This window comes from Lupinus angustifolius, chromosome LG08 (assembly GCF_001865875.1).
Source record: "Lupinus angustifolius cultivar Tanjil chromosome LG08, LupAngTanjil_v1.0, whole genome shotgun sequence".
NCBI classification, from domain to species: Eukaryota; Viridiplantae; Streptophyta; class Magnoliopsida; order Fabales; family Fabaceae; genus Lupinus; species Lupinus angustifolius.
The window spans coordinates 9,350,872-9,412,487 of record NC_032016.1 but is presented as its reverse complement, the minus strand read 5'-3'; the positions used below and the strand labels follow the sequence as shown (position 1 = coordinate 9,412,487).

Here is a 61,616-nt window from a genome sequence, read left to right as displayed (position 1 = left end):
ATTTGAGACCAATAGGAAGGATGAATCTCATTGAAATCCACCTTTGGCTCAGCAATAAACAGAAGGTCTGGTTTGTTTGCCAGGACCAAATTTTTTAGCACCAACCTAGTGTTGAGGTTGCCAATTCCCCTGCAATTCCAGAATATGGTATTCATTTAGATGTGTGTAGGTATCCACCCCTTCGGGTATAGTGAACCTTGCCCTGACCACTCCTTCTCTTTTGTTTCCTTTTTTGAGACTTGGATACCACCTCAGTGAAGGCACCCTCATTTTCCACCTCTTCCTCAGCTTCTTCAACCTCATTAGCCCATAGTTTACCAACTATTCTCATGTCATTCACTGCATTGAGATTTTCCATATCCTCCAAAGGCAGCACTGAAAATTCATTGTTATCCATAGCCATATCAGCTTCATTGTTATCCATAGCCAACTCTGTTTCTGGTGCTGACTTATCAATTTCCAGAGATTCTAAAGTGTCTCTAACTTGTGTGACTTCCAATTCCTCCTCTGAGGAGTCCATGTCTACCTGAGGCATGACCCTGTTAGGACTAGGTAGAGTATCATTAACATCCATGTTTAGATTGATGACCAAATCATTAACTCTCAAAGGAATCTCTTTAGCTTGAGATGAATCTTTCTGAGAAATCTGCTTTTTCTCAGGCTTTTTAGGAACTTCATTGTCTTTTTTCCTTCTGCAGTTTGATATCAAATGGCCTATTGATTGGCAACCTGAACAGAAATCTGGAAGGTTTTCATATTCAACTCCTACAAAGAAAGCATACCCCTCTCTCTCAACCAGAATCTGATTGGGGATGTTTCCTTTTAGACTAACATCCACCAACACTCTTGCAAAGTGTCCAAAAGTTCTGTTGTTAGTTGCTTCATCTAATGATATTGGAGTTCCTATACCACCAGCAATGGAGAAAATAATCCTTGGAGACCAATACTCTTGGGGAAGGCCAGAAATTTTAACCCAGCATTGGCAGTGAGATAATTTTTGTATACTGGGATTGAAATCAGGTGTCCATAAGAACAATCTCAGGAACCCTGGCCTTAGATTCCTTGAACCAGTGGCACACACTGATCTCATATCTTCCAAGGAGGAGAATGAGAACTCGTAAAAACCTTTTCCTAGGGAAACCATCTGCCATTGCCCTAAGGAGTTCCAGAGAGTTGTGAGCTTAGCTTTTAGATCCACATACTTTAATGGAGTGTCACCCTTTGATAAAATGATCCTACCGTGCAGGTGGTTTTTACACCTTTGGAGACCTTCTTGATAGTCCTCCTCTGGTATTTTGATTGCTATAGCATCTCCCTTAAGGCACGGCTGAGGGAGTTGAGAGACTGAGATGTTGCAAGAGTTTTTGACAGCTTGAGCAAAGGTCTTCCTCGTGTGTGAAGGAGGAGCTTGTGTTTCATTTGTGCATTGCGAATCAGAAAGGAAAGACCATGGGACAAAGTTTTCAGCTGGCATTGTGTAGAAGAAAGAAGCAGAACAAGATCCAAGAAAGTTGGAGTGATCTCCCAGAACCTTGGAGATGAGTTCCAAGAATGTTGGAGCTCAAGATTTTGTGGTCAAAGCCCTAGCAGAGGCATCTAACATCATCTTCCCGGTTTAACATTTTCTTCGAATGTCATTAGTTGTCACAACATCCATCATTAAATTAAATAACAGAAATTTATATAGGAAAGTGCAATATTGAATATTTAGACATATTTACGTAGCTCTCATTAAGATAATTTGCAATGCTGTTGTGTATTTTATTGTGCTTTGAAACACGTATATTATTCCAGAATGCAATATTGTATCATAGGTTACTATGTGCGATAATATCTCCATATAAATTATAATTAAGATAGATGTATTTACAAGAACTCGAAACTTTGAATTAATTGTGACCAACTTCCCACCAATTTTGATGGATAGGTTTACCACACAAGTCTAATATTTTACCGTGGTCGTTGAATTTTTTGAGTTTTATATATCTATATATGTACAAATGGCAGTTATATTTGCCATGTAATTTTTTTATTTAACTTATAACATATATTGTTGCATATAGCAATAACACGAGAAATACAACTATATAAATTAAAAAAAACCTTGTATTTATTAATGTGCATGTATAAAGTATTATAATGTGTGTGGATTGCAACGTACACCATTTCTTCCTATTTAATGTGTGTGGATTGCAACGTACACCATTTCTTCCTATTTAATGCTATATTTGGAGGGAAAACATACATTATCGCACAATTAGTATAACTAACACATGTGATTTTTGTTTTTTAATATGGACACTTTATCTCCAACAGAGTAATTATTTATTTTTTCCACTAACAATTTAATTTATCAGAAAAATAGACATGAACAAAAAAAATAGTTAGTAGCATTAAAGATAAAATTGTATATTTAGTTATTAATGTTTTTTTAGAAATTCAAAAAGGGTAAATGAATATGAAAAAATAGGTTCACAAAAGATACAATTAAATAGGGTGAACACTCAGTTTTTCCTAGCCGATATCTTTCTCGCGATGTAAAGTAATTCATAATGCAATGATATATTTAGACTCATTGACAATACTCTTTCGATTTAAACCTTCGGTGTGGCGGATAATCTGAAAAATAGCAATTTGATGCTCAACAGAGGAAAATTTCAGTTTTCAAGTTATTTCCTAAATTAATTTTTGTTAAGCTAACTGTGTAAAATTTATAGTTGCTACCATTACGCTTTTCTATTTTTGATAATTTAATTATTGTTACTGATATAAACAATCCAATATTCGTCCACCAAACTAGCATGTCGAACATATGTTTTGATAATAGCAATATAAATTGAGAATTTCACAACTTGGGCATAAAGTTACAAGAGCCTACACCCCTTATCCTACAAACAGTGGCACATATTTGAAATAAAAGGGTATATAGTGCAGAATGTATATGCATTAAATCAAGAGATTTCTTGATGAATTCATAAAATAGTAAGCCGCATGTTTAATCTTCATTTGATATGCTAAGATCATAAGTTCAGTAATTGAGCAGCCAAAATACAACAGAGCGTGGAAGCTTAGTCGCTAAAGCCAAAGCATGAGCAAGGACCCATCAAGAGGATTTTGTCTTCGTTGAACAATTTTGAGTTGGAACTCTGGAAGCTCCTTTTGTCAAATCTAAACCAAAACAAAACATCACCTTTTGTTATTACTGTCAAGGCAACATAGCAAAAAGAAAACAAACAAATTTATCAATATGAAGCAAAGACAGAACATACATACACATAACCAAGTAGTGAGCATTATCCTTTGCTTAAAAAAGAGTATACTGGCCATTTACTCATCTTCCTATCAACAAGCAATCAACATAGTTCAGATTCACCAATTCTAGCATCTCCAGAACAAATAAAAATCAAGCCACGAAGGAAATGTGTATTTAAAAATTTATGTTTGCACTGAAAACTTATATTCTGGAAAATATATGTGCTTGTAAAGTGATATGAGCATTCATTTGAATGTAAGGATGATCAGCGACATACTAAAATTGAGAGCTATCCTGAACAATATAAACCAGAACAGAACAACGCTGCCTTGGGTTCATTTTATCAACATGTTATTCCAGTTTAACATGCTTAATCGAAATCACACGCATTAAGCACCATAAGGAAATGATAGAAAAACGAAACATAAAGAGATTGAGAAGATAACCATAACCTTTTTGTTGCCTCCCACTGGTGAGAACCCTGCAATTGATAACAGTTGCAAAATATTAGTGATGGTTGTTGTGGAGATTAAAAGCTTATAATAAGTGATCCATCATCCTTAAATCAAGATATTACAATTAAAACAATAATGAGCAATCAAAAGCAACCAAGAATACTAAAAAAATAAGAGCATTCATGTGAGTGACCCAAAGAGTCAGCCGTGGATAATGCAACCAACATTGTCTCTAAATTGTTAATTCCATATATATATATATAATTAATAAACTACTTTATCATTAAATTCTATATGTATAAATAATAAATTAATACTCTTAAACCTATCGGTATTTTCTAAATTACAAACAATCAACCAAAGTAGCTAAACAATTTTCGAACTAGAACTACGTAGTCTTGATTTCCCTATTGCACCTGGGGATACGTAGGAGCAAGATAACCTCTTGTCAGACACAAATATAAAAAATAAAAATATTTTCCTTTAGTAATTAAATTCTTATTAAATAAATTGTTTAAGGGTATAAAAGTTCATGTTATTAGCGAGGGTATCGTTTTAATACGGGCGGACGGATTGCTAATACCTTTCCCGATCCGTAATCGACTCCCGAGCTTAGAATCTTTGTTTAAAGACCATATTATCCTAATTGGGCTTATTATAGTTTTCTACGTTTTAACCGCAAAAAACGTAGTGGCGACTCCAAATCAATCAGAAGTGGTAGAAACCGAGTTCAACTCTCTCTAAGTTGCAGGGCCGGTCTTCCAACCGAAAATCGGGTCGCGACAAACAGGACACAAATTATGTGTGTTGACGTTGATCAATATAATAATATAACATGTGAGTATATTAACCATTTTCAATTTATAGTATTCATAAAAATAAGTGATAAATTCAATATATTTTTGAAAATTTATTTGTTTTTACTGGAGATCCTTTAACCAAAAATATATAGTCACACACATGTAGAGTATTAATTGAAATTGATTATACATCTCAAATGTCAACCATTATACTGAGAAATCATATAGCCTTTACTATTGGAGGAGCCAATACTGAATGGAGATGGTGACACATGTCTATGAAAAGCTTTAAACATATAGAATTTAAAGTGTTTTTAAACAAGAGAATTATGAATTATTACACCCACCATGTACCTCATATTCTATTATTGGAATTTTCGGTAGTAGAGAGGATTTTAGCTCATATATTCATATTTGACATGGTTAATGAAAATTATGATTTTTAGTCAAAAGGTAAATTAGTTTTGAGATTAACATTATTCACAAAAGTTAGGACATGTTACACATATCTATGCTCAAATTTTCATTCAAATGAAAAGACCCATAAAAAAGATTATGCAAAAGGTTAAAAAGTTGAAATTTAATTCAACATTTTCATAAGCTTACATATATACATTTTAATATTAAGTGATAATTTCAGTTGAAATCATATTGAAATATGAGGGAAAATAGAGGGTTGATAATTTTTTCAAATATTTTACTCAGACATGATTTAAAATCTTAGATAAAGATTCCGTTTTTCCTTTTTCAGATGGTAATTAAATATTTATCAGATCATATATGAGTCTATCTTTTTTCAGAAACGAAGAACTTGCTTATGTGTCACAATTTCAATTGGAATATGTAGTATTGGATATCATATGGATTTTGATAATATGCATTCCTTATATATATAAGAATATGATTATGGAAAATGTTAAAATCTTAAGTTTTATTTAACATTTCATGACTTTATAAACTTTGATCTAACAAAATATGATAATAAGATGTAATCCTTCCTTATTAACACTTTATTATTCTAACACACTTTTTGAAATTCAGTCTTGTGATGCTTGGCTGTGAATTTTGTCAAACAACGGTGGTCGGCAACAATCTGTGTTAATACATTTGCATCCAGGACCATAAACTGCTTCACACTGTTTGTCCGAGTGACAAGGAAAATGTGTAATTGGACCATACGCATCTGATTCTTTGCACATATCTGTATTCACATAAATAATACATGAGCAAGAAATTCGTATCATACAACATAAGAAATTTTGGATGAATAAAGAGAGTATTATGAAAGTAATTTAGGATATAGAATATGATTCATACATTTGGACAAGAGATATAATGATAATTGAAAGTAAAATAAAATTTCTAACCTGATGCAAAGATGAAAACCAAAACGAAAGCAAATTTGACAATAGACATCCTCACACTCAAGATAATTGTTCACACTTCACACTTGATCAATTTAGAGATCTTGAATGGATATCACAATTCAGTGGAACTCTCTTTATATAGTGATGAGAGTATTACAACTTCCAAAAGATGAGTTACACCAATTAATAATTTACAATTTTAATATTAAAAAAATTGTCATCTCATTTATTCTAAGAAAAGTGTGTTGCTTTGAATTATCAAAGACTAATTTTAACAAGAAGTTGATATAATGATTTAAGATCTTAGTATATCCCTAGATATTATACAATATCAATTCTTATGCTTAATACATAGGGTCAATATTGACTTTTTATAGGTCATTCGTGAAGAATAGGTGATATACCTTATTTATCATAATAAAATATGTGAAATTTGAATGTCAGAATTGAAACGAAAATGAGAGTTTAAAGCAAGTCATGATGACAACAAGAATGTGTTGTCATTCATTATGTAAAGAATTTAATTATGTAAAATAATTTGCAATTTCATTTCAACAAATAAAATGTCTCATGAAAACCGTGAGGAAATGTAATACATTTTTTTCAATTATTATTGTTACTTGTTATAGACTTGATTCCAATATATATTTAATTTTTAGTCATATTCTTACTAGACGTCGAATGATCTCATATTTTATATGACCTTTATTCTTTGCTTAGATTCTTAATCACCTTTACTTTTTATGGGCAGAGTTGAATTGGTGAGGTCAATTATACACAGTATGCTTATTTATAGCTTCTATGTTTACAAGTAGCCTGCTTCTTTGATTGACTGTTTGGACAAAGGAATCAGAAATTTCATTTGGTCAGGGGATATTGGCACTAGGAAGCTTGTCACAGTGGCCTGGAGCAAAGTTTGTGTTCCCATCTCTCAGGGAGGATTGGGGCTGAGGTCTACTAAAATGTTGAACAAGGCTGCCCTTCTTCATCTTGCTTGGAATATGAGATGTGATACTCAAGCTTGGGCTGAATTTTGCAGGAAAAGGTTTGGCAACCTCAAGGAGACCCCCAATAGGCACTTTAAGTCCTCAATCTGGCATGGCATTAAAGAGAACTGGTACATCACTTCTTCTAATTCAATTTGGTTGATTGGAAATGGTGAGAATGTTAATTTCTGGAAGGAAAACTGGCTAGGGGATCCTATTGCTGATACTATGAGGATTCCTGCTTCAATACAGAGCTCTCTTCTAGCCTCTGTGTCTGACTTCATTGTTAACAACAAGTGGTCAATTCCTGTGCCTATTATGAATCTTTTCCCTGATGTTGCTCATGGCATAGCTAAGTCTATAAGATATAATGGTGCTGATAAGCTAGTGTGGAGGCATACTGAGGATGGTTTGCTAACTCTAAAGACTGCTTATGATTTTGTCTCTAACTCTTCTAATCCTGTCAACTGGTGCAGTCTTGTTTGGACTAAGGTGATTCCTCCTTCAAGCTCTTTCATCACTTGGAGGATAATTCATGGGAAAATGCCTTCTGATACTAACTTGCAAAGGAGAGGTTGTGTCTTAGCATCTAGATGCAATCTGTGTAAAAAGGCAATTGAAGAGACAAGTCATATCTTTCTTAGCTACACGTTTGCTGTCAATATTTGGAATTGGCTTATGTCTACATTCTCAATCAAAATCAACTTAAACTCCATTAAAGAGTTGATCATCTCTTGCAACCAAAATCTCAGCAAGCAGCTTCAACAACTTTTGTTAATTTGCTTTGTCAGCACAATTGCAACCATTTGGTTCTGTAGAAACCAGCATAGATTTGAGGACAGAGTGGTCACCTTCAATCAAGCAATTGCTAGGATAATCAGGGAAACTTCTATCTCAGGCAATTGCTCTACAATCACTGCTAACCCTTCTATAAATGATCTAATCATTATCAAGCAATTCAAAGTTAGTGTCCACTACAATTCTGCCCCTAAGATTACAGAAGTGCTCTGGCTGCCTCCCTCGAGTGGTTGGATAAAGGTTAACACGGATGGGGCTGCTCTTGGTTGTCCTGGTCATGCGGGTGGAGGAGGCATTTTTAGAGATCATAAAGGTGTGTTCCTCCTTGGATTCAGCTCTTATTTGAATATCCAGTCTGCTCTTTATGCAGAACTTTTTTCTGCTATCAAAGCAATTTCCTTGGCTTACAAGAAAGGTTGGTTAAGTATTTGGCTTGAGGTTGATTCTGTTTTCGTGGTGCAAATTTTCAAAGGAGAGTCTAATCCCCCTTGGCAACTCCATAACAAGTGGCAAAGGTGTACCAAGATGCTGGATTTGCTCAATTGGAAAATCACTCACATTTATAGAGAGGGCAACTCTTGTGCTGACAAATTGGCCTCTCTTGGTGCCAAGTCTAGAATTAGTGCAACTTGGAATACATTAGCTTGTTTCATTATCAATGATTATAATAGGAACCTTCTTGGTCTTCCTAATTATAGGTTTAGGAACATGTAACTCCTCTTTGTTTCTCCTTCTTGGTTCTCTTAATAAAATTTCTTGTGCTTCAGCACACTTGCTTAAAAAAAAAAAAACTCACATTTCCTATGGGGATCATCTAGTCCAGTATAATTTTTTTTTAAATTTTTAGTGACATTCTTAATATGTGAATACATTAATTAATAAAGACAATAATGCACATATTCGATAATAATGAATTTTTGTATATAAAAAGACATAATTTCTGTATTTGTAAAAATTGGTCGTCCATTAATTAAGGGTAATGTGTGGCAAACTTGTCACACACACATATGTTTGGGCATGTTAATACTTATAAACATGACTTGTTGGGAGAGATAATCATACATTCTGGAAGATATTAGTTCATTACCTAGAAGGTAACGTGATACCCTTATTCCAAAAAAAGAAGATATATTCTATAATAAAAGGAGAAATTATACCAATTAATACTTATATTTTCTGCACCTTCAAATTTTTTATCTCACTTATTTAAAGATAAATATAGTGCTCTTACCGGTTACTTCTAAAATATTAGTTCTTGAAATTATATAACTTGCATTACAATTTTTCTCGCCACATCTTTATTTAAAATCAAACTTCCATATATATAAAACTTATTCAATGAGTTTTTGACATTGTATAAAATATTATTACCAGTAAAGAAAAAGGAATAAATAATGATCAAAGACTATAAATAATAATTATATTTAATTCTGTAGTATCATTTATGGCATTTCAACTTTTTTAGACAAGCATTTTGTAAATTATTAATTGTTGATGAGTAAATGAGTTGATTTGGAGTTTCAACAAAATTATTATACATTTCTACCAGGCTAATTTCGTGTATTTATTGTCAATTAATATTATCTTTTACCTATCCTTTATAGTCTTGTACAAAGTATAGGTTGTCACAATAAGGCCACAAATAGTTTAAATTTTCAACACTTTGAAATTTTCTATGTCATTTATTCTAGGATAAATATGTTTTTATAAATGGATAAAGACTAATTATATCAATAAGTTGGAACAATTATATAAGGCCTTATTAAATCCCTATATCATACAATATCGAATGTTAATGTTTAATAATGACAATTTATAGAAACTCAACAAATAAAAAAGTGAGAGACCATATTTATTGTAAGAAAATCTATAAAATTTCAATGTCAAAATTTGAGTGAAAATGAGAGAATAAAACAAAACTATGATGAAAAAATGAGTCGTTGTTAATTATTAAAAAATTACATTAACATTTAAACAAAAAAGTTCAATTTAGAAAATGAAGTATCTTCTCATACGATGAGATAAGTTATAGCCACTAAAATCATGACAATGTCCTATTTTTGTTACTTTTTAGAAAAATGTTTTGCAGAAAATGGTTAAATAGGACACATGTCATGATTTTAGTGGCTGGAAGAGATAACTTAACTCCTTATTTGAAAGATATTTTATTCTCTGCAATTTATTGTATAAAAATAAGTAATAAATTGAATACATTGAGATCTTACAAGTCCTTCATATTTTTGAAAATTTATTTGTTTTTATTCGAGATCCTTTAGCCAAAAATAAATAGTCACTCACATGTAGAGTATTAAATGCAATTGATTATATATCTCAAATTTTAACCATGTATAATCAAGAATTATATTCTCTTCAGTACTTAACGAGCCAATAGTGGATGAAGATGGTGACATTTGTCCTTGAAAAAAATTTAATGATTAGATTTTGAAGTAGTTTTTCATACAAATACAATGATAAATTATTATACTCGCCCTTTACCTCACATTCTAGTATTGGAATCTCCAATACTACACATGAACTCACTCAGTATATTCATGTTTGACATGGTTAATGAAAATTAGTATTTGTAGTGAGAAAATTAAATTAGTTTTGAGTTAACATTATTCACAAAGGATAGGACACGTTACACATATCTATGGTCAAACTTTTATTTAATAAATAAAATGAAAAGATCCATCAAAAAAGATTATTCATAATGTTAAAAGTTGAAATTTTATTCAACATTTTCATAAGCTTATATATATACATTTTGATATTACCTGATAATATAAGTTGAAATCTTCAACTATATTGGAAAATCCAATATTTAAATATGAGGAAAAAATAGATGTTTGATAAAAAATTTAATTATTTTATCAGGCATAATTTAAAATCCTACACAAAGACTCTGTTTTTTCCTTTTTTAGGATGGTAAATATTTCTTAAATCATATACTAGTCTACCTTTTTCAGCAATGAAGAACTTGCTTCTATTTCACAATTTCAATTGGACTAAGTAATACTGGATATCATATGGATTATGATAATATATAATGAAATTATTTAAATAAGATTATGATTGAGGAAAATGTTTAAATCTTAAGTATTATTTAACATTTCATGACTTTATAAATTTTAGTCTTACAAAATAAGATTTAATCCATCCTTATTAACATTTTGCTATTCCACCTCACACTATTTCATACTCATTCATGGGATGTTTGGCTCTGGATTTTTTCAAAAGATGGTGGTGGGCAACAAAATGTTTTAATATATTTGTAACCTGGACCATGAATTATTGGACACTATTTGTCTGAGCTACAAGGAATATGCATAATGGGACCAAATGCATCTGATTCTTTTCACACGTTTGTATTCACATAAAAAATACAAGAACAAAAAATATGTATCATACAATACAAGTTACTTTGGATGAATAATTAGAGTATTGTTAAAGTAATTTGTGATATAGAATATGAATCATTTGGACGAGAGACATAATGATAATTTGAAGTAAAATAAAATTGCTGACCTGATGTAAAGATGAAAACCAATAGGAAAGCCAATTTAACAATAGACATAATGATAATGTGAGGATGTCAGAAATTATCAGTATGTCTATTATTAAATTGGCTTTCCTATTGATTTTCATCTTCACATCAGGTCAGAAAATTTATTTTACTTCAAATTATCATTATGTCTCTTGTCCAAATGCATGATTCATATTCTATATCACAAATTACTTCAACAATACTCTAATTATTCATCCAAAGTAACTTGTATTGTATGATACATATTTTTTGTTCATGTATTTTTTATGTGAATACAGATATGTGAAAAGAATCAGATGCATTTGGTCCAATTATGCATATTCCTTATAGCTCAGACAAATAGTATCAAATAATTCATGGTCCAGGTTGCAAATATATTAAAACATTTTGTTGCCCACCACCATCTTTTGACAAAATCCAGAGCCAAACATCCAATGAATGAGTATGAAATAGTGTGAGGTGGAATAGGAAAATGTTAATAAGGATGGATTATATCTTATTTTGTAAGACTAAAATTTATAAAGTCATAATAGTTAAGATTTAAACATTTTCCTCAATCATAATCTTATTTACATAATTTCATTATATATTATCATAATCCATATGATATCCAATATTACGTAGTCCAATTGAAATTGTGAAATAGAAGCAAGTTCTTCATTGCTGAAAAAGGTAGACTCGTATATGATTTGAGAAATATTTACCATCCTAAAAAAGGAAAAAACAAAGTCTGTGTGTAGGATTTTAAATTATGCCTGAATAAAATAATTAAATTTTTTATCAAACATCTATTTTTTCCTCATATTTAAATATTGGATTTTCCAATATAGTTGAAGATGTCAACTTATATTATCACGTAATATCAAAATGTATATATATATATCACGTATATATAAGCTTATGAAAATGTTGAATAAAATTTCAACTTTTAACATTATGAATAATCTTTTTTTATGGATCTTTTCATTTTATTTATTAAATAAAAGTTTGACCATAGATATGTGTAACATGTCCTATCCTTTGTGAATAATGTTAACTCAAAACTAATTTAATTTTCTCACTACAAATACTAATTCTCATTAACCATGTCAAACATGAATATACTGAGTGAGTTCATGTGTAGTATTAGAGATTCCAATACTGGAATGTGAGGTAAAGGACGAGTATAATAATTTATCATTTTTTTTGTATGAAAAAATACTTTAAAATCTAATCATTAAAAAAATTTCAAGGACAAATGTCACCATCTTCATCCACTATTGGCTCGTCAAGTACCGAAGACAATATAATTCTTGATTATACATGGTTAAAATTTGAGATATATAATCAATTGCATTTAATATTCTATATGTGAGTGACTATTTATTTTTGGCTAAAGGATCTCGAATAAAAACATAAATTTTAAAAAATATGAAGGACTTGTAAGATCTCAATGTATTCAATTTATTACTTATTTTTATACAATAAATTGCAGAGAATAAAATATCTTTCAAATAAGGAGTTAAGTTATCTCTTTCAGCCACTAAAATCATGAGATGTGTCCTATTTAACCATTTTTTGCAAAACATATTTCTAAAAAGTAACAAAAATAGGACATTGTCATGTTATTAGTGGCTATAACTTATCTCATCGTATGAGAAGATACTTCATTTTCTAAATTGAAAAGGGTTAATATAAACACATGTTATATTATTAAGTAGATTAACATCAACACTCATGATTTGTATCCTATTTAATTGTCTCTTTGTAAACAAATTTTTTTAAATTCATTTACGATTTTTGAATTTCAAGAAAACAATAATAGCTACATATACATCTCTATCCTTACTACTAATAGCTATTTTTTATGTTCATGACTATTTTTCTAATAAATGAAATTGTTAGAGAGAAAATAAATGATTTCTAAGGGATACGAGACATGAAGAATCAATATAAAAAGTAAAATAAAAAAGTCACATGTCTTAACTACACTAATTGTGTGATAATGTATGTTTTCTCCCTCATGATAGGATTAAATAGGAAGAAATGGTGTACATTGCAATCCACACACATTATTTTACTATATACATGCACATTAATTATTACAAGGTTCTTTTTCAATTGTAATTTGTATTTATCGTGTTATCATTATATGCAACAATTCTATATGTTTAATAAAAGCATTACATGGCAAACAAAACTGTATTTGTAGATGTATAGATATAAAAACACACAAAAACCAAAGGCCAGACTAAAATATTAGAGATGTGTGGTAAACCTGTCAATCGCAATCGGTGGAAAGTTGTTGATCATTAATTCAAAGTTTTGAGTTCTTGTAAATGTATCTACGTTAATTATATTTTGTTTGGAGATATTATCCTCGTAATAACCTCTAATACAATATTGGACTCATGGATAATATATTATGTTTCAAAACACAATATTTGATTCATGGATAATACAAATAAATTTATTAAATATTTATTATTGTAATAATCATTGTGTTGTACTATCACACTTGAGGTAGAAATGAAATCAGGGTCTATTTTCAATATAAAAAATATGAGATCCATTTAGAATGTGACTAGTAATTAAAAACTATTTTAGACTCACATCTCTCTGATGGGTAATAAGAATAAATGATGGAACCACAGTATATTAATGATGGGCAGTAGTTTATTAAACAACAAAGTGGCTCTAATTCGACCGATGGGGTTTCGGGGATTGGGTCCCCTTTGGAATTAAATTTTGATGAAAATGCGTAGGCACGTCTCTAGTATGCACCCCTTTCGGGTATCTCTCAATTTTCGGGTATTACTAACTAGTTCCTTTTTTGTCATCCAGGAACACACCACTTTGTTGTTTAATAACCTAAACCAGAGACCTAAATTAACCCAAATCCTCACTATTGCTAATTCATTGTATGCAAGGAGTTTTGTTCAGAATGCCTCATCATGAAATTTTGACAATTTGCTAAAATACCTACTGATATGTTTGAGAGATAAGTATGCATGATTTGCTATTCATAAAACATGACGAATAAAGTGCATTTTTTTTCTATTTCTAAATACTTGAATGGGATGAAAAAGATAGTTGCGACTATACTTGTTTTGCTTGATCTTTAAATAGTAGCCTTCGTTTTGGTTCCTTCCCTTTTTTGTATGTGTGAAGCTTTCTCCCTTGTTCTCTTGTATTCGCGCTGCTCTATGTTTGGGGCTATGTGTGTATGTGTAATCTGATAGAACTCTGCGTATGCCTATGCTCTATTTTCTGTCTTCTTTATGTGTTTATGAATTATCTAATGCAATGTGTGTGGTATCAGTATTCTTTCCCTCATGTGATGTGTGTTCTGAAAAATATGTGTGAGCTTTTTTCTCTGATCTATCTCACTATATGGCTGTCTTTTTGCTTGTGGGTTGTGCCTCCCTTTTATAGTTGGTTGTGAGTGTTTTGGGTTTGCTGATCTTGCTCTTAGCTTTAGCAATGCTTATAAGTTTTCCTTTTTAGTTAACATAATTCTCATTTTACCTTTCACTTTAGTCTCAATATATGTTTCCGTGTCATCTTACATGTTTATAATAGACCTTTTTTTATACAATTTCATTCTAATTTTTTACACAACGAATATATTATTTAACATGTATTGTTTTCATTTAATTTAAGAGTCATTAACACAATGAATATATGTTGATAGTGTAAAATTATTTTACAATGTTAGTGCACAAATTATTTTATCTTTCTAATTATATTATTTGATTCTATTACCGTAATACTCATTAATCAAATGGAAAATGTAAATATGTGAATCATAATAATGAAGGTGATTTTGAAAAAATATATTTTTTATATTTAGTGAAGAGTGTAATATTTATATATTATTAGTATAAGGATTTATATATAGTCACATTATCCGCTATTTATTTATGTTTATTTTTCTAAAGAGTCAATAATAATTAAAAATAAATGGTAAATGATAATTTGACAGGGTATAAAACTCTTAATATTCAAAATGCTGATATAAGAAAGAATTAATATTTATAGTGCACAGTTAGTTTTGGGACATCAATTGGCTATGTTATAAAGAGTTTAAAGTTGATGGAGCCAGTGTCAATGTAAAGTTTTTGTATACAGTCAGTTTATTGTCTACCGTTAATTTGCATTATTTTTGTTTGAGAGTTAATAATAATTAACATATAAATGGTGAATAATTTACTGAGAGTGTAAAAAATACTTACATTATAAATGTATACATATTAATTCATATTATAAATTTATAATTGAGTTCTATTTTGGAAATACTTGCATTCATGTGAGAACTCTTTATCACTTTCTTCTCTTCTGGCCCTTCTCTCCCATTCTAATAACTAAGATGGTGAATGGCAACAAAAACAATACCAAGTTGATTAACATCAACTTTTATCCTATTTTGGCATTCCTTAGTGATATTCCAGTAATTCAACTTTTAATTTGCTTTTCCCTCCTTCCAAAAATGGTGACATTTTTTTCAATGGATCATTCATTTGGGGGAAGGAAGCCATCTAAGCTATCTAACGTTGCCTGTTGTTGTGTAAATGGACGTGTCAAATTCTAGACTCTACACTGTTGTTGTGTGCTAGTTATATCTGTAATTGCACTAACTTGTGGACTGAAACAAAAAATTACAATATGTCTAATAAGCTATAACCAATGGCTTATTATTGTCAAGCATTATTTAATGCTAAAGTTAAAAACAATTTTGTATCCTTAAACCAGTTAACACTTAAGATTAACTCTTTATTTTGGTTAAATAATATTAGCTCAAGCCTTTTTAATAGGATTTTTTTTAAATTGATTTTAGACATTTTTTATACAATTTCTTCCAGAATTTCAAATTAAGTTTAATATATATACAATTTTAGTGTACAATATTTTACACTATCAATATATTTATCATTCACCATTTATGTGTATTATTATTTTTTATTTAAGAGAGACATTAACACAATACACAATATGATATATTTATGGTGTAAAAAGAATATATATAGTCTATTTTCTATTTCTAATTACATTACCAAAATACTAATAATACTAATTAATTAACATAAAATTGAAAAAGTAAATATATGAATAGTAATGAAGGTGACTTTATAAAATATATCTAATTTTTTATGAGAAAAATATGTGATAACAATGTAAATTTTTTTATATAATGTGAGTCAATCATTCATTTTTAATCATTAATTTTTAGAAAAGTAATAAAAATGAATATTATATTACACAAGTAATACATAAATATTATACTCTTTGATATATTTAATAAAACAAATAATATTAACTAAACTACTTAATTTTAATTTTGATAAGAATATTATATAATAAAGAATTAATATTTAAAGTGGGAACTAATAATTTGGAAGTTAATTTTTTGGGTTGTGAAATGCACAGTGTATATATCCATCCAGTCGCTCTAAATTATAATGAAATAGAAATTAACTCTCAAAAATGTTATCCCATCTTCTGTTCTAATCAACTATATTTTTTCATCTTATTAAAAAAACCAGTATTAAAAGTTTGTAAAATAACTTAGCAAAGCAATGATTTATGATTTCTTTTTACTGACATGGAATAGACATGAATGCATGTTGGAACTCTTTGTTTCTCTCTTGTGTCATCCGGCCATAAAATTTTAGCCACACCAGTAAAGTAAAATACAATTATTTAAGGCACAGCAAAAATAAAAAACCACTTTGGCTCATATTACATGAATGAAAAAGAGATTCATATCACTAGTTTAGTGTTCTTATAATAGTAATGGAAGTAGCATGTGAGAATTCTTTCTCTTTATTCCAACATTAATGCATATGTACATGGTACTTGTACTCATTCTTGTTTTGATGCTGTGATAATAACATGCCCCTCAATTATCACACTTGCTTTTCCCTCCTTCCAAAAATGGTGGAATCTTTTTTATCAATGGATCACTCATTTGGAGAAGGAATCTCACCCATTGAAGCAATTCTCATTACCTAGCCTCAATCCTTTTCCCTTAAGGTACTCTTTTTGTTAAATTCTGCAGCAAAAAAAGAAAAAAGAAACCACTTTGGCAATTAATTTGAGTCAGTTTCGTATCATCTAGTGTAGTGGTTGTAATGGCAATTAATTTTAGCAACCTATGTTTTCATGAAGCTACTAAAGTAAAGTAAAATCATTCAAAGTACAGCAAAATAAAGAAACCACTTTGGCAATTAATTTGAGTCAGTTTCGTATCATCTAGTGTAGTGGTTGTAATGGCAATTAATTTTAGCAACCTATGTTTTCATGAAGCTACTAAAGTAAAGTAAAATCATTCAAAGTACAGCAAAATAAAGAAACCACTTTGGCAATTAATTTGAGTCAATCATCTAGTGTAGTGATTGTAATGGCAATTAATTTTAGCAACCTATGTTATCATGAAGCTACTAAAGTAAAGTAAAATCATTCAAAGTACAGCAAAATAAAGAAATCACTTTGGCTTATATTACATGAACGTTGATTTAAAAAAGAATTATTATTTGAAGTGGGTGCTTAGATTTAGGAGGACAATTTTTTGGGTTATGAAATGCACACATACTATAGCAATCCATTAGCTATATTATAATTGAGTTTTGTTTAGGAAAGAGATGCATGCATGTTACAACTCTTTATCTCTCTCTTGTGCCCTCTCTCTCTATTTGAATTACTAAGATGGTGAATCCCAATAAAAACAACACCAAGTTCATGAATCTCAATCTTTATGTCCGTCAATTCAACTTCTACTTTTCTCTCCTTCCAAAAATGGTGGAATCTTCTTTTTCAATGATCATCCATTTGGGGAAGAAATGCCACCCAAATAAACAATCTATGAACCCTCAACCTTGCCCCTATTGTTGCATAAATGGACATGTGAGAGGGACTTCAAAGTTCTTATTGGTCTACACATTTACTCATTCATACCACAATTTTGGATTTTACTTCATATCTTCACAATTCTCAATGCCTACCCTCAATATTTTTTCATTAACGTACACTTTCTAGATCTGTTGTTTGATTCATAACTTTCAATTAAAAAAGGTTTGATATACAACTATACAAGTGCTACTTAATTCAAGAAAATCAGGATCCATAAGTCCATAATATAGGCATAAACTCAACTTTGAAATAAATATGGATTGTCTTCATAAAAGGGGGAATTAGATGAAATTGGTATTTTTGTTTAAAGTTTTGTTAGAGGGTAGGTTTGTACTGTAAATGGGAAAATTGTTGCAAATAATAGTTTTGTTGTTTGTGTAGAAAAAGGTGCAATGCCTTTTCTTTATTTGAATAGTCCGTACGACACGTAACCAAAGTACCAAACACCCATGTGGGTTTGTCACAGTTCTGATTACTTATGTTGCAAAGAAAAAGTATGGGAAGGAAAAAGTGGAAAATATTTAATATGTATATTTGATGTTTTTACACTTTTATTAAATCATTCACTATTAATTTATTAGTCATTATTAACTATCAAACAAAAATAATGCAAATCAATGGTGGATGATATGATGACCACTGTAAAAAACTTTACAGTGCACGTATTTTTTGGATGTCCAAGTTAAGATTTTTATTATGCCCATTAATTAAAATAAATACAAACTGTTTTTCTTTTTCATTGGATCACAATCACATACCTCGCCAGATAGTACAATTAATTTGTATTTATAAAGAAACTTTTTTTGCCTGAGGGGTGAGGGCGCACTTGACATATGTGATATAATATAACAAGTCAATTTAACATGCCAAGAGTTGAAAGTATGTTTATATACACAAGCATGTTTAGAGGTAAGCATTCCTAGAAATTTAAGGTACTCTATTTACTTCTTATAAAAAATAACATTTTTAAAGAGAATAAGTTAATAATATTTGATCCAATTGTTTTTGGCACCTTTTAAAAAATGTGAAGTTTTTCATCTAAAACCATTTTTTCACCGTAAAATCAAAGAAACAAAAACAACAATCAACAAAAAGATACAACAATCGAAGTTTCAGAAAAAAATCATAATTCATAAATTTGTTATCTTTGGAAAATGAAAAAGAAAGTAAAGTGAGAATTTGACAAGTATTAATTTACAATTGTTGAAAGAATATTTTAAAATGTGATTGAGTGCTAAATGGAATATGCCACTTATTATATGACGAAATTTTCTTTGCAATGGAAAATGCTAATTATTACATTATAAATGGTAATTAGCACTTTTTTAAGCATTTATTGTATTCAAATTAAATGGAATGATATTTAATTTGTTATCATTTTGTTTATTACCTAATTATGTGATTGAGAAGATCATGATTAATATCAATTAACATATTCTTCTACAATAATGTCAAGAAATCATCATAATGGAAATTCGACATAAATGTATTAATGTTATCCATTAATTAGTGTGTACAGACACTTCATATCTGCTAATCAATATTGCATGGTACTACGTATTCGATGTACTTTATATTGTAATTTTTGTGTGTTTATGACAATATTTAATTTAAGGTGAGAATGTGATAAATTAATGTGATAAATTAATGTGATAATAACATGCCCCTCAATTATCACACTTGCTTTTCCCTCCTTCCAAAAATGGTGGAATCTTTTTTATCAATGGATCACTCATTTGGAGAAGGAATCTCACCCATTGAAGCAATTCTCATTACCTAGCCTCAATCCTTTTCCCTTAAGGTACTCTTTTTGTTAAATTTTGCAGCAAAAATGAAAAAAGAAACCACTTTGGCAATTAATTTGAGTCAGTTTCGTATCATCTAGTGTAGTGGTTGTAATGACAATTAATTTTAGCAACCTATGTTTTCCTGAAGCTACTAAAGTAAAGTAAAATCATGTATAGCAAAATAAAGAAACCACTTTGGCTTATGTTACATGAATGAAGAAGAGATTCGTATCATCTAGTCTAGTGTTCTTGTAATGGTAATGGAAGTAGCATGTATGTGAGAACTTTTTATCTCTTTCTTCTTTCTTGCACCTTCTCTCACACTCTTAATAACTAAGATGGTGTATGGAAACAAAGACATCACCAAGTTCATGAACATCAACCTTTATCCTATTTCTGCATTTCATAATGATATTCCAACAATTCAACTATCTTTCTAATTATATTAATTGATTCTATTACCAAAATAATAATTAATTAACAACGTAAAAAGTGAATATGTGAATTATAATGATAAAGTTGATTTTATAAAAATATATCTAATTTTTTATATATTTAGAAACAATATTAACTAAACTACTTAATTTTGATAAGAATATTCAAAACGTTGATTTAAAAAAGAATTATTATTTGAAGTGGGTGCTTAGATTTAGGAGGACAATTTTTTGGGTTATGAAATGCACACATACTATAGCAATCCATTAGCTATATTATAATTGAGTTTTGTTTAGGAAAGAGATGCATGCATGTTACAACACTTTATCTCTCTCTTGTGCCCTCTCTCTATTTGAATTACTAAGATGGTGAATCCCGATAAAAACAACACCAAGTTCATGAATCTCAATCTTTATGTCCGTCAATTCAACTTCTGCTTTTCACACCTTCCAAAAATGGTGGCATCTTCTTTTTCAATGGATCATCCATTTGGGGAAGAAATGCCACCCAAATAAACAATCTATCAACCCTCAACCTTGCCCTATTGTTGCATAAATGGACATGTGAGAGGGACTTCAAAGTTCTTATTGGTCTACACATTTACTCATTCCTACCACAATTTTGGATTTTACTTCAGATCTTCACAATTCTCAATGCCTACCCTCAATATTTTTTCATTAACGTACACTTTCTCTTCAATTCTGCAGCACAAAAGAAAAACGAAACCACTTGGGCTATTAATTTAAGTAGTATATATTACATAAAAGAACAACAGTTTTCTATCATCTAGTGTACTTGTAATGGTGTTGTGGTGGAAAGTAATGATTTAGTAAAGAAGATTAAATTCAGATTTAGTAAAGAAGATTAAATTGAGTTGTAAAGAAGATTAAATCTAAATGTGGGAAAGCCACATGTCAATGTCTGAAAGGTGAAGATTGCATTAAAAGAAGACACAAAATATGAACTCAGCAAGTGCTATAACCTATAAGCTGACGAAAGGAGACATGGACATCATTTACATTGCATTACAAGCAGACATAAAATAATCAAATAAATATTCTGTTACCTTATATGCTTTAAAATTAATCAAATAAATATAAATTCAGATAGATACATTGAAAGGGTTCATGAACCTCCAGCCATGCATTTCTATTCTCTTTTAATGGATTTTTCTTTAATAAGAATAAAAATGCACCTACCAATTTTTAGCACCCTATGTTTTCATGTATTGTAAAATGTAGGAGTAGCTAGTAAAGTGAAATCATTTAAAGTATGGAAAAAAAACCAGTTTCCTTATTTGAATAGTATATTACATGAATGAACAACAGATTCCAATCACTCATTTAAAGATGTGATGTTGTTAATAGTAAAATATTTATTCTAAAATATTATTTCTCCAATATATATATATATATATATGCAGGAGATATTTACTCATAACCATCAATTTTAGGGAAATTTAATAGTGAAAATTAATGAATAAATCTAAATTATTAGATATTCATATAATTAACGACTAAGATAAGGAGTAAGTGAATCCTCACTTATATATATAATATTATTTGCAGCTGTAGTATTCTTGCATTATTGTAAAACTTTTTCTAAGAATTTTAGACGTAATGAAATATATTATTATCAGTAAACCAAAATAAATAAATAAATAATTATTTGTGAAATGCACAGAGGACTATATCCATCCATCAGCTCAATGTTATAATGAATAGATATTAACTGCCCCAAAATATTATTCCATCTTCTGTTCTAACCAATTAGATTTTTTCATCTTATTAGAAAACTCAGCATTCAAAGTTTGTAAAATAACTTAGCAAAATAATGATTTCTGATTTCTTTTTACTGACATGGAACACACTTTCCTTGGGTTTAGACACTAGAGAAAAAACATGTTACAACTCTTTGTCTCTCTCTTATCTTTAATTTAATGGAACACAGTCTAATTGTGTACGTTTACATAGAATAGAAAAGACATGGATGATGTTGGAACTCTTTAGCATGTGAGAACTCTTTATCTCTTTCTTCTCTCTTGTGCCTTCTCTCACACTCTACTCTTTATCTCTTTCTTCTCTCTTGTGCCTTCTCTCACACTCTGAGTAACTAAGATGGTGCATGGAAACAAAGATAACACCAAGTTCATGAACATCAACCTTTATCCTATTTCTGCATTTCATAGTGATATTCCAGCAATTCAACTACTTTTTCTTTTCCTTCCTTCCAAAAATGGTGGCATTTTATTTTTCAAAGGAACATCCATTTGAGGAAGGAAGCTATCTGGTTAAGCAATGTAACGTTTCCACAGTTGTTGTATAAATAGACATTTCAAGTTCTTCACTCTACATAATTAATCTCATAACTCAGAAGGATTTCAAGGTTATGTTCTGCTCTCCCTCCCTTTCTTGTTTTTCCTTTATGTTTAATCTATGTTTGATTGTGTTATTTATTGGAAGTGTATAACAACTCTTGTCTCTGTAACAGATTGATACTCCTCTAAGAAGAGAAGCATGACAATGGCATACTCAACGCTGGCTGTTTTTCTATGCTTGTTGGTGTTCTTCTTGCTAGTTTCTGCTGCTCCCACCTCTCTAATGCTGAAACGTTCATTTCCCAACCATGGAATGGAGCTTAGTAAGCTTAGAGAAATGGACATGAAAAGGCATAGAAGAATGCCACAATCCCATGTTGTCAACCTCCCGGTTCACGGAACATCAGATCCTACTCAAGCTGGGTAACGAGTTCTCTTTATGCTCTTTTACTTCACTTTGTATTTTTTTTCTTCATCTTCTTTTTGAAGTAGTGCAAAATTGATGTCTGCAGGAGAAATTGTATGATATAGTAATCTTTTTCATCACAATTCTTATGTGTAAATATTTACTGAATTTTCATAAAGATTAAGATAATTTGCAATGTTGCTGTATATTTTGTTGTTCTTTGAAACACATATGTTATCCCCGAATGCAATTTTGTATCAAAGGTTACTACGAGCGATAATATCTCCATGCAAATTTTACAAGAACTAGAAACTTTGAATTAATTATGAACAACTTCCCACCAATTGTGATTGATAGGTTTACCTCAGATCCTACTCAAGCTGGGTAACGAATTCTCTTTATGCTCTTTTACTTCACTTTGTATTTTTTTTCTTCATCTTTTTGAAGTAGTTTAAAATTGATGTCTGCAGGAGAAATAAAAAACAGGGAGTACTAAAACCATAACAGGTTCCCATAGCAGTAGAGGCTGGCATCATAAATATCTAAGACATAAGATTGTCATTGAGAGAGTGAGGCAATTTGAGAATATAAAACTTGCATTGCCATTTTTCTTGGCACATCTTTTTGTAAAATCAAACTTCCATTAATTAAAACTGATTCAATGACTTTTTGACATTATATAAAATATTATTATCAGTAAAGAAAATAGAATAAATAATGGTCAAAGACAGTATATAATAATTACATTTAATTATCTAGTATCATTTATGGCATTTCAACTTTTTTAGACAAACATTTTTTGTAAATTATTAATTCTGGATGACTAGCTGAGTTGATTTCGAGTTTAAAAAAATATATATATTTCTACCGGTCTAATTTTGTTCATTTATTGTCAATTAATATTATTTTTTTACCTATCTTGTGCAAAATATTGGTAGTCACACTAAGGTCACAATAGTTTAAATTTTCAACACTTTGAAATTTAATATGTCATTTATTCTAGAATAAATATGTTTCTTGACAAAAAATAAATTATATCAAAAAGTTGGTACAATTATATGTCATTTATGTGATCTCACTTATTTAAAGATAAATGTGATGCTTATAATAATCTTATTCAAAAATATTAGTTATTGAATACACAGTAGTACTCTTGCATTCATGCCAACCACTTTCTATCTATTTTTCAAATGATATAAAATTTTATTATTATGAAGTATGAACAAATAAAAAAGAATAAGGAATTATCAAGGAACATATAAACTAATAAAAGTTACTTACATTTCGTGCCGTTGCATAACATATGGCATTCAAACTACTTCCAAAAAATTTAAATTTTGATTTCTGATGGAGTAAATAAACTCACTTAAAATGGTAAGATTTCCAAATTTATAATTTTATTTATTTATTGAAAATTAATATTTTTGTTATTTATCCTTTATATTCTTGTAAAAAGTATAAGCAGACACAATTTAAGTCAATTGAGTAGAGGAATTGTGCTCCTCATATCTAACTATATATATATATATATTTTTTTTTTCTTTTTTGTTTATTTATTTATTATATATTTTATGCTAGGTTAATGAATGTCATTACGAGTCACCACAATCATCATTAAATTAAATAACATAAATTATATAGGAAAACACTTTTATTAAACTCAGACATGTCAATGACTCAATCAGAGTATTGAGTCAATGAGTTATTGGTCCAACCAGTGGATCAATGGTTGGACCGGTTAACTCGGTTTTTATATTAAATATTCTAAAAAAAATAATACTATAAACAACATTTAATAATTGTATACTGAAATTTTAAAAATATTAGCATACTTCACTAAACAACCAACAAAAAAGATTTTACTTTTATAAAATAACACAAACAAGTTTAAAACATCATCAAACAACATGTAAATTATGTTTGAACTAAAACAAAAGTGTACAAGAAATTTGAAATTTAATTAAATAATGAAGATTTTGTTATAACATAAGTTAATAAATGACAATCATAACTACAAAGAAGTTAAAAGTACTTGATTTTTGTTATTTATCCGTGATATTCTTGTAAAAAGTATAAGCAGTCACAATTTAAGTCAATTGAGTAGAGGAATTGTGCTCCTCATATCTAACTATATATATATATATATTATTTATTTATTTATTTATTATATATTTTATGCTAGGTTAATGAATGTCATTACGAGTCACCACAATCATCATTAAATTAAATAACAGAAATTATAGAGGAAAACACTTTTATTAAACTCAGACCGGTCAACGACTCAATCAGAGTATTGAGTCAATGAGTCATTGGTCCAACCGGTGGATGAATGGTTGGACCGGTTAACTCGGTTTTTATATTAAATATTCTAAAAAAAATACTATAAACAACATTTAATAATTGTATACTGAAATTTTAAAACCATTAGCATACCTCACTAAACAACCAACAAAAAAGATTTTACTTCTATAAAATAACACAAACAAGTTGAAAACATCATCAAACAACATATAAATTATGTTTTAACTACAACAAAAGTGTACAATAAATTTAAAATTTAATTAAATAACGAAGATTTTGTTGTAACATAAGTTAATAAATGACAACTATGACTACAAATAAGTTAAAAGTACTTGATTTTTCACCGAAAATGGCATTGATTTGATTGTATTTTTAAAAAAATATTTTCTTGATATGCTCGGCTGGTCCAACCGGTCCGACTATTTGAGTCATCAGTTTTATGCTTAAACTAACTAAGTCAACCTGAATCTGATGCAAAACCGGTGAGATGAGAGGCTCGAACCGATCAGATGTCCAGTTAACAATTGAACTGGTCAAACCAGCCAGTTCGAGCCGAGTTTTATAACACTGCAGGAAAGTGCATTATTGAATATTTGTTATGTATTAAATGCACACCTTATTGAAAATTTTTTCATGACAATTCTTACGTGTAAATATTTACTTAATTCTCATTAAGATTAAGATAATTTGCAATGTTGCTGTATGTTTTGTTGTTTTTTTTTAAGCATACACCAAATTCATTGAAGAGAGAAAAACACAAGAAAAGATAACATCTCCATGCAAATTCTTTGAAACACATATATTATCCCCGAATGCAATTTTGTATCAGAGGTTACTACGAGCGATAATATCTCCATGCAAATTTTACAAGAACTAGAAACTTTGAATTAATTATGAGGGACATTCCTCAGCACATCCATGGTTGGGTTGAGAAATGTGGCGACTCAATATAGTGCGACACCTCAGGCTGATCCATCTCCAAAAGCATGCCTGTAACTTTAGCTGCCGCATCGAGTTCCAGCTGATCGCTTTGCGAAGCATAGTCCTATGCTATTGGGAAGGAGTGTTAAAGTTTGGTAAGAGTCATGAAAAGAAAGCTTTTTTGATGAATCAAGAAGTATATGAAAGAAAGCTTAAAGAAACTTAAAGAAAGAATAATAAGAAATAAAGAACGATAATATTGTCATTAATGAATTGAATTACAAAGATTAGGGGAATACCCCTTTATATGCAACAACTGGAAAACATAATATGTTAAGTAGATAGTCGATTACCTCTCTTTATTAATCGATTATCATACACAAGCTAACCGAAACAAACTGAAATAACTATCCAGTTAATCGATTAACTATAGTATTAATCGATTAACTATTGCATTGCAGAATTAATCAATTATCTGCAACGTTAATTATTAACTAGTACAAAATCTCACTTATTATGATAAAGAGTATTCGCAAGGGCTGTAGCCAAAGCCTGAATGGGCATTGGCTTCCCCACAGCATCGCAGATTGGCGTGTAATAAGGGGCTGGCAGCATTCCCATAAGGGAGACATGTTGCATGTTGCGACCAGGAGGGTCATGATAGACACGTCCCCTAGGAACCATCTGCTGGATCATCATTGCCTCATTGGCACTGGCTGTTGGGGTTGTTGGACAGGGCCTACTCCTCGGTGCCCAGCGGGCCCTCCTCAACCATTGGTAAAAAGAAGCTTGGCATTGAACCACTGCCAAAATGTGACCAAGACGACCACGTTGAGTATTCTTAGAAATCTCAATTTATGGATGCTTTTCATATTGAAGCACCAAAGATACCTTTTTTGGAAATTAGGGGAAGAGAATCCATGAGTAGAATATAACTACCAACATTATAAAAATGATCTTTGAGCCACATAAGAAAGTTTATGACATATCTTTGTTGAGCATAATCAATGAAGGATCTTACACCAACAATTTTCTGGCAATTCTGTCATTTTAAAAAAAATAAAAATTACTAATTCTCTCTGGTAAAAAAGAATTTGCCAAGAGAAAGAGATTTGATATCATTATGAATCAATTAAAAAATTTATGAACTGTATTTAATCATTGGGTCTATAGTACTTATGCACATATACTTATCTAACTGAACCTCAAGCTAATCTAACTATTTGATTAATTAACCAATCAAATGGTGATTGCAATTTGATAACTCCATGTAATAGCTGGCTCATGTGTAGATGTGCTATTCATTCATATTTTTGTGTTCACCAATTATGTTTCCTTTGGTAATGTTGATTAAGTTTATGTTTTGTGTTTAAGACAACAATTTGTGCATATTACCATTTGTAGTGACACTTGAAATGTATGACTTAGTGCAGGCTTTACTATACAACTGTGCACTTGGGTTCTCCTCCAAGGGAATTCCATGTGGATATTGACACGGGTAGTGATATTCCATGGGTTAATTGTGTATCATGCAAGGGTTGTCCTCAAACAAGCGGGCTCCTAGTAAATTTATTCTTCCTAGTTTGTAAATTCAATTCCAAGTTTTTTCTATTTTTTAACGTTAAGATCAATATCATCATTGTTTGCTTTTGTTACAGAATAAGCTCAATTATTTTGACCCCATGAATTCATCGACTTCATCAATTATCACTTGTTTAGACCACAAGTGTGGAAGTATTGTACATTCACGAAATGCAGCTTGTCCCATCAACAAGTATTGTAGTTTTGAAGTGCAATACGTAGAAGGTAGCATGACATCAGGCTACTTTGTTTCGGATTTATTGCATTTAGCCAATATTGTAGAGGGATCAGTGGCACCAAAATCTTCTGTGCCGTTATTTTTTGGGTGAGTTATCATGAGTCTTAGATAATTTAAAATAATTTTCATATTCCTTTTGTTTTTAGTAACTCCTGTCTTTCTTCCTGAAAGTTTTAAACTTTGGAAATGTTACCTTGTTGTATTATGGACCAGTTGTAGCAACCTCCGGACTGAGAACTTGACATCATCTGAAATAGCACTTGATGGGATATTTGGGTTTGGGAAACATGAGGTGTCTTTCATCTCTCAGCTCCACTCACAAGGAGTAGCTCCAAAAGTCTTTTCTCATTGCCTCAAAGGAGACATTAGCGGTGGGGGCACACTAGTTCTTGGTGAGGCTGCGGAGCCAAATATTGTCTATAGTCCACTTATTCCAAAACAGTAAGTGTGTTGTATCTAGAATAAAATGCTATGTTTTAATTTCTACATGTAACACTTTCTATGGTGTTTGTTAAGTGCTATATATGTTGATAATATCCATTCTTTGGTAAAATGTAGCATAACAAATTATCTGTCCCTTCTTTTACGGTTATCATCATGTCTTGTCATTTTTGCTTTCTTTATTTTTTAACCAAAGATGTGTGTTAATTATAGTGTCAGATTACATGCAAAAGTTGGATTAAATATGTTATTGCACAAAAAATATGTATATTGGAATTACTTGAGTTAAAATTTGTTGGAAAATATTTATACTAATAATTTATTTGGAATATATTTCAGGTCTCATTACAATTTAAATCTGGAGAGCATCACTATTAATGGACAGATGTTGGAGATTGATCCAGAAGTTTTTAAAACATCAAGTAATAAAGGTACCTCCATTGATTCTGGAACAACTCTGGCATATTTTATCGAAGGGGTCTACAATCCCATTGTTGACATGGTAAGTTTTGCTTAAATTATTTCGATAGATATTTCTTCGCTTTTTCATGCACTCCATGTGTTTTTAAGAATATTGAGATTTTCGATTTTCTTTCCCCCCCGAGATTTATCAATAATTAATGACAAGTATATTATTTGTGTAGATTACTCGTGCAATTCCACAATATGTAGGTACTAGTGATTCCAATGGATTTCACTGTTACTTGGTAACCAACAGGTTAAGTTGAACTATTAATATATATCCTTGTGGATTATTTCCTGACTTTTTTTAACTGACTGCATGTTAAAATTATAGAATTTTCTAACACTCTAAACAATTCTTTCTTTTCCAGTGTGTTAAACTTCACTGACATCTTTCCGGCAATAAGTTTGAATTTTGCTAACCATGCATCTCTGGTTTTAAGACCACAAGATTACCTGTTACCGTTTTCAATGGTAAGTATTTAAGCTTCAAATTTCTAATATGATTAGTCTGTATTCATTATTTGCAAATACTTTCTTGGCTAATTTTAGGCATGGTTGTATGATTTGAATAATTACATGCTATTATTCCTCATATACATCAATTAGTATCATTCTTATACTATTTATTTTCATGTTATTTTACTATTCTGATGATGATCAATGTTTTACAGTTTAATAGTGAAAGGTGGTGCCTTGGCTTTCACAAAACTCGAGATACAACAATTCTAGGAGGTATATTGACATTAAAAAACTACTTACATTTGTTCATTTTATTTGGTGAGATATATTAAAATAATATGTAAAATAAGTTTTGTATATTTTAAAAGTACTATTCTTGTTTATTTTGTTAGTGATTATGTTATCTCTTCTTTAAGATTAAGATATTGACTACAATATATCTATTATGACAGACATTGTATTAAAAGACAAAATTTTTGTCTACGATCTTGCTAAACAACGAATTGGATGGACAAACTATAATTGTAAGTTTCACTTAATCTCAACTACTATAAAGTTATGTAAAGCTAAGAGTAACAAATATAATTAAATCAAATATTTCTGATACAGGTTCAAAGCCAATTAATGTCTCTCCATCAAACGGAAAAGGCAGAAGTGACAAGGGAGGAGCTTTACACTTGACATTGACAGTGGTCTTGGCTCTCTTGACACACATGATACCCATATTGATATAGTTATTAAGTCATCCTGAAAAAGTGTTTTAATAATCATGTATTTAAATAAATATTATTATTATTATTATTATTATTATTATTATTATAGACTAGTGGTCTTGCTCTCTTATTGACTAACATATTGTCCTGTCCCTAATATGCAACATATTCATTTTCATTCAGGTTTGATATTTTCAGTTCATCACTGTAAGATAATATGTCATTGTCAATTTTGACTTTAATACTCAAAATGATGTTTAGTAATATGACAGAAAGACCTGGCTTGCAAACTTAACTCCATTAGTATGAAGATAAGTCCAATCCCTTGGTCTGTAACCTTTTAGGCTCCTATGATGAGCTTCTATTTTCTTGTTATAGTAATATAATTTTGGGCTATTCAAAAATCGTAAATGAATTTGAAATATTATGTTTACAAAGAGACAATTAAATAGGACACAAATCATGTGTTGATGTTAATCTACTTAATAATATAACATGTGATTATATTAACCCTTTTCAATTTAGACATAATTTTTATACATTTCAACCAGTATAATTTTGTTTATTTATTGTCAGTTAACGTAATTTTTTACATATCCTATATATTCTTGTTCAAAGTATAGGTAGTCACACTAAGGTCAACCAATAGTTTACATTATTAACATCTTGGAATTTTTCTATCATTTACTCTAGGATAAATATGTTTTTTAAATGGACAAAGACTAATTGTAACAAGAATTTGGTACAATTATTTAAGACCTCCCTGAATACATATATATCATAACATGTTGAATTTTAATGTTTAATACTCGGGTCTAGTTACAACAATTTATAGACCCTTAATACAGAGTAAGTGTGAGACCATATTTATCATAAGAAAATATATAAAATAAAAATGTCAAATTTTAAATGAATATGAGAGATTAAAACAAATCAAGAAGAAAAGAAGAATAGTGGTTAATTATAAAAATAATTTACATTAAAGTTTCAACAAAAAGAGTCTCATGAAATTGTGAGAACATATAACTCAATTTCTTTTATACATAATTTATTCTTATTACCCATAGAGATGTGAGTCTAAAATAGTTTTTATTTACTGGTCACATTCTAAATGGATCTCATATTTTTTTATATTGAAAATAGACCCTAATTTCATTTCTACCTCAAGTTTGATAGTTTTTATTTATTTATTTTTTTTATTTTTTATTTATTTATAAAAGCTACTGCCGAAATATATTAAAGATGAGACCAGAAAAGAAACAAAGAGTTACAATGATGTGAACCTATAATTAGGAAGACCCATCCTATTTCTAGAAAAGTCATGAGTAAGGAAGTTAGGAACAAAGTTCCACCAAGTGAAGGTCCTATGATGAAGCCCATGATTTGCTAATTTATCAGCACAACTATTCCCCTCCCTATAAATATGAGAAACAATACAATCCAATGAAGATAATAAATCTTTGCATTGATCCCATTTGTTTATGAGCTTCCAAGGAACCATTGCCTTTCCCTTGAAGATTTCAACAACTAGAGCAGAATCACTTTCCAACCATATAGATAACCAACCTTTTTTATGAGCCAAATTGATAGCCATGATTGCCGAGAGTAATTCAGCATAAAGAGCATCATGTATGCCAAAGAAATCGGCAAAACCTCCCAAGAAATCGCCTCTATGATTCCTGAACAGAGCTCCCCCTGCAGCACTACCAGGACTGCCCATAGCAGCATCTTCCGAATTGATCTTGATTCTGTCATGAAGAGGAGGATACCAGGTAGAGGAGGATACCAACAAACTTCCACAATCTTAGGAGCTTTGGAGTAATTAATTGCCACATTCAGGCTCCTAAGGATGTTGAAATCCCGCATTGAATTGCTAGCAATGAGCTTAGATTGGTTACCAGAAAGGGCAATGGCCAATTTGATCCTGGAAATAGCAGAGTTGAAGTTAATTTTTTTGTCCTGAAAACGATCTTGATTCCTACAAAACCAAATTGTATTTATGATATGCACCACACTAGCAGCCAGAACATGATGCACTTGAGGACTCCATTGTCTATTGCATAGAGCAAGAATGGCAGAGATTGAATGATTGTTTATGGTTATTGAAAATGTTTTGCCAAGCCAATTCCAAATTCTCACTGCAAAAGGGCAAGTTAGGAAGATGTGCTCAGAGTTGTCATTTGAAGACTTGCAAAGGTTACACATTGAAGCCAAGGAGCAACCTCGCTTTTGCAGATTCTCATCAGTAGGGAGTTTACCATGCCTAAATCTCCAAGTTGTGAAAGATTTTGAGGGGGGGATGGAGGAGGACCAAATTATCTTACACCAATTTGAAGGCTGAGGGTTAACATTTATCCAAGCAGAAGCGTCCCTTAGAGTCATCAATCCATCCACAGAAGATTTCCAGATGAATCTGTCAGGGTTACCCGAAATATTAATTTGAGAAATTTTCCTGATTAATTCTGGGAACCTGATAGCCAAAGAGTTAGGAATGAACCATTTCGAATCAATAATGAAGTCAACCACTTGAGCCTGCAAAAGAGGTTGAATTGAGACAAGAATTTGTAAATAATTCACCAAAGCATCCCCTAACCAATTGTCTCTCCAAAAGTTGATTCTGCTCCCATTGCCAACTATCCATATGGAGTTGTCTGTTGCCTGATGCCATTTGCTTTTAATTCCAGGCCAGATAGAAGATTTTATGTATCTAGCCATATTATAGGTCCCAAACCTCTGCCTATAGAAAGTTGCCCATTCCTGATTGGAGTAGGACATCTCCCAGGCCAGTTTTAACAAAGCAGCATGGTTGAGATTCTTGATTGATTTTAATCCAAGCCCACCAACTTTAAGAGGTTGACACACTTTCTTCCAAGCCACAGTAACTAGCTTGCTGATTTTAGTATCTCCAGACCATATGAAATTTCTGATGCTAGTGTCCACAAACTTGAGCAATTGATTAGGCCAAGCATATATGTGGAAGCTGTAAGAGAGCATGCTTTGAATGACTGACCTAACTAGCTCAACTCTGCCCATTATGGATAGAGAGTGACCTTTCCAGGTTCTCAAGTTTGATAGTACAACACAATGATTACTACAATAATAAATATTTAATAAATTTATTTGTATTATATATGAGTCCAATATTGGTTTTTGAAACATAATATATTATCCATGAATCCAATATTGTATTAGAGGTTATTATGAGGATAATATCTCCATATACAAAATATAATTAACGTAGATACATTTACAAGAACTCGAAACTTTGAATTAATGATCAACAACTTCCCACCGATTGCGTTTGACAGGTTTACCACACATCTCTAATATTTTACTCTGGCCTTTGGTTTTTGTGTGTTTTTATATCTATACATCTACAAATACAGTTTTGTTTGCCATGTAATGCTTTTATTAAACATATAGAATATATTGTTGCCTATAATGATAACACGATAAATACAAATTACAATTGAAAAAGAACCTTGTAATAATTAATGTGCATGCATATAGTAAAATAATGTGTGTGGATTGCAATGTACACCATTTCTTCCTATTTAACCCTATCGTGAGGGGGAAAACATACATTATCACACAATTAGTGTAGTTAAGGCATGTGACTTTTTTTATTTTTCATTTTATATTGATCCTTTATGTCTCGTATCCCTTAGAAATTATTTATTTTCTCACTAAAAATTTCATTTATTAAAAAAGTACACACGAACATAAAAAATAGCTATTAGTAGTATGGATAGAAATGTATATGTAGTTATTATTGTTTTCTTGAAATTCAAAAATCGTAAATGAATTTGAAAAAAATATGTTTACAAAGAGACAATTTAATAGGGCGCAAATCATGTGTGTTGATGTTAATCTTCTTAATATTATAACGTGTGATTCTATTAACCCTTTTCAATTTAGGGAATGAAGTATCTTCTCATACGAGAGATAAGTTACTTATCTCCTATAGCCACTAAAATCATGACAATGTCCTATTTTTGTTACTTTTTAGAAATATGTTTTGCAGAAAATGGTTAAATAGGACACATGTCATGATTTTAGTGGCTGGAAGAGATAACTTAACCCCTTATACGAAAGATACTTTATTCTCTTCAATTTATTGTATTCATAAAAATAAGTAATAAATTGAATACATTGAGATCATACGAGTCCTTCATATTTTTTAAAATTTATTTGTTTTTATTGGAGATCCTTTAGCCAAAAATAAACAGTCACTCAGCGTGTAGAATATTAATTGCAATTGATTATATATCTCAAATATTAACCATGTACAAACAAGAATTATATTTTCTTCAGTACTTGAGGAGCCAATAGTAGATGAAGATGGTGACATTTGTCCTTGAAAAAAATTTAATGATTAGATTTTAAAGTATTTTTTCATAAAAACAATTATAAATTATTAAGCTTGCCCTTTACCTCACATTTTAGTATTGTAATCTCTAATATTAGAGATGAAATCACTCAATATATTCATGTTTGACATGGTTCATGGAAATTAGTATTTGTAGTGAGAAAATTAAATTAGTTTCGAGTTAACATTATTCACAAACGATAGGACATGTTACACATATCTATGGTCAAACTTTTATTTAATAAATAAAATGAAAAGATCCATATAAAAAGATTATTCATAATGTTAAAAGTTTAAATTTTATTCAACATTTTCATAAGCTTATATATATATATATATACATTTTGATATTACGTGATAATATTAGTTGAAATCTTCAACTATATTTGAAAATCCAATATTTAAATAAGAGGAAAAAATAGATGTTTGATAATTTTTTAATTATTTTATTCAGGCATAATTTAAAATGCTACACAAAGACTCTGTTTTTTCTTTTTTTAGGATGATAAATATTTCTCAAATCATATACGAGTCTACCTTTTTCAGCAACGAAGAACTTGCTTCTATTTCACAATTTCAATTGGACTACGTAATACTGGATATCATATGGATTATGATAATATATAACGAAATTATGTAAATAAGATTATGATTGAGGAAAATGTTTAAATCTTAACTATTATGACTTTATAAATTTTAGTCTTACAAAATAAGATATAATCCATCCTTATTAACATTTTCCTATTCCACCTCACACTATTTCATACTCATTCATGGGATGTTTTGCTTTGGATTTTGTCAAAAGATGGTGGTGGGCAACAAAATGTTTTAATACATTTGCAACCTGGACCATGAATTATTTCACATTGTTTGTCTGAGCTACAAGGAATATGCGTAATGGGACCAAATGCATCTGATTCTCTGCACATATCTGTATTCACATAAAAAATACATGAACAAAAAATCCGTATCATACAATACAAGTAACTTTAGATGAATAATTAGAGTATTGGGGAAGTAATTTGTGATATAGAATATGATTCATACATATGGACGAGAGACATAATGATAATTTGAAGTAAAATAAAATTTCTAACCTGATGCAAAGATGAAAACCAATACGAAAGCCAATTTAACAATAGACATCCTCACACTCAAGAAATTTTCAACAGTTCACACTTGATCAATTCAGAGATCTTGAATGGATATCACAATTCACTGGAACCCTCTTTATATAGTCATGAAGGTGTTTCAATTTTCAAAGGATGAGTTACACCAATTAATAATTTATATTTTTAATACTAGAAAATTTGTCAACTCATTTATTCTAAGATAAATATGTTGCTTTGAATTGCCAAAGATCAATTATAGCAAGAAGTATATATAATGATATAAGATCTTACTATATCCCTAGATATTGTACACTATTAAATGCTTAAGCTTTATACATAGGGTCTGTATTTATAGGCCATTCACAGAGAATACGTGAGAGACCTTATTTATCGTAATAAAATATGTGAAATTTAAATGTCAGAATTGAAATGAAAATGAGAGTTTAAAACAAGTCATGATGATAACAAAAATGAGTTGTCATTCATTATGTAAAGAATTTAATTACTTAAAACAATTTGAAATAACATTTCAACCAATAAAAAGACTCATGAAAACATTGAGGAAATGTAATCCATTTTTCTTTCAATTTATTACTGTTTCTTGTCGTAGACTTGATTCGAATATATATATTTTTTTTAGTCATATTCTTTATGAACCTTGAGTGATATCATATTTAATATAACATTTAATCTTTGGCCACATTCTTAGTCACCTTTACTTTTCTGTCGCATTTTATATGTAGATCATCCAGTCCAATATTTCTTTTAGTGACATTATTAATAAATTCGAATGTGGAATACAATAATTAATAAAGTCAAAAATGCAATTATTCTACAATATTGAGTTTTTATGTATAAAAAGAAATATTATTTGTGTATTTAAAAAAAACTGGTCGTCCATTAATCATAGGTCATGTGTGACAAACTTGTCACACACACTTAGGTGTTGGCATGGTAATACTTATAAACAAAACTTTTTGGGAGAGATAATCAGTCATTCGTCTAAAAGATATTAGTTTATTACCTATAAGGTGATTTGATACCGTTTTTAAGAAAAATATATTCTATATTGAAATAAGAATTTATAGTAATTAATACTTATATTTGCTGCACCTTAAAATTTGTTATCTCACTTATTTAAAGATAAATTTGTTGCCCTTACTAGTCAATTCTAAAATATTAGTTCTTGAAAATATAAAACTTAGATTAACATTTTTTTTTTCTTGGCACATACTTTTTTAAATCAAACTTGCATGAATATAAAACTTGTTCAATGAAATTTGAAATTAGCTCAAATATTATTGTCTTTGAATAAAAAGGAATACATAATTATCAAAGACAATAAATAATAATTACATTTAATAATGTAGTGTAATTTATGGCATTTCAACTTTTTTTACACAAGCATTTTGTAAAATATTAATCGCGGGTGAGTACATGAGTTGATTTCGAGTTTCAAAAATAATTTTTATAGATTTCAACCAGTATAATTTTGTTTATTTATTATGAGTTAACATAATTTTTTATATATCCTATATATTCTTGTTCAAAGTATAGGTAGTCACACTAAGGTCAACCAATAGTTTACATTATCAACACCTTGGAATTTTTCTGTCATTTACTCTAGGATAAATATGTTTCTTAAATGGAAAAAGACTAATTGTAACAAGAATTTGGTACAACTATTTAAGACCTCCCTGAATACATATATATCATAACATGTTGAATGTTAATGTTTAATACTCGGGTCTAGTTACGACAGTTTATACACCCTTAATAGATAGTAAGTGTGAGACCATATTTATCATAAAAAAATATATAAAATATGAATGTCAAATTTTAAATGAATATGAGAGATTAAAACAAATCAAGATGAAAAGAAGAGTAGTGGTTAATTATAAAAATAATTTACATTAAAGTTTCAACAAAAAGAGTCTCATGAAATCGTGAGAACATGTAACTCAATTTCTTTTTTATACATCATTTATTCTTATTACCCATCAGAGATGTGAGTCTAAAATAGTTTTTAATTACTAGTCACATTCTAAATGGATCTCATATTTTTTAGATTGAAAATAGACCCCGATTTCATTTCTACCTCAAGTTTGATAGTACAACACAGTGATTACTACAATAATAAATATTTAATAAATTCATTTGTATTATCCATGAATCCAATATTGTTTTTTTGAAACATAATATACTATCCATGAATCCAATATTGTTTTAGAGGTTATTATGAGGATAATATCTCCATATACAAAATATAATTAACGTAGATACATTTACAAGAACTCGAAACTTTGAATTAATGATCAACAACTTCCCACCGATTGCGTTTGACAGGTTTACCACACATCTCTAATATTTTACTCTGGCCTTTGGTTTTTGTGTGTTTTTATATCTATACATCTACAAATACAGTTTTGTTTGCCATGTAATGCTTTTATTAAACATATAGAATATATTGTTGCCTATAATGATAACACGATAAATACAAATTACAATTGAAAAAGAACCTTGTAATAATTAATGTGCATGCATATAGTAAAATAATGTGTGTGGATTGCAATGTACACCATTTCTTCCTATTTAACCCTATCGTGAGGGGGAAAACATACATTATCACACAATTAGTGTAGTTAAGGCATGTGACTTTTTTTATTTTTCATTTTATATTGATCCTTTATGTCTCGTATCCCTTAGAAATTATTTATTTTCTCACTAAAAATTTCATTTATTAAAAAAGTACACACGAACATAAAAAATAGCTATTAGTAGTATGGATAGAAATGTATATGTAGTTATTATTGTTTTCTTGAAATTCAAAAATCGTAAATGAATTTGAAAAAAATATGTTTACAAAGAGACAATTTAATAGGGCGCAAATCATGTGTGTTGATGTTAATCTTCTTAATATTATAACGTGTGATTCTATTAACCCTTTTCAATTTAGGGAATGAAGTATCTTCTCATACGAGAGATAAGTTACTTATCTCCTATAGCCACTAAAATCATGACAATGTCCTATTTTTGTTACTTTTTAGAAATATGTTTTGCAGAAAATGGTTAAATAGGACACATGTCATGATTTTAGTGGCTGGAAGAGATAACTTAACCCCTTATACGAAAGATACTTTATTCTCTTCAATTTATTGTATTCATAAAAATAAGTAATAAATTGAATACATTGAGATCATACGAGTCCTTCATATTTTTTAAAATTTATTTGTTTTTATTGGAGATCCTTTAGCCAAAAATAAACAGTCACTCAGCGTGTAGAATATTAATTGCAATTGATTATATATCTCAAATATTAACCATGTACAAACAAGAATTATATTTTCTTCAGTACTTGAGGAGCCAATAGTAGATGAAGATGGTGACATTTGTCCTTGAAAAAAATTTAATGATTAGATTTTAAAGTATTTTTTCATAAAAACAATTATAAATTATTAAGCTTGCCCTTTACCTCACATTTTAGTATTGTAATCTCTAATATTAGAGATGAAATCACTCAATATATTCATGTTTGACATGGTTCATGGAAATTAGTATTTGTAGTGAGAAAATTAAATTAGTTTCGAGTTAACATTATTCACAAACGATAGGACATGTTACACATATCTATGGTCAAACTTTTATTTAATAAATAAAATGAAAAGATCCATATAAAAAGATTATTCATAATGTTAAAAGTTTAAATTTTATTCAACATTTTCATAAGCTTATATATATATATATATACATTTTGATATTACGTGATAATATTAGTTGAAATCTTCAACTATATTTGAAAATCCAATATTTAAATAAGAGGAAAAAATAGATGTTTGATAATTTTTTAATTATTTTATTCAGGCATAATTTAAAATGCTACACAAAGACTCTGTTTTTTCTTTTTTTAGGATGATAAATATTTCTCAAATCATATACGAGTCTACCTTTTTCAGCAACGAAGAACTTGCTTCTATTTCACAATTTCAATTGGACTACGTAATACTGGATATCATATGGATTATGATAATATATAACGAAATTATGTAAATAAGATTATGATTGAGGAAAATGTTTAAATCTTAACTATTATGACTTTATAAATTTTAGTCTTACAAAATAAGATATAATCCATCCTTATTAACATTTTCCTATTCCACCTCACACTATTTCATACTCATTCATGGGATGTTTTGCTTTGGATTTTGTCAAAAGATGGTGGTGGGCAACAAAATGTTTTAATACATTTGCAACCTGGACCATGAATTATTTCACATTGTTTGTCTGAGCTACAAGGAATATGCGTAATGGGACCAAATGCATCTGATTCTCTGCACATATCTGTATTCACATAAAAAATACATGAACAAAAAATCCGTATCATACAATACAAGTAACTTTAGATGAATAATTAGAGTATTGGGGAAGTAATTTGTGATATAGAATATGATTCATACATATGGACGAGAGACATAATGATAATTTGAAGTAAAATAAAATTTCTAACCTGATGCAAAGATGAAAACCAATACGAAAGCCAATTTAACAATAGACATCCTCACACTCAAGAAATTTTCAACAGTTCACACTTGATCAATTCAGAGATCTTGAATGGATATCACAATTCACTGGAACCCTCTTTATATAGTCATGAAGGTGTTTCAATTTTCAAAGGATGAGTTACACCAATTAATAATTTATATTTTTAATACTAGAAAATTTGTCAACTCATTTATTCTAAGATAAATATGTTGCTTTGAATTGCCAAAGATCAATTATAGCAAGAAGTATATATAATGATATAAGATCTTACTATATCCCTAGATATTGTACACTATTAAATGCTTAAGCTTTATACATAGGGTCTGTATTTATAGGCCATTCACAGAGAATACGTGAGAGACCTTATTTATCGTAATAAAATATGTGAAATTTAAATGTCAGAATTGAAATGAAAATGAGAGTTTAAAACAAGTCATGATGATAACAAAAATGAGTTGTCATTCATTATGTAAAGAATTTAATTACTTAAAACAATTTGAAATAACATTTCAACCAATAAAAAGACTCATGAAAACATTGAGGAAATGTAATCCATTTTTCTTTCAATTTATTACTGTTTCTTGTCGTAGACTTGATTCGAATATATATATTTTTTTTAGTCATATTCTTTATGAACCTTGAGTGATATCATATTTAATATAACATTTAATCTTTGGCCACATTCTTAGTCACCTTTACTTTTCTGTCGCATTTTATATGTAGATCATCCAGTCCAATATTTCTTTTAGTGACATTATTAATAAATTCGAATGTGGAATACAATAATTAATAAAGTCAAAAATGCAATTATTCTACAATATTGAGTTTTTATGTATAAAAAGAAATATTATTTGTGTATTTAAAAAAAACTGGTCGTCCATTAATCATAGGTCATGTGTGACAAACTTGTCACACACACTTAGGTGTTGGCATGGTAATACTTATAAACAAAACTTTTTGGGAGAGATAATCAGTCATTCGTCTAAAAGATATTAGTTTATTACCTATAAGGTGATTTGATACCGTTTTTAAGAAAAATATATTCTATATTGAAATAAGAATTTATAGTAATTAATACTTATATTTGCTGCACCTTAAAATTTGTTATCTCACTTATTTAAAGATAAATTTGTTGCCCTTACTAGTCAATTCTAAAATATTAGTTCTTGAAAATATAAAACTTAGATTAACATTTTTTTTTTCTTGGCACATACTTTTTTAAATCAAACTTGCATGAATATAAAACTTGTTCAATGAAATTTGAAATTAGCTCAAATATTATTGTCTTTGAATAAAAAGGAATACATAATTATCAAAGACAATAAATAATAATTACATTTAATAATGTAGTGTAATTTATGGCATTTCAACTTTTTTTACACAAGCATTTTGTAAAATATTAATCGCGGGTGAGTACATGAGTTGATTTCGAGTTTCAAAAATAATTTTTATAGATTTCAACCAGTATAATTTTGTTTATTTATTATGAGTTAACATAATTTTTTATATATCCTATATATTCTTGTTCAAAGTATAGGTAGTCACACTAAGGTCAACCAATAGTTTACATTATCAACACCTTGGAATTTTTCTGTCATTTACTCTAGGATAAATATGTTTCTTAAATGGAAAAAGACTAATTGTAACAAGAATTTGGTACAACTATTTAAGACCTCCCTGAATACATATATATCATAACATGTTGAATGTTAATGTTTAATACTCGGGTCTAGTTACGACAGTTTATACACCCTTAATAGATAGTAAGTGTGAGACCATATTTATCATAAAAAAATATATAAAATATGAATGTCAAATTTTAAATGAATATGAGAGATTAAAACAAATCAAGATGAAAAGAAGAGTAGTGGTTAATTATAAAAATAATTTACATTAAAGTTTCAACAAAAAGAGTCTCATGAAATCGTGAGAACATGTAACTCAATTTCTTTTTTATACATCATTTATTCTTATTACCCATCAGAGATGTGAGTCTAAAATAGTTTTTAATTACTAGTCACATTCTAAATGGATCTCATATTTTTTAGATTGAAAATAGACCCCGATTTCATTTCTACCTCAAGTTTGATAGTACAACACAGTGATTACTACAATAATAAATATTTAATAAATTCATTTGTATTATCCATGAATCCAATATTGTTTTTTTGAAACATAATATACTATCCATGAATCCAATATTGTTTTAGAGGTTATTATGAGGATAATATCTCCATATACAAAATATAATTAACGTAGATACATTTACAAGAACTCGAAACTTTGAATTAATGATCAACAACTTCCCACCGATTGCGTTTGACAGGTTTACCACACATCTCTAATATTTTACTCTGGCCTTTGGTTTTTGTGTGTTTTTATATCTATACATCTACAAATACAGTTTTGTTTGCCATGTAATGCTTTTATTAAACATATAGAATATATTGTTGCCTATAATGATAACACGATAAATACAAATTACAATTGAAAAAGAACCTTGTAATAATTAATGTGCATGCATATAGTAAAATAATGTGTGTGGATTGCAATGTACACCATTTCTTCCTATTTAACCCTATCGTGAGGGGGAAAACATACATTATCACACAATTAGTGTAGTTAAGGCATGTGACTTTTTTTATTTTTCATTTTATATTGATCCTTTATGTCTCGTATCCCTTAGAAATTATTTATTTTCTCACTAAAAATTTCATTTATTAAAAAAGTACACACGAACATAAAAAATAGCTATTAGTAGTATGGATAGAAATGTATATGTAGTTATTATTGTTTTCTTGAAATTCAAAAATCGTAAATGAATTTGAAAAAAATATGTTTACAAAGAGACAATTTAATAGGGCGCAAATCATGTGTGTTGATGTTAATCTTCTTAATATTATAACGTGTGATTCTATTAACCCTTTTCAATTTAGGGAATGAAGTATCTTCTCATACGAGAGATAAGTTACTTATCTCCTATAGCCACTAAAATCATGACAATGTCCTATTTTTGTTACTTTTTAGAAATATGTTTTGCAGAAAATGGTTAAATAGGACACATGTCATGATTTTAGTGGCTGGAAGAGATAACTTAACCCCTTATACGAAAGATACTTTATTCTCTTCAATTTATTGTATTCATAAAAATAAGTAATAAATTGAATACATTGAGATCATACGAGTCCTTCATATTTTTTAAAATTTATTTGTTTTTATTGGAGATCCTTTAGCCAAAAATAAACAGTCACTCAGCGTGTAGAATATTAATTGCAATTGATTATATATCTCAAATATTAACCATGTACAAACAAGAATTATATTTTCTTCAGTACTTGAGGAGCCAATAGTAGATGAAGATGGTGACATTTGTCCTTGAAAAAAATTTAATGATTAGATTTTAAAGTATTTTTTCATAAAAACAATTATAAATTATTAAGCTTGCCCTTTACCTCACATTTTAGTATTGTAATCTCTAATATTAGAGATGAAATCACTCAATATATTCATGTTTGACATGGTTCATGGAAATTAGTATTTGTAGTGAGAAAATTAAATTAGTTTCGAGTTAACATTATTCACAAACGATAGGACATGTTACACATATCTATGGTCAAACTTTTATTTAATAAATAAAATGAAAAGATCCATATAAAAAGATTATTCATAATGTTAAAAGTTTAAATTTTATTCAACATTTTCATAAGCTTATATATATATATATATACATTTTGATATTACGTGATAATATTAGTTGAAATCTTCAACTATATTTGAAAATCCAATATTTAAATAAGAGGAAAAAATAGATGTTTGATAATTTTTTAATTATTTTATTCAGGCATAATTTAAAATGCTACACAAAGACTCTGTTTTTTCTTTTTTTAGGATGATAAATATTTCTCAAATCATATACGAGTCTACCTTTTTCAGCAACGAAGAACTTGCTTCTATTTCACAATTTCAATTGGACTACGTAATACTGGATATCATATGGATTATGATAATATATAACGAAATTATGTAAATAAGATTATGATTGAGGAAAATGTTTAAATCTTAACTATTATGACTTTATAAATTTTAGTCTTACAAAATAAGATATAATCCATCCTTATTAACATTTTCCTATTCCACCTCACACTATTTCATACTCATTCATGGGATGTTTTGCTTTGGATTTTGTCAAAAGATGGTGGTGGGCAACAAAATGTTTTAATACATTTGCAACCTGGACCATGAATTATTTCACATTGTTTGTCTGAGCTACAAGGAATATGCGTAATGGGACCAAATGCATCTGATTCTCTGCACATATCTGTATTCACATAAAAAATACATGAACAAAAAATCCGTATCATACAATACAAGTAACTTTAGATGAATAATTAGAGTATTGGGGAAGTAATTTGTGATATAGAATATGATTCATACATATGGACGAGAGACATAATGATAATTTGAAGTAAAATAAAATTTCTAACCTGATGCAAAGATGAAAACCAATACGAAAGCCAATTTAACAATAGACATCCTCACACTCAAGAAATTTTCAACAGTTCACACTTGATCAATTCAGAGATCTTGAATGGATATCACAATTCACTGGAACCCTCTTTATATAGTCATGAAGGTGTTTCAATTTTCAAAGGATGAGTTACACCAATTAATAATTTATATTTTTAATACTAGAAAATTTGTCAACTCATTTATTCTAAGATAAATATGTTGCTTTGAATTGCCAAAGATCAATTATAGCAAGAAGTATATATAATGATATAAGATCTTACTATATCCCTAGATATTGTACACTATTAAATGCTTAAGCTTTATACATAGGGTCTGTATTTATAGGCCATTCACAGAGAATACGTGAGAGACCTTATTTATCGTAATAAAATATGTGAAATTTAAATGTCAGAATTGAAATGAAAATGAGAGTTTAAAACAAGTCATGATGATAACAAAAATGAGTTGTCATTCATTATGTAAAGAATTTAATTACTTAAAACAATTTGAAATAACATTTCAACCAATAAAAAGACTCATGAAAACATTGAGGAAATGTAATCCATTTTTCTTTCAATTTATTACTGTTTCTTGTCGTAGACTTGATTCGAATATATATATTTTTTTTAGTCATATTCTTTATGAACCTTGAGTGATATCATATTTAATATAACATTTAATCTTTGGCCACATTCTTAGTCACCTTTACTTTTCTGTCGCATTTTATATGTAGATCATCCAGTCCAATATTTCTTTTAGTGACATTATTAATAAATTCGAATGTGGAATACAATAATTAATAAAGTCAAAAATGCAATTATTCTACAATATTGAGTTTTTATGTATAAAAAGAAATATTATTTGTGTATTTAAAAAAAACTGGTCGTCCATTAATCATAGGTCATGTGTGACAAACTTGTCACACACACTTAGGTGTTGGCATGGTAATACTTATAAACAAAACTTTTTGGGAGAGATAATCAGTCATTCGTCTAAAAGATATTAGTTTATTACCTATAAGGTGATTTGATACCGTTTTTAAGAAAAATATATTCTATATTGAAATAAGAATTTATAGTAATTAATACTTATATTTGCTGCACCTTAAAATTTGTTATCTCACTTATTTAAAGATAAATTTGTTGCCCTTACTAGTCAATTCTAAAATATTAGTTCTTGAAAATATAAAACTTAGATTAACATTTTTTTTTTCTTGGCACATACTTTTTTAAATCAAACTTGCATGAATATAAAACTTGTTCAATGAAATTTGAAATTAGCTCAAATATTATTGTCTTTGAATAAAAAGGAATACATAATTATCAAAGACAATAAATAATAATTACATTTAATAATGTAGTGTAATTTATGGCATTTCAACTTTTTTTACACAAGCATTTTGTAAAATATTAATCGCGGGTGAGTACATGAGTTGATTTCGAGTTTCAAAAATAATTTTTATAGATTTCAACCAGTATAATTTTGTTTATTTATTATGAGTTAACATAATTTTTTATATATCCTATATATTCTTGTTCAAAGTATAGGTAGTCACACTAAGGTCAACCAATAGTTTACATTATCAACACCTTGGAATTTTTCTGTCATTTACTCTAGGATAAATATGTTTCTTAAATGGAAAAAGACTAATTGTAACAAGAATTTGGTACAACTATTTAAGACCTCCCTGAATACATATATATCATAACATGTTGAATGTTAATGTTTAATACTCGGGTCTAGTTACGACAGTTTATACACCCTTAATAGATAGTAAGTGTGAGACCATATTTATCATAAAAAAATATATAAAATATGAATGTCAAATTTTAAATGAATATGAGAGATTAAAACAAATCAAGATGAAAAGAAGAGTAGTGGTTAATTATAAAAATAATTTACATTAAAGTTTCAACAAAAAGAGTCTCATGAAATCGTGAGAACATGTAACTCAATTTCTTTTTTATACATCATTTATTCTTATTACCCATCAGAGATGTGAGTCTAAAATAGTTTTTAATTACTAGTCACATTCTAAATGGATCTCATATTTTTTAGATTGAAAATAGACCCCGATTTCATTTCTACCTCAAGTTTGATAGTACAACACAGTGATTACTACAATAATAAATATTTAATAAATTCATTTGTATTATCCATGAATCCAATATTGTTTTTTTGAAACATAATATACTATCCATGAATCCAATATTGTTTTAGAGGTTATTATGAGGATAATATCTCCATATACAAAATATAATTAACGTAGATACATTTACAAGAACTCGAAACTTTGAATTAATGATCAACAACTTCCCACCGATTGCGTTTGACAGGTTTACCACACATCTCTAATATTTTACTCTGGCCTTTGGTTTTTGTGTGTTTTTATATCTATACATCTACAAATACAGTTTTGTTTGCCATGTAATGCTTTTATTAAACATATAGAATATATTGTTGCCTATAATGATAACACGATAAATACAAATTACAATTGAAAAAGAACCTTGTAATAATTAATGTGCATGCATATAGTAAAATAATGTGTGTGGATTGCAATGTACACCATTTCTTCCTATTTAACCCTATCGTGAGGGGGAAAACATACATTATCACACAATTAGTGTAGTTAAGGCATGTGACTTTTTTTATTTTTCATTTTATATTGATCCTTTATGTCTCGTATCCCTTAGAAATTATTTATTTTCTCACTAAAAATTTCATTTATTAAAAAAGTACACACGAACATAAAAAATAGCTATTAGTAGTATGGATAGAAATGTATATGTAGTTATTATTGTTTTCTTGAAATTCAAAAATCGTAAATGAATTTGAAAAAAATATGTTTACAAAGAGACAATTTAATAGGGCGCAAATCATGTGTGTTGATGTTAATCTTCTTAATATTATAACGTGTGATTCTATTAACCCTTTTCAATTTAGGGAATGAAGTATCTTCTCATACGAGAGATAAGTTACTTATCTCCTATAGCCACTAAAATCATGACAATGTCCTATTTTTGTTACTTTTTAGAAATATGTTTTGCAGAAAATGGTTAAATAGGACACATGTCATGATTTTAGTGGCTGGAAGAGATAACTTAACCCCTTATACGAAAGATACTTTATTCTCTTCAATTTATTGTATTCATAAAAATAAGTAATAAATTGAATACATTGAGATCATACGAGTCCTTCATATTTTTTAAAATTTATTTGTTTTTATTGGAGATCCTTTAGCCAAAAATAAACAGTCACTCAGCGTGTAGAATATTAATTGCAATTGATTATATATCTCAAATATTAACCATGTACAAACAAGAATTATATTTTCTTCAGTACTTGAGGAGCCAATAGTAGATGAAGATGGTGACATTTGTCCTTGAAAAAAATTTAATGATTAGATTTTAAAGTATTTTTTCATAAAAACAATTATAAATTATTAAGCTTGCCCTTTACCTCACATTTTAGTATTGTAATCTCTAATATTAGAGATGAAATCACTCAATATATTCATGTTTGACATGGTTCATGGAAATTAGTATTTGTAGTGAGAAAATTAAATTAGTTTCGAGTTAACATTATTCACAAACGATAGGACATGTTACACATATCTATGGTCAAACTTTTATTTAATAAATAAAATGAAAAGATCCATATAAAAAGATTATTCATAATGTTAAAAGTTTAAATTTTATTCAACATTTTCATAAGCTTATATATATATATATATACATTTTGATATTACGTGATAATATTAGTTGAAATCTTCAACTATATTTGAAAATCCAATATTTAAATAAGAGGAAAAAATAGATGTTTGATAATTTTTTAATTATTTTATTCAGGCATAATTTAAAATGCTACACAAAGACTCTGTTTTTTCTTTTTTTAGGATGATAAATATTTCTCAAATCATATACGAGTCTACCTTTTTCAGCAACGAAGAACTTGCTTCTATTTCACAATTTCAATTGGACTACGTAATACTGGATATCATATGGATTATGATAATATATAACGAAATTATGTAAATAAGATTATGATTGAGGAAAATGTTTAAATCTTAACTATTATGACTTTATAAATTTTAGTCTTACAAAATAAGATATAATCCATCCTTATTAACATTTTCCTATTCCACCTCACACTATTTCATACTCATTCATGGGATGTTTTGCTTTGGATTTTGTCAAAAGATGGTGGTGGGCAACAAAATGTTTTAATACATTTGCAACCTGGACCATGAATTATTTCACATTGTTTGTCTGAGCTACAAGGAATATGCGTAATGGGACCAAATGCATCTGATTCTCTGCACATATCTGTATTCACATAAAAAATACATGAACAAAAAATCCGTATCATACAATACAAGTAACTTTAGATGAATAATTAGAGTATTGGGGAAGTAATTTGTGATATAGAATATGATTCATACATATGGACGAGAGACATAATGATAATTTGAAGTAAAATAAAATTTCTAACCTGATGCAAAGATGAAAACCAATACGAAAGCCAATTTAACAATAGACATCCTCACACTCAAGAAATTTTCAACAGTTCACACTTGATCAATTCAGAGATCTTGAATGGATATCACAATTCACTGGAACCCTCTTTATATAGTCATGAAGGTGTTTCAATTTTCAAAGGATGAGTTACACCAATTAATAATTTATATTTTTAATACTAGAAAATTTGTCAACTCATTTATTCTAAGATAAATATGTTGCTTTGAATTGCCAAAGATCAATTATAGCAAGAAGTATATATAATGATATAAGATCTTACTATATCCCTAGATATTGTACACTATTAAATGCTTAAGCTTTATACATAGGGTCTGTATTTATAGGCCATTCACAGAGAATACGTGAGAGACCTTATTTATCGTAATAAAATATGTGAAATTTAAATGTCAGAATTGAAATGAAAATGAGAGTTTAAAACAAGTCATGATGATAACAAAAATGAGTTGTCATTCATTATGTAAAGAATTTAATTACTTAAAACAATTTGAAATAACATTTCAACCAATAAAAAGACTCATGAAAACATTGAGGAAATGTAATCCATTTTTCTTTCAATTTATTACTGTTTCTTGTCGTAGACTTGATTCGAATATATATATTTTTTTTAGTCATATTCTTTATGAACCTTGAGTGATATCATATTTAATATAACATTTAATCTTTGGCCACATTCTTAGTCACCTTTACTTTTCTGTCGCATTTTATATGTAGATCATCCAGTCCAATATTTCTTTTAGTGACATTATTAATAAATTCGAATGTGGAATACAATAATTAATAAAGTCAAAAATGCAATTATTCTACAATATTGAGTTTTTATGTATAAAAAGAAATATTATTTGTGTATTTAAAAAAAACTGGTCGTCCATTAATCATAGGTCATGTGTGACAAACTTGTCACACACACTTAGGTGTTGGCATGGTAATACTTATAAACAAAACTTTTTGGGAGAGATAATCAGTCATTCGTCTAAAAGATATTAGTTTATTACCTATAAGGTGATTTGATACCGTTTTTAAGAAAAATATATTCTATATTGAAATAAGAATTTATAGTAATTAATACTTATATTTGCTGCACCTTAAAATTTGTTATCTCACTTATTTAAAGATAAATTTGTTGCCCTTACTAGTCAATTCTAAAATATTAGTTCTTGAAAATATAAAACTTAGATTAACATTTTTTTTTTCTTGGCACATACTTTTTTAAATCAAACTTGCATGAATATAAAACTTGTTCAATGAAATTTGAAATTAGCTCAAATATTATTGTCTTTGAATAAAAAGGAATACATAATTATCAAAGACAATAAATAATAATTACATTTAATAATGTAGTGTAATTTATGGCATTTCAACTTTTTTTACACAAGCATTTTGTAAAATATTAATCGCGGGTGAGTACATGAGTTGATTTCGAGTTTCAAAAATAATTTTTATAGATTTCAACCAGTATAATTTTGTTTATTTATTATGAGTTAACATAATTTTTTATATATCCTATATATTCTTGTTCAAAGTATAGGTAGTCACACTAAGGTCAACCAATAGTTTACATTATCAACACCTTGGAATTTTTCTGTCATTTACTCTAGGATAAATATGTTTCTTAAATGGAAAAAGACTAATTGTAACAAGAATTTGGTACAACTATTTAAGACCTCCCTGAATACATATATATCATTAGGTTTTAAAGTATTTTTTCATAAAAACAAATATACATTATTAAGCTTGCCCTTTACCTCACATTTTAGTATTGTAATCTCTAATATTAGAGATGAAATCACTCAATATATTCATGTTTGACATGGTTCATGGAAATTAGTATTTGTAGTGAGAAAATTAAATTAGTTTCGAGTTAACATTATTCACAAACGATAGGACATGTTACACATATCTATGGTCAAACTTTTATTTAATAAATAAAATGAAAAGATCCATATAAAAAGATTATTCATAATGTTAAAAGTTTAAATTTTATTCAACATTTTCATAAGCTTATATATATATATACATTTTGATATTACGTGATAATATTAGTTGAAATCTTCAACTATATTTGAAAATCCAATATTTAAATAAGAGGAAAAAATAGATGTTTGATAATTTTTTAATTATTTTATTCAGGCATAATTTAAAATGCTACACAAAGACTCTGTTTTTTCTTTTTTTAGGATGATAAATATTTCTCAAATCATATACGAGTCTACCTTTTTCAGCAACGAAGAACTTGCTTCTATTTCACAATTTCAATTGGACTACGTAATACTGGATATCATATGGATTATGATAATATATAACGAAATTATGTAAATAAGATTATGATTGAGGAAAATGTTTAAATCTTAACTATTATGACTTTATAAATTTTAGTCTTACAAAATAAGATATAATCCATCCTTATTAACATTTTCCTATTCCACCTCACACTATTTCATACTCATTCATGGGATGTTTTGCTTTGGATTTTGTCAAAAGATGGTGGTGGGCAACAAAATGTTTTAATACATTTACAACCTGGACCATGAATTATTTCACATTGTTTGTCTGAGCTACAAGAAATATGCGTAATGGACCAAACGCATCTGATTCACTGCACATATCTGTATTCACATAAAAAATACATGAACAAAAAATTCGTATCATACAATATAAGTTACTTTGGATGAATAATTAGAGTATTGTTGAAGTAATTTGTGATATATAATATGTGAGTCTAAAATAGTTTTTAATTATCTTTCACATTCTAAATTGATCTCATATTTTTATATTGATAACATATCATGATTTTAGTTCTACCTTTTTTTTAAGCAAAGGTGCAACTACACCTCAGAAATATATTAGATAAAACAAACAAGGTAGAACAAATTACAAATTGTTAAACTTATAGCTAGGGAGGCCTAGTCTATTTCTATTATACTCATCCTTTATAATGGTAGGAGAATTGTTCCATTTAGAATTATGCCTAGAATCTATTGCATAGTTAGCTAACTTATCGGCACAAGAATTTCCCTCAAGTGTGATAATAAAATACATTGATTACAATAATAATAAATATTTAATAAATTCATATGTGCAATATAATATTGAATAAATCATTGTGAAATGTTATAAATAATCATTGTGCAAAATAATAAAAATGTGAAAATAAAAATTATTTACGAAAGTAAAAAAGTTGTCCTATAAATTATTGGACACTTTTTGCATATGCATATGGTTGTCCCAATTAATACCTATATGCGATATTTGTTGGGAACTATTATCACTCATTGTGGAAGATTTTAGTTTCTTACCTATGAGGGTGATGTGATACCTTATTTAATAAAAAAAAAAAAAGATATATTCTATAATAAAAATAACAGATGAATTTATAATGATTAATACTTTATATTTCAACCCTTTAAAATATGTGATCTCACTTATTTTAAGATAAATGTGATGCTTATAATAGTCAAACATTTATTCTAAAATATTAGTTATTGAATACACAGGGTAAGTGGACAATTCCTAGGCAATTGGTGAAACTTTTCCCAAGACATTTCTTCTAAAATCTCAAGGACTTTAATTCTGTTTGTGAAGATAGGATAGTTTGGCAAGGCATCATTGATGGCATTCTATCTCTTAAAGCTGCCTACTCCTACATTAAGCCCCCTGCTACCACTGTGTCTTGGTTCAAATCTATTTGGTCAGCTACAATCCCTCCTTCTAAGTCCTTCATAGCTTGGAGATGGAAGCACAAAAAAATCCTTATTGATGAAAATCTTCAGAGAAGGGGATGTAATGTGGTTTCTATGTGCAGCCTTTGTAAGGGGGATTATGAAAGCTCTAACCATCTTTTCCTCAATTGTACCTTTGCTCATCATATATGGAGCTGGCTAAATTCAACTTTATCAATTCTAATGGATACTTCCTCTTGCTCTGCTCTTTGGAGGATATGCAACAGGGCCTAGAATCCTCAGCTAAAAGAGGTCTTATCCATTTGCATAATTCATACAATTAGTGCAATTTGGTTTTGCAGAAACAAAGCAAGGTTTGAGAATAGGTTGATCTCAGTTGCAAAAGCCTTTGAGAAGCTAAAGCTAGACATCTCTTTTGATGCTAAGGGCTTAAAGTCTTATACAAATAATATCCCCAGGAGTTTGGCATTCTAAGGAGTCTTTGCATCCCTATGAGATTCAAAAGGAGTTCTAATATCCAAGAGGTCATCTAGAAACCTCCTCGTACAGGTTGGCTAAAGGTTAATACTGATGGAGCAGCCAATGGTAGCCCTGACTTGGCTGGAGGGGGAGATTTTCCGATACCACCTAGGCAAATTTGTGGGTTGTTTTGCTGCCTTTTATGATATCCAGAATGCTCTTCATGCAGAGCTTCTCTCTGTTATCTTGTCAATCGAATTTGCTTATGCAAAGGGCTGGAATTCGATATGGATTGAGAGTGATTCAACATTGGTGGTGGGAATTTTCAAAGGGTCAATAAATCCTCCCTGGATCTTCTCAAGCATATGGCTTCTCTGCAAAAAACTTTTAACCTCTATATCTTGGACAGTTTCTCACATCTTTAGGGAAGGCAGTTCTTGTGTGGATTTGCTAGCTAACCATGGGATCCAATCTAGGACTTTTACTTGGTGGGATTCAATCCCTAGACTAATCTTTATGGATTGTAATAAAAATTGGTTGGGGTTACCCAACTATAGATTCTCCAACTTGTAATGGCTCTCTTTGTCTTTCTTTAATAAATTCTTTGGGGTGCTTTAGCATCCTAGCTTAAAAAAAAGAAATATTTTGAGATAAAAAAAGAATACACAATAATACTCTAGCATTCATGTCAATCTCTTTCTATGTATTTTTGACATAGTATAAAATTTTATTATCAAAAAAACCAAAAAGATTAATTAATTATCGAGGAACATATAAAATAATAAAAGTTACTTACATTTCGTGTTGTTGTATAACATATGGCATTCGAACTTTTTTAGACAAACAATTTTTAAATTATGATTTCTAATGGTGTAAATAAATTGACTTCATTGTTCAAAAATAATTTTACAGATTTCTAAATTTATAATTTTGTTTATTTTTCGTCAATTAATATTTTTGTTATTTATCCTTATATTCTTGTAAAAAGTATAAGCTGACACTCTTATATATATAGCAAGGAACTCTATTACAAAATATCTCTCAAATAAACAATTTTATATTTTATATTTTCTAATAAAATTTTATTTTGTCAATAAAAAAATAATTATATCATAAACTAAGTCAATTGAGTAGAGGAATTGTACTCCTCATATCAAACTATATATATATACATATATATATATATTTTTTTTGTTTATTTATTTAAAGTTAAGTTAATGAATGCCGTTAGGAGTCATGACATCCATCATTAAAATAAATAAGTGAAATTTATACAAGAAAGTGCAATATTGAATATTTATTATATATTAAATGTACGCCTTATTGAAATTTTTTTCATGACCAAATCTTACTTTTGAATATCTACTTAGTTCTCATTAAGATAATTTGCAATGTTGCTGTATATTTTATTGTGCTTTGAAACACGTATTTTATCCCTGAATGCAATATTGTATTAGAGGTTACTATGAGCTATAATATCTCCATACAAATTATAATTAAGGTAGATGCATTTACAAGAACTTGAAACTTTGAATTAATTGTGAACAACTTCCCTTCAATTGTGATTGATAGGTTTACCATACATGTCTAATATCTTACTCTAGTCTTTGATTTTGTGTGTCTTATATATCTATATATCTACTAACCGAAGTTATTTTTGCCATGTAATTTTTTTATTTAACCTATAATATATATTGTTGCATATAGCAATAACACGAGAAATACAAATATATAATTTGAAAAGGAACCTTGTATAAATTAATGTGCATGTATATAGTATTATAATGTGTGTGGATCGCTATGTACACCATTTCTTCCTATTTAACGCTATCTTGGGAGGGAAAACATACATTATCACACAATTAGTATAGCTAACACATGCGACTTATTTTATATTATTTTTTATATGGACACTTTATGTTAGAGTAATTATTTATTTTTCCACTAACAATTTCATTTATCAGAAAAATATACATGAACACAAAAAATAGGTATTAGCAGTAAGTATAAAATTTTATATTTAGCTATTAATGTTTTCTTGAAATTCAAAAAGCGTAAATAAATACCAAAAAATAGATTCAAAAAAGACACAATTAAACAGGACATCAATTATGTGTGTTGATGTTGATCTATATAATAATATAACATGTGAGTATATTAACCCTTTTCAATTTATAGTCTCCATAAAAATAAGTGATAAATTTAAAATATGTGATAAATGTAATAAAATAAGTGATAAATTTCTAACCTGATGCAAAAATGAAAACCAAAACGAAAGCCAATTTAACAATAGGCATATTTACTATTAAGAAATTTTTCACACTTTACATTTGATTAATTTAAAGATCTTGAATGGAAATCACAATTCAATGGAACCCTCTGTATAAAGTGATGAGGGTGTTACAACTTTCAAAAGATGAATCTCACCCATTAATAATTTAAATTTTAATATTAAAAATAAGTGATAAAATAATTAATCATTCAATAGTATATAATTTAAAATTTTAATATTAAAAAATTTGTCATCTCATTTATTGTAAGATAAATGTGTTGCATTGAATTGTCACTAATTATAACAAAAAGTGGATATAACAATTTAAGATTTCAATATAACCCTAGATATTGAACAATATCAAATTCTTATGCTTAATACTTACGAACGATACTGATTTTTATAGGCCATTCGCGATGATATACCTTATTTATCATATTTTAGGGTCAATAAGGAAGGATTACATCTTGTTATCATATTTTGTAAGATCAAAGTTTATAAAATCATGAAATGTTAAATAAAACTTAAGATTTTAACATTTTCCATAATCATATTCTTATATACATAAGGATTACATATTAAAATCCGTATCATACCCAACACTACGTATTCCAAATGAAAGTATGACACAGAATGAAGTTCTTCCTTTCGCAAAAAAGTAGATTCATATATGATCTAAAAAGTATTTACCATCTGGAAAAAGAAAAAAACATAGTTTTTATCTAAGATTGTAAATTATGTCTGAATAAAATAATAGAATATTCAACTTTTAACATTTTGCATATTTTTTATGGATCTCTTCATTTTATTTATTAAATAAAAATTTGACCAGTATTTTGACATGGTTAATGGGAACTAGTATTTGTAGTAAAAACATTAAATTAGTTTTGAGATTAATAGGAAATGTTACAAATATCTAAAATGAAAAGATTCATAAAACTAATGAGAATATGATTCTTGAATATACATGGTTAACATTTGAGATGTATAATCAGTTGCAATTAATATTCTACATTTGTGTAACTATATCTTTTTGGGTAAAGGATCTCTAATAAAAACTAACGAATTTAAAAAATATGAAGGACTCCTATTATCTAAATCTAAACGTATTGAATTTCTTACAATACTATAAATTGAAAAGCTTTAATATACTCACATGTTATATTATTACATTCATCAACATCAACACACATAATTTGTGTCCTTTTTAATTGTCTTTGGTAAACATATTTTTTCATACTTATTTACGATTTATGAATTTCAAGAAAACATTAATAGCTAAATATATATTTTTATCCTTACGGCTAATAGCTATTTTGTATGTTCGTATCTACTTTTCTAATAAATGAAATTGTGAGATAATAAATAATTATTAAGGGATATGAGAGATAAAGAGTCAATATAAAAATAAAATAATAAAAAAACACATGTGTTAGGTATACTAATTTTGTGGCAATGTACGTTTTCTCTCTCAAGATAGCGTTATTTTTTTTTAAGCAAAGGGGGTAACACACCCCACATATAATACTATATGCTTATATATCAATTTATACAAAGTTCTTTTTTCAAATTATATATTTGTATTTCACGTGTCATTGCTATATGCAACGATTTATTTTATAAGTTAAATAAGAAAATTACATGGCAAACAAAACTGCATTTGTAGATATATAGATACATAAAACACAAAAATAAATCAAAGGCTAGACTAAAATATTAGACAAGTGTGGTAAACCTATCAATCACATGCAATTTGTGTGAATTTGTTAATTATTACTTCAAAGTTTCGACTTCCTATAAATACATCTACCTTAATTTTTTTTATCAACAAATATTAGTATATTAGTATTTGTTGTTGGTGAGATTCGAACTCAATCTCCTTCACTTCACTCCCAACCATCAAACCACATTATAACTCCCCTTTTATTTTATTTTTTTTAATTTTCTATCGGTGTGAGATTCGAACTCATAACATCTTTCACGTCATTCCTTAAACTCACACTTTAACCATCAAATCACCTTATGACTTCCTACATCTACGTTGAATTCTTTACATAATGAATGACAACTCATTCTTGTTGTCATCACGACTTGCTTTAAACTCTTAATTCTGACATTCAAATTTCGCATATTTTCTTATGATAAATAAAGTATATCACCTATTATTCGCGAATGGCCTATAAAACGTCAGTATCGACCCTAAGTATTAAGCAAAAGAATTTGATAATGTACAATATCTAGGGATCTACTGAGATCTTAAATTATTATATCTACTTCTTGTTATAATTAGTCTTTCACAATTTAGAGCAACACATTCATATTAGAATAAGTAAGATGACAATTTTTTTTTAAATTAAAATTTTAAATTATACTCGGCTGGATGATCAATTATTTTATCACTTATTATAAATTATAAGTGATAAAATAAGTGATAAATTTCTAACCTGATAGAAAGATGAAAACCAAAACGAAAGCCAATTTAACAATAGACATTCTCACCATCAAGAAATTTTCCACACTTCACACTTGATCAATTTAGAGATCTTGAATGAATATCATAATTCAATGGAACCCTCTTTATATAGCGGTGAGGATGTTACAACTTTCAAAAGATGAGTCATACCAATTAATAATTTAAATTTTTATTATTAAAAAATTTGTCATCTCATTTATTTTAAGATGATTGTATTGCTTTGAATTGTCAAAGACTAATTATAATAAGAAGTTGGTATAATGATTTCAAATTTCAGTATATCCAATAATAGGTGATAGACTTTATCTATCGTAAGAAAATATGTGAAATTTGGATGTCAAAATTGAAACAAAAATGAGAGTTTAAAGCAAGTCATGAACAAGAATGAGTTGTCATTCATTATGTAAATAATTTAATTATGTAAAATAATTTGCAATACCATTTCAAAAAATAAAGAGTCTCATGAAAACTGTGAGGAAATGTAATACATTTTTTCAATTATTATTGTTACTTGTTATAGACTTGATTCCGATATATATTTAAATTTTAATCATATTCTTAATGGACCTTGAATGATCTCATATTTTTTATGAGCTTTAATCTTTGGTCACATTCTTAATAACCTTTACATTTTAGTCACATTTTCTATAGAGATCATCCACTATAATTTTTTATTTTTAGTGACATTCTTAATAAATTCATATGTGAAATATCTTCATTAATAAAGGCAAAAATGCACATGTTCTATAATAGTGAGTTTTTCTGTATAAAAACAAATATTATTCATGTATTTGAAAAAAAAAAAATGGTCGTCCATTAATTATGGGTCATGTGTGTCAAACTTGTCACACACACAGGTGTGGACATGTTAATATTTATAAATGACATTTGTTGGGAGTAATAATCATTTACTCTAAAAAAATATTAGTTCATTACCTTAAAGGTGGTGTGATACCCATATTCCAAAAAAAAGATATATTTTATAATGAAAGAAGAATTTATACCAATTATTATTTATATTTTCTTTACCTTAAAATTTGTTATCTCACTTATTTGAAGATAAACATTGTACTCTTACCGATCACTTCTAAAATATTAGTTATTGAAAATATAAAAATTGCATTCCCATTTTCCTTGGCACATATTTTTTTTAAATCAAACTTGCATTAACATAAAGCTTATTCAATGATTTTGAACATTATATAAAATATTAATATCAGTAAAGAAAAAAGAATAAATAATGATCAAATGCATTACATAATAATTATATCTAATTGTGTAATATAATTTATGACAAGCACTTTGTAAATTATTAATTGGGGATGAGTACATGAGTCCATTTCGAGTTTGAAAAAAAACTTACATTTCTACTGGTCTAATTTTGTTTGTTTATTGTCAATTAATATTATTTTTTACATATCCTTTATATTCATGTGCAAAGTATAGGTAGTCATACTAAGGTCACTAATAGTTTACATTTTCAACACTTTGAAAATTTCTATGTCATTTATTCTAGAATAAATATGTTTCTCTAAATGGACAAAGACTAATTATAACAAGAGATAGGTATAATCATGAAAGTCCTTATTGAATCCCTATATATCCTTCAATATGGAATGTTAATATTTAATACTCTGGTCTAGTTGTGATAGTTTATAGACCCTCAACAGAGAAAAAAGTGAGAAACCATATTTATCATATGAAAATATGTAAAATTTAAATGTCAAAATTTAAGTGAAAATGAGAGATTAAAACAAATTGTGATGAAAAAAAATTACATTAAGGTTTCAACAAAATAAAGTCTCGTGAAATCATGAGGACATGTAATACATTTTATTTTCTACATCATTTATTTTATTACTTGTTGCAGATGTGAGTCTAAAATGGTCTTTAATTATCTGTCACATTCTAAATGAATCTCGTAATTTTTATATTAATAACAGACCATGGTTTTAGTTCTACCTCAAGTGTGATAATAAAATACAATATTTTTTTTTAGCCGAAGGTGCAACTACACCTCGAAATATATTAGATGGAACAACGATACATTAGTGATAAGAAGAAGAGAATCTATAACTAGGAAGAAGGTTCCTATTACGCAAGAATTCATGATGAATGAAATTAGGAGTAGACATCCATTTCGAACTAACTTTGGAGTTAATCCCATAATTAGCCAATTTATCCGCGCAAGAATTGCCTTCTCGATAGATATGAGACACCCTGAAATTCATTCCAACCATTTTTGCTTTGCACTGAATCCATTTGTTTATGAGCTTCCAAGGAGGATTATGATTTCCATTGAGAATTTCCACCACCAATGTGGAATCACATTCAAGCCAGAGATTCATCCAACCCTTGGATATAGCAAAGAGGATTGCTGATAAAGCAGCATTAAACTCAGCAAATAAAGCATCCTCAATGCCGTAGTAATCAGCCATGCAGGCAATGCACTGACCACTGTGATCTCTGAAGATTGCTCCTCCCCCAGCGTGGCCAGGATAACCTCTAGCTGCACCATCAGTGTTAACCTTGATGGTGTTTCTCGTAGGGGGCTGCCAAATTACCTCCAATATTGAAGGAGCCTTAGGATAATTGATAGCAACTTTGAAAGCTTTAAGGATACAAAGGTCGATCAAAGAAGGCTTGCTTGAAACTTTGGAATAGCTAGCTGAAAGAGAGGTTGTCGTTATGATTCTATTGATGACAGAGCCAATGCTATAGTCTTTGTTGTGAAATCTGCATTGGTTCCTACACCACCAAATCGTGCTGATTGCATGAATAATGCAAGCAGTGAAGAGGTGATGCACCTGATCACACCAATCAGCTTTACTGGCCAAGAGGATTGCTTTAGCAGAGGAAAAGTCCAGATGGATGTTGAAAATTCCCTTAATCCAATTCCAGATTTGAGTTGCCAATGGACAGNTCCTCCTCCAATTCCTCATCCTCATCATATCCTCGTCCTCATCCTATCATCATCCTCCTCCTCCTCCTCATCCTATCCTCCTCCTCATCCTCATCCTATCATCATTCTCAACCTCATCCTCATCCTCATACTCATCCTATCCTCATCCTCGTCCTCCTCCTCCTCATCCTATCCTCATCCTCATCCTCATCCTATCCACGTCCTCATCCTACCCTCCTCTTCGTCCTCATCCTCATCCTCATCCTATCATCGTCGTCATCCTCATCCCCATGCACATCCTATCCTCTTCCTCATCCTCATCCCTATGCACATCCTATCCTCTACCTCATCCTCATACTCATCCTACGCTCCTTTTCGTCCTCATCCTCTTCCTAATCCTCATCCCCATCCTCTTCCCCATCCTCATCCTATCCTAATCCTCATCCTCATCCTCATCTCCGTCCTCACCCTCATCCTATCCTAATCCTCATCCTATCCTTCTCCTCATCCTCATCCTATCCTCCTCCTCCAATTCCTCATCCTCATCCTCATCCTATCCTCCTCCTCATCCTATCCTAATCCTCGTCCTCCTCCTCATCCTCATC

General features: G+C 28.9%; 1 protein-coding gene and 5 long non-coding RNA genes across 8 annotated transcripts; 1 reads left to right on the top strand and 5 right to left on the bottom strand.

Moving 5' to 3' along the window:
* On the bottom strand, positions 5,642–5,998 carry LOC109354568. The gene is made up of 2 exons (XR_002108563.1): positions 5,876–5,998; positions 5,642–5,709 (listed from the first exon to the last, which is right to left on the bottom strand). It is a non-coding gene; the product is annotated as an uncharacterized LOC109354568 (long non-coding RNA).
* Positions 22,408–30,395, top strand: LOC109354564 (aspartic proteinase-like protein 2). 3 transcript variants are annotated; one of them, XM_019597171.1, is made up of 11 exons: positions 23,065–23,302; positions 26,172–26,416; positions 27,695–27,824; positions 27,920–28,167; positions 28,294–28,521; positions 28,861–29,023; positions 29,166–29,239; positions 29,355–29,457; positions 29,658–29,718; positions 29,898–29,969; positions 30,055–30,392. In XM_019597171.1, the coding sequence occupies exons 2-11, from the start codon at positions 26,388–26,390 to the stop codon at positions 30,177–30,179; spliced, it is 1,233 nt and encodes a 410-aa protein (XP_019452716.1). In that variant the 5' UTR covers positions 23,065–23,302; positions 26,172–26,387; the 3' UTR covers positions 30,180–30,392. The 3 variants fall into 3 exon arrangements, with proteins under 3 accessions (XP_019452714.1, XP_019452716.1, XP_019452715.1); XM_019597169.1 differs by lacking the exons at positions 23,065–23,302; positions 26,172–26,416 and adding an exon at positions 22,408–23,056 and having other exon boundaries at positions 30,055–30,395; XM_019597170.1 differs by lacking the exon at positions 23,065–23,302 and having other exon boundaries at positions 25,922–26,416.
* Positions 35,150–35,867, bottom strand: LOC109354570. The gene is made up of 2 exons (XR_002108565.1): positions 35,625–35,867; positions 35,150–35,458 (listed from the first exon to the last, which is right to left on the bottom strand). It is a non-coding gene; the product is annotated as an uncharacterized LOC109354570 (long non-coding RNA).
* On the bottom strand, positions 39,669–40,385 carry LOC109354134. The gene is made up of 2 exons (XR_002108506.1): positions 40,144–40,385; positions 39,669–39,977 (listed from the first exon to the last, which is right to left on the bottom strand). It is a non-coding gene; the product is annotated as an uncharacterized LOC109354134 (long non-coding RNA).
* On the bottom strand, positions 44,188–44,904 carry LOC109354138. The gene is made up of 2 exons (XR_002108508.1): positions 44,663–44,904; positions 44,188–44,496 (listed from the first exon to the last, which is right to left on the bottom strand). It is a non-coding gene; the product is annotated as an uncharacterized LOC109354138 (long non-coding RNA).
* On the bottom strand, positions 48,707–49,423 carry LOC109354135. The gene is made up of 2 exons (XR_002108507.1): positions 49,182–49,423; positions 48,707–49,015 (listed from the first exon to the last, which is right to left on the bottom strand). It is a non-coding gene; the product is annotated as an uncharacterized LOC109354135 (long non-coding RNA).

Coding starts and splice junctions, on each gene's coding strand:
- LOC109354564 (XM_019597169.1), top strand. CDS start 22,833: ATGACAATGGCATACTCAACGCTGGCTGTTTTTCTATGCTTGTTGGTG. Junction 23,057..27,694: donor TCAGATCCTACTCAAGCTGG/GTAACGAGTTCT, acceptor GACTTAGTGCAG/GCTTTACTATACAACTGTGC. Junction 29,024..29,165: donor ACAATCCCATTGTTGACATG/GTAAGTTTTGCT, acceptor TTATTTGTGTAG/ATTACTCGTGCAATTCCACA.